A 72,089-nucleotide genomic window follows, 5' to 3' on the forward strand; every position below is an offset into this window, starting at 1 on the left:
TCCGTGTAACATTTTAGTCATTTAGCAGACGCTCTTATCCAGAGCAATTTACAATAATGAGTGATATACAGATTAATCTCTTGAGCGGTATGATTGGGAAAGTTACGTCGGTCTATTAAATAAGTACATTATATTGACACACTAGTTTGAAAAACATTTGGCTTGTTTTGCCAACAATGGAAACCCACGAGTATTCTCCTGTGCAATTCCATTCAACCCACATAGGATTGCTGAGAGCTGTTATTAGGCTACGTGAGTCAGGGTAGCTAGCCTACTTTATTACACATCCAAAACAGAGATAACGTAACTAACTATCAGCCACTGTGGAGGTGGCGTCACGCAGACATCTTCACTTTGAAGTATGCCATCGATGCACAGTCATCTACTCTGCCCTTAGGTTTTTAATAACATCAACAACGTACAGGTAAGAAGAGAACGATTATAGGCTGACATTACCTACGTTTACAAGCGTTTTTATAAACGGTGATGGGTTCGCGGGTTATTTTACATAATTATTTGTTTATTTATTGGCGGTGGATGTCCGTGTAGAGGCAGTGTGGAGGGATTATTTCAACAGCGCATTCCATTGAAGAAATTAGATCAAATCTTGCCTAATTTTGTCATAAAATGTTTTTATACCTAGGTTACAGAAACTACGGTCTGGTGGAAGCTTAGGGCGGAGCTTAGCTCCTACTTTTTTGTTTTGATGCGTTTTTGTCTTGAAGCCTATTGCTTGTAACTGTTAAGTCTGTCGAGTACTAAGCCGATTCTATTTCATGGGTAGCGAGTCGAAACGGGACATGGAGACCATGATTAAACGACCCGACTAAAATTTTGCACTTCGGGCATACTGAGCGCAGTAAGAAATCACGCCAGGAATTCATCTGGGAGCAGGAGGCTATAAACATATAATTGGAGGATTATCCCCGCTAAAATAATTGGACAACTTTTTAACGGATGTAGGCTACTGTCATCGCGTTTTTTTTTTTTTATTCTAGTGTGTTAGGCTACTGGAGGACAGAACAAATTCGTTTAGCCATTGATTATAGTCAGGTAAGGGACTTTTTTTAACTTTAAAGATGGAAACAGACTCAAGTGATATTAGGTTATGCAACGAAAGTCCATATGCAAATATTTGCCATTGTTTTAATTATTGTTTTTCATGGTGTCCCCAAAAAGGTTGAGCACAAGTGCATTGTTCTGAAGAGGAGGGGATAAACCTTCGATGGTTAATTAATTCACAGTGCGAACTTTATGTTCAACAGGCAGCTCGGAAGGTTCTATAATATCTAGATCTATAATGTCTATTGAAGACAACTTGACTTGATTAGAGACAGCGTGTCATGTTTGACTTGACTCCACAGATAACGAAAACAGGCTAGGCCTACTCTGCTGTCACACAATTGCTTATCCTTTTCACCATATATTTCTGCCTCTTTACATTCGTAAGGCAGACTATTGGTGCTATCATTGTCAGTGCACATACACAAACTTGTGTTTGAGGGGCCCTAACAAGAAACAAGGCGCCTATTGTACAAGATCAGCAACAGATTACTAGAATTCCTTTTCTCTCCACTCGCTCAATGGCTTCTCAGTCTCCTCCATCTGGACTGCCTAAAAACCCACACAGGCAACTTTAATATTTGAACGTCTTTGTCCTTCTTCAACTGTTGCTGCTGTTTAACCTTCTCACCACAGTACATTGGAGACCTATAACGAAAATATGGACAGTTTGTCTAAAGACAGTTAGACCGTCGCCATGTTGAGTTGTATTTCTGTATTGCAGGTAGGTATCCACACAGCATGCTGTAGAATGGTCAGCCATGTCCAGAGACACTAACACAACACTTTCAATTCTAAGTCTTGTGACTAGGGAGAATTTACAAAAAACCTTTGGTCACCCAAGTAACAATGGCTTGGGTGACTTGCCTCCTGGATAGTCCTGCACTTTGAAAGAAAGCATAACAAGTGTAGGCCTGACGCAGTGGACATAAAGCTTGGAGAAATAGGATGTGACATATAGTACTCTTTAGTGATTAGAGGCCTGTAAAAGTAATGATGTGTGTGTATATAGATGGAGAAAGATGCCTATAGATGGATCTGGATGGTTGAAAGACTGTCTGTTTTGTCTATCTCCAGGCCATCAGACTGTTAAACAGTCACCACAAGCCGGCCTCCGCCCAGTACCCTGCCCTGAACATAGTCACTGTTACTAGCTGACTACCACCTTGTACTCTACCCTGAACCTTAGAGACTCCTGCACTATGTACATAGTCATTGAACACTGGCCACTTTAGTAATGTTTACATACTGTTTTACCCCCTTCATCTGTATATCCTGTATTCTAGTCAAAGCTAATCCTATATAACTACTGCTGTACACACCTTTTCTATTCATATATTGTCCATAATGTCTATATACACCATCATGTATGTATGTTTGTGTGTATTTACATTTTTGGGATTTCTGTGAATTGTTAGGTATTGCTGCACCGTTGGAGCTAGAAACAAGTATTTCGCTGCACCTGCAATATCGGCAAAATATGTGTACGCGACCAATAACATTTAATTTGATTTGACAGACAGATATTGTTTTTGTACAGACAGATGCAGACAGACAGATATTGTAGGTAGACAGGCAGACGGATATATAGGAGCTAGAGATAGATGGATGGGTAGATAATTATTTAAATAACCCCCCCCATACACACACACCATCCCCCGCGTGTGGCCAACATGTGGGGAGGTAATCCGGTGCTATTAGGGTAATCTTCTCAGCATGGCGATCAATCGGGAGTATGCTCAGCAACTATCAGGCAGGCAGAGTATTGCCGTCCCCCAAAAAATTAGGGGCAAGGAAAAATGATTTAATCATGCAGATTAAGTGGGAGAGATGTGGCGGCTGGGGTGGGGTGGTGGGGGTTGGGGTTGGGGGAGACATGGCGGAGGGAGGTTGAGATTGTTCAGCGATAGGGTTTATCTCGAAAGAGTTGTTTTGAAATCATGTGGATAGGTAGGATCTTGAAATCATTGCAGTCGTGTATTATTACCATGATGGGGGTATTCATGCCGCTTAGTGCTGCGGGTCAATTTATGGTACAGGACAACCTGCTTAAAAAAAGATGACCTCATATAATCAATAGCCTAATAGTAATGGTTAAGCCCCATCAAAGTCATTGTTATTATGCTGAATAGAAGTAGGATCCAATCTACAGCATTGTAGAAATTTACTGCACTTTGGACCACAAACTGAAAAACACCATTCATAGTCAAGAATGACAGTTTAGCATAACATCGTTGACATGTTTCAAACACAAACCGTGAGTGTGCTTTTGCTTTTTCTTTGTGCAATAATGTGTGTATAGTGTGTGTAAAGGCTGTAGAGAAAATAAGAGGGGTTTTGGTGTGTGTAAGAAGAAGTGTGTTATTTTTACATGCTAAGGACAGTGGGCAGTCAACATGTACTGTAGGTAAGAGAGAGAGAGAGAGAGAGAGAGAGAGAGAGAGAGCCGTGCGTGTGTGTGTGTGGAGAGAGCTCACTTGCGGCAGCTGTGTTTAGAACACACATGCTGGTGTCTGGTGAAGACCTTGGCTCTGGTCAGTTGGCAATGCCACAACTGAGAGCAATGTGGGCAGGGGACTTTGTTCTGGCATGGTGTGTGTTTTTTGTTTGTTTGTGTGTGCTTGTGCATCCGTTAGTGTGTATGTGCATCAGAGAGATTATGCTGAAGGTGCATCTTCTCTTTGGATGTTGGTACTAAATAGAGTGACACAGGAGGATCGACTATCTAACCATAGAGGCTGTTCATGTGACTGTCTTGGCAGCATTCAGGATGCTTACTGTTCCTGTTTTTGGCTTTCTAATTTTGCGATAAATTGAGCATTACCATGCTTCAAATGAAGTCCTGGTACAGTGCTTTCAATCAGGGTAAACAAATACCCATATGGGTTTGAACAAAATGTATATACAGTACACAGTGGCACTTAAGGGCCAATATTAGGCATTTTAATTTTAAAAATCACTAAGGTCTCCCACTCTATACAGATGGGGGACATGTTGCCTGATAGGTGCCAACATTTGTTCTTCTAGTTGCTATTCTGCAAATTAGGCCTAGTCAGTTAAGATAACTATATTGGGAGGTGTCATGTAGTTTTAAGCAACTTATTATTCATATGGTTTCATGCAAGTGGTTGCATTGTTACTTTTTAAATCTGCAAATTGCCTTGTGCTACTGCTAATACCAGGGGTGGGAAAACTACAGCCTGTGTTTTTTTTTTTTTTTTGTGGTAGATTATTATTTTGGGTTAAAAAAAATCACTCCAGGCCACACTCAAATGTCTACAACTAGATAGAAAGCATGTAGAAATTATAATGGAACAATATAGTTCCAAAATAACTGCCCCTTTTCTGACCCTCATTGATTTTGACAAAAAAATCAGTCCCCCAAAAAATCTGTGCAGCCCTCTGTTGAATTTCACAATCCCAATGTGCCCCTCGAGCCAAAAGTTTGCCCACCCCTGACCTCTACGGTACATTGGATAGTGCCCCAAACGTCTCTACAATATGTATCGTTGTAGCGTTACAGGTTGCGCTATCGAAATGAATAGTCATTTCTGATTGATCCTCCACTAACGCTGGAACATTGCCTTTAAATTTCAAACACACTGTATTCCTGCGCTTCCGCAATACAGATTGAAAGAAGCCCGTTGTCACGAAGGCCGTTATTGTAGCTACACTTCTTCATACGATGAAGTTAATATTCATATCTCTGACTTAATATATATAGCATTTCATGTATTATTGGTCCATTTCAAATGTGATTACAAACCATTCAGTTGAGTTGGTTATGTTGTTTGGGTTGAAAACTGACATTGCGTTTACACAGACAAACTCCATCACCCCATTGATTCACGGTCTGCTATAACACTAGACTTGAATAAAAACCAATGTCCTCTGGAGTTGCTGAGCAACCTTTCTTTTTTTTTTTGTCCCATTTGAAATCAAGCTTATGTCACCTTTTCATATCTGAGTTCATGCCTATTCTGTGTCAGAGCTTCATTCTTTTCTGTGTCTGATCATGCTTCCTTATGGTTGACGTTCAAATAGATGCATTGCAGACTTTCCAGCCATTCAATCATGACATTAATTGATCGATAAAATACCAAGGGAAGTCGATAAAGCAGTAAGACCGTGAGTTTACTCATTAAGGCAGCTCCGATCTATAGTGTTTCCCGTTTGAGTGGTAATGTTCTCTTGTTCTGTCTGATTGTGGGTAGATACAAACTAACCAAGATTGATCAGCTGGGAAAACTCATACTCCCATGGTTCTCCTTTCTCCTCCCACTATGGCTGTAGTATTGACCCCTTGGATTAATTGTCTTACGACAGGTGGCGTTACTTCTACGCGACGCTCGTCCCTCAACCGACCTGTCTTGTAGGACATGGAACTCATACTAACATTTGTGTATTCCCGAGCATCTGCCATTCAAAAATGATTTTTTTTTCCTAATTTGAGATATCTCAAATATCACTGCACTCTCGCATGACTCTCCATGAAATAACCAGAATAACTAGCTATATAATTGCAAACGTTGTGACAGTGATTTAATAGTTTGCAATTAAATAAAAACAAAGCAGAGCTATCTCCTGCAAGGTTATGTACAAGGACGTCATTCGCCAGTGCAGTGACTTGATCAGCGGGGTAGCTAACTATTGTAGCTAGCTTACAGACATATTTAGCTAGCTAGCTAGCTCTACATAAAAACCTTGCTTAAACCTTTTTAAATTACCATGAAGTTGTAGACAAGCAGGCCCAAAATGAAGAGGGACAGTTATCAGAAATCAGTCCGTTTCTCAGCAATCGCTAACGTTACGTTGTATCGTTGAGTCAGCTGAGCACAGCAGCTTCATGAAAACTCAGTGTAAGCATTTTAGTACCACTACAGTATATTGCTAGCTAGCTTTTTTTTTAAAGATTCAATATTGTGTATGGAGCACTAAATTGGTAGCTATTTGGTTAGCAACATTGTTTCAGTGACTTGCTCAGCTAGCAAGCTAATGTTGGACACATTTATGATGGCTTTCATGCCCATAGTCAGAATTTTGAAATACTTCCCATTGAAGTATAATAATCCTTAGCTACATGTAAAACTGGGTGACTTTCTCCCCAAAAAAACATCAACATTATTTACATATTCATTGTTTTAGCTTAGATCAACTGTTTTGAGGGAGAAATGGGGATCAGCAGACAATGTTACCTACTGTAGGTAACATTTTCAGATCTTATATAGCACATTGTAGCCAAACTACTTTTGATCTATCCCATTACTCTTTGTGAGATACGAGACATATCGCTGCAGGCGGAGTCGTTGAGTTATCTGATGTAAGACAATGCCCTTAGATTCTTATTTTCAGAATCACCATCCATTACAGCCAAAATTAAACATTTCAATGAGAAGACTTGAAGCCAAATTCTCTGAAGTAGGGGAGGGAAACATATTGATTATGGGGCTGCCTTGTCTGTATTTCAATATACAGATGTAAAATCGTAATTTGATAATCCTGTTGCAGGAAAACTTTCCTGCATGTCAGGACATGTAAAACTTGTAGTGTATTTGAGGTTTGCAAAGGATTTTGAAGTTTGTAACTTCCACTTTGAAATTTCAGACTTGATTTTCAACCCTTAGAAAAATGTCCATGAATTCTAATCCACATAATTCAAATGTTTTATTGCTGCAGGATTATTTTCCTGCTGTAGCAAACTGGCTCAAATTAAGATCTCACATCTGTAGGGAAAACACTGGTAATTTGTCCAGATGGGAGATGAGGAGGCGAGGCAGTCCCAGATCCCTTCTGTTCAGCCCTCTGAGACAGGGAGAAGAAGACAAGATTGGATGGGTGTCCAGTTACCTATACTATAGTCTTCCAATGAGGCGGTGTTGGAAAGGATGCTGCACCACCTCAGGGAACCTGATCCCGATGCAGCCAGCTGTAATTAAATGCACACATGAAATGAGGACCGATTTGGATACCACTTCATTAGAATGGTCCCCCACAAATGATGTGTAAATGTTCAAACTGTACATTTTAAGCTCCAATATGAAACGTTTTTTGGAGACCCAACCAAATTCACAGACATATCTGTAACGCACATTTCTTTCTCTTTGAAAGCAAGTCTAAGAAGATGTAGATCTATTCTATGTGCGCTATTTTTAGGTTTCCTGGTCTTAAGTTTTGCATCTTTTACTTTCGGTTTTATACACTAGCTGAAAATACAATGTTTTTGGTTATTGAACATGTATTTCACAGCGGTTTTGATGGTACAATGATTCTTGACATTGCTTGTTTTGTCACATTAACTATTATAATTTTGGCAACCAGGAAATGGTGGAGGGTGTTCTGCATATTGCACCTTTAAAAATGCAAGGAGGATCAAGGCACTCTCTAATTAAATTGAGTTTATTTGTATGGCATGTTGAAGGGAACAAGGATTAGACTGACACGTTTCGGCAGCATGGCCTTCATCAGGGAGTACACAGATGTACTTTGCACTCAATGGCCAAAGAGCACCTTCTATTTACAAAAATACCTACTATTGTGTACCCTAGCAGTGATCCCATTCCTTCTTTTTTCTACAAACTATTGGTTTTATTCAGTGACTGCAAATGATTTAATAATACTGTTTTTAACAAGTAATTCAGCCTAACTATTGACCAACTAATATATATATATATATATTATTATTTTTAATGGGGATTTTGTCTGTAAAAATGTTTCAGATATGGCATTTTATCATATTTGAAAAACTCCTGTCCTACATATCGACAATAGGATTGAATGATTTGGTTTATTTAAAGTAGAATTCACATTTGTTGACAACTCAATCCAATGCTAAACTAAATGGGTTGTTAATCTGTTGTCTTTGTGGGTAGTTACTTCCTGCTACATAAGAGTGATAGCTTAGATGTAGCCTACACAGCCTTAGGCTATATGTTTTACCAGCTTTAGACTGCAGTGCCTTTCATTTCATAATTATGTAAGCTTTCCTTACTCTTTACTCTTACCATGACAGAGATGCATCTGAAAATGTTGTGCTTATTGCCAGGCTATACGATACTAGGATTATCACTATGTTTAGCACCATTTCAGCGTCAATTTCCACCAATTTCACCTACAATTTGATCAATCAGGAAATTGGCACTTATACTCTTATAAGTATACATTTAGCAATTTTACGCTCATTGTAATCTCTGTATAGTATTCTACAAAACATTAACCTGCCAGGCTGCCAGTAATTAAATGTAAAAGATGTGCTGTCTGCGAAATCTGATGAATTGGATGAGATGGATCATATGTGTTGGGCCATATTACTTTAGATATTCTCATTTCGGTATTCGACCCTTGTAGCATTTCAAATGATTATATTCACTATGTTTGACAGAGAAACAGACAGAGGGTTGGATGGAGAGAGAGGGAGTCTGAGCTGACCTTACCATGATAATCTAATCCCTGTCGAGAGTGCTTTTTTTAGAGAGCAAGTTAATGCCACCAGATTATACTCCAGTGTCTCCCACACCGACCAATCGAGGCTGTAGAGATGGAGAGGGAGAGGTCTGTGCTGCACTGTCAGGCCCACCAGGAAAATACAGGAAACACCGCCTCCTATACACAACCTTCTGGAATTACTCAAAATCAGGCTTTAAACTCACCTAGGGGAGCTATATAATAATATAATAATATTATATATGCCATTTAGCAGACGCTTTTATCCAAAGCGACTTACAGTCATGTGTGCATACATTCTATGTATGGGTGGTCCCGGGGATCGAACCCACTACCCTGGCGTTACAAGCGCCATGCTCTACCAACTGAGCTACAGAAGGATATATATATGTGTGTGTGTCTGTGTGCATTTGCGTGCATTTTCTTCATTCCCTCAATCTCCATGCTCAAGATCCCTCCCTGGTTTACCTCCAGCACATTTCAGTGGTGTAGCAGGCCTGGAATGTTAAAAGGCAGCTCATTGAGCAGCTCATCACATGCTATCAAGAGTAATCCCTGTGTATTTGTTGTGTAACCGGGTGGAGAGTTGCACACACACACACACACACACACACACACACACACACACACACACACACACACACACACACACACACACACACACACACACACACACACACACACACACACACACACACACACACACACACACACACACACACACACACACACACACACACACACACACACACACACACAGCAGCAGCAGCATAACCACACCAGCTGCTGGTTGCTTTAAGGGCCAGACATGCTGTGTGTTTGTACTAATGCACATTTTGCACCTCTTATGCCATAATGTTAAATCAAAGAAGGAACATGAGACTTCATATCTTACTCTTATTTTAAACAATTACTTGAACCTTTTTGCTTTTCTGAGGGATATAGACTAGATCTTTTTGTTGATTTGGGAAAGCGGTGTTTCACTGTAGAATTAGGTTATAGTCGCAATGGCGACAAGACATACTTCCTAATTTCTGTTTAGCTTATAGAGATACTGTTTATAGATGTCAATCACACACATTGTGTGGACCACATCTATAAACGGTGTTTCTTACCCAGACATGCAGTTTCTTGTTTCCACACAATATTTGACACATCTACTCAGTGGGCTGTGTTTCTGACACGTCTATAACACAGTGTTTCTGACACGTCTATAACACAGTGTTTCTGACACGTCTATAACACAGTGTTTCTGACACGTCTATAGCACAGTGGTTCTCACACGTCTATAACACAGTGCTACTGACACGTCTATAACACAGTGCTACTGACACGTCTATAACACAGTGCTACTGACACGTCTATAACACAGTGCTACTGACACGTCTATAACACAGTGCTACTGACACGTCTATAACACAGTGTTTCTGACACGTCTATAACACAGTGTTTCTGACACGTCTATAGCACAGTGTTTCTGACACGTCTATAGCACAGTGTTTCTGACACGTCTATAACACAGTGCTACTGACACGTCTATAACACAGTGCTTCTCACACGTCTATAACACAATGCTACTGACACGTCTATAACACAGTGGGCCTCCAGGACGTGGATTAGGCAGACAGTGTAGAGGGTGTTAGTCAGTGTGGAGGACGCTGGAGCTGCCGCGCGGCCTGGTAAACAATGCCTCGTTTAAAGGGCCTCTACACTGACCACACCACGACAGACGGCTGTCATCACCGTCGCCTCTCACACCTCAGTCTGTCTCTTGTTAGCTGGATATTGGAGCGGACCCTCTGTGGCCAAAATAGGGACACTTTGGGACCAAAGAGCATCCCTTTGTGATCAAAGTGGAGGCGTCTCCCTGCCTATCTCAATAGCTCAATTTACTATGGTTCTCGTTGTGTTTTATGTTGTCTTGGTCTCTTGTTTTGTATGCTGTCTTATGTATAAAAAAAAAAATCTTCCACCTACAAATAATCAAGGTGAATCACTGGGATAATTTCACCCAATCCCTAATTGACCCATAGTCTTTATGCATCTGAATTAATTGGATAGTTGTAAGCAATATCATAATAGCTGCACCTTGCCCTTTGATAAACTCACAGGAATTGTGTACTCCAATCCTTACAGATCTAGGAGGGAGTAGGGTCTAGAGGTTAATTTGGGATTGGGCAAGACACAAATTTGGATCGCTGACAGAAGCACACTGTATAGCATAACATTAGCATAAGGACTGTCACATGCTAGCACTAGTGGTTATGTTGGCACAGCTTGCAGTTGGTTGAGAGAGCATATGTGGGTGACTTAATCATCACACACAGACAACACACTCACATACTCAGACACAGGTTCACTGGTGCGTGCACGCATAGCCACACACATGCATGTATTCACATACTGTCTCTCACGCACCACACACTCTCTCTCACACACACACACACACACACACACACACACACACACACACACACACACACACACACACACAGGCTCTTAGCTCAGCACCAGAGCCCTGGCCATGGGGGAGTTTATGCTGAGCTGGTTTGGACGTCAGGCTGAATAAATGTGAGGACAGCTGACTGGACATGGCTATTCATCTGCCAAAGAAAAGAGAGCGGGAGAGTGGGACTGTACAGAAAAAGTCAGCTCATAGCAATATGTTTGGCTATCTGCGCCTGTGTGTATCATTCATCGACGTGTCCTGTTTTTTGTTTGTATCTCGAAGTCAATGTCACATCTCTGTTTTCATTGAATGTGTTATCTAGCTTGGACTAAAAGCCTATATCAGGGCTCTCCAACCCTGTTCCTGGAGAGCTACCCTCTTGTAGGCTTTCGCTACAACCCCAGTTGTAACTAACCTGATTCAGTTGATCAATCAGTTAATTATTACAAATCAGGTGCGCTAGATTAGGGTTGGAGTGAAAACCGACAGGTAGAGCTACCGATGGTAGCTCTCCGGGAACAGGGATGGAAACCCCTGGCCTATATTATGTATTGTCTTCCTTTATGTAGATCATCTGAGAGAACACTGCCCCTCTCATCTTCAATAGAGCTTACCCTCTTTGTAAAGTTCAACGTAGAGCTATTACATCTTTAAAAGCACACTCGTACATTTGTTTTGAATTGTAAATATTGCAGACTAAAAAAAAATGTATCTCCTCTTTTTGCTCTTTGTTTCTATTGCTATGTTGTCTATTGCACAAATCGATGATCATTCAAGATCATGGTCTTCTCTATTAGGCCCATTTCTGTTTAGTTTGGACTTCCGAAGATCACAGAGATTTATACAAACAGAGACATAATAAAGGAACGGCCAGAGGTTAGAGAGAGCGGAACACACAGCACACTGTCAGACGTCTTCTCACTCCACTAAATGACACAGAATGTGTTTTAAACCCTCTCATAAAAATACTCTTTTTGGCTTGTTTTTGTGTGTGTTTTCAATTCAGGAAAGTGTGTTGTCCACGGACAACAGAATTATGTTGAGACGCAGATTTTTTACTTTAAAATCTATGTCAAACAAAAACCAATGATTGCAAAGTTCAACAAACTGTACAACTCTATGCACAAGGGCAACTTGGAAGAATTTCCAGAAAATTTGACAAAAACACACTTACTTGAACAGTATAGATGCAAAAGTTTGGTAACAGAATGCCGGCACAAACAGTCATTCTGTTACCAAACTTTGCATCTGCATTGTTCTTCAAGTAAATGTGTTTTTTCAAAATGTTCCTTTGAAATGGTTAAGTCTGACCATGGAATTGTTCATGTCTGTCAAACATTTTGTGAGCGTTTTTATAAAAGATGGTGTTGCTGCCTATTAGGATAGGTTGCTGTATGGCATTTTAAGACCCCAAACCTAACAATGACCTAGTTGGTACCTAGTTGAAAACACTTCATACCCTCCAAAAAACTTTACCGGGGATGACTCATTTAGTCTGCTTGTAAGACACACACACACACAGGCCTGATGGCCCTCCACTACCATCTGTTGCCTCCTTTCGCTCTGACATCATCCCACCATCCCCCATTGTGTTAACCCATCATCACCCGGCCCGGCCGTCAACTTAACCCCTTAATTTCCACTAACCACCCCCTTCCCTGTCCCCCCCCCCACCCACCCACCATACAGAGCCACTGTGCCACTCGGTCTGTACGCTAATCCCTCAGCGTCTGCCCTCTTAACACCTGCCACCACACTCGTCTAACTCAACTCCCATTTTGGAGCCCATGCCAGTGTCTTGGCTGTTTCGCTGGAAGAGCACACACAGTGAAAAGCCCATAGCAGAACACACACACACACACACACACACACACACACACACACACACACACACACACACACACACACACACACACACACACACACACACACACACACACACACACACACACACACAGACATGCTGGGACGCGCGCGCACACACGCACGGCTCAGAGTGGCCTGAAACGGGACAGATAGGTCTCTTTTGTCACCCCCCCGCCACTGCTCTCTCACCCCTAGACATCTTTTGCAGGCCACATTGCCCAACAATGGCCACTGTAGGACCCCCTGGTAATGGTTGGAGGGCGAGACGTGACGAAATGTGACAGTTCTGGTGCAGCTGACACAATGGTGTTCCTTTCCCGCGGCTGCCTGTACTGCGTTGGCTCTAAGAGAGCCTGGGCACTCTGCGCACCGTTATAGCTTTTGAGAAGGAAGGCACCATCTTCTGCTGTGGTCTGGGAAACCATCCCCCTGCCGCCAATTACTTGGCCCGTGAAGGGTGTGTGTGTCTCATCCACAAAAATCTAATAAAAAACACAACTTGGAACAGATGCCCCTTCACAAAGATACATCTTTGTCTTAGACGTAGATAATAAACACATTGTTTCTTTGATATAGGAACAGCTCACATTCTCTTTTACTTTAGGGTATCTATAGTGCAGGAGGAGTTGACTCCTCTTAACGATGCTGATGCCACCTGCCCCATTGTTTATAATTATTTTCTCTGTGCTTTTCTCAGTGTCTCTTGTATGAGTGAGGTTAACTACTGTTCGTTTATGACATTACATTTCCCTTCATATTAATAACCACTCAATGTGACCTGGACGTTCGCTGTTAGTATTGCGAGTGTGTGTGTGTGTGTCTGTCTGCGCGTGTGTGACTGTCTCAGCCTGTTTGTTTGTCTGCGAGATAAAGAAATGTAGTTTGTTGATAATGGCGTATTGATGCGGTTTGGAGTGGACTGGCCCTGAGGCCTCATCCTGACTGGTCAGGACTGAATGCACCTCTTCATGCTTCAGTACACACATGCAATTAAGGCATGGGGAACAGAGGACACTCACACGCACACACGTACACACTTTCAGTGTACGCTTCCTTTAAGGACAACCATCAATCATCCTGTTGTTGTGGACAATAGCCATTCAAAAGTGAGTGTAATGCAAATTCTCTCCCTCTCCTCTCTAACACACGCCGTTACATTTATAAAACTTAAATACGCACAGACGAAACACTCTTACGTGGTGACAGTGAAACATACACATTCAAAAAACCGAACGTATGTGGACATGATGATTTGTTAGTAATAGTAGTAGTCCAATGTAAACTCTTTACACTTGGGCCAATTGCGAGAAGCTCTTTTCAAAATGTATGCAAACTTAAGCTGTGGATGAAATCATTTTAAATGTACCAGGGAATGGGATGTGTATTTTAGACTTATTTGCAACCGTCATTGTATAGAGGCTAGTCCTCTAGACAAAGTTGTTGGTGCTCTTTGTATGGTCATAGCGTTGTTTTGTTTTTGATGACTGCAGCACGATAGCATTTCCCCTCTGTTTGACCTCCTGGTGACTGTCAAATCAAATCAAATCAAATTCAATTGTATTTGTCACATGCGCAGAATACGACAGGTACAACCTTACAGCGAAATGCATACTTACAAGCCCTTAACCAGCAATGCGATTTTTAAGAAGAATATGTGTTAAGTAAATAATCGATATGTAAAAGAAAATGAGAAATTAAAGTAACGAATAATTAAAGAGCAGTAGTAAGATAACAGTCGCAAGGCTATATACAGGGGGTACAGAGTCAATGTGCGGGGGAACCGGTTAGTAATTGAGGTAATATGTACAAGTAGGTAGAGTTAAAGTGACAATGCATAGATAATAAACAGAGAGTAGCATCAGCGTAAAAGGGGGGGCAATGCAAATAGTCTGGGTAGCCATTTGATTAGCTGTTCAGAAGTCTTATGGCTTGGGGGAAGAAGCTGTTAAGATGCCTTTTGGACTTAGATGCTCTGGTACCATTTGCCGTGCGGCAGCAGAGAGCACAGTCCATGACTGACAATTTTTAGGGCCTTCCTTTGACACCGCCTGGTATAGAGGTCCTGGATGGCAGGAAGCTTGGCCCAAGTGATGTACTGGGCCATATGCACTACCCTCTGTCGTGCCTTACAGTTGGAGGACGAGCAGTTGCCATACCAGACAGTGATGCAACCAGTCAGGATGTTCTCGATGGTGCAGCTGTAGAAGCTCCATCCGAGAACTGTGTTCGCTCTGTCCCTGTCTGCCTCCGTCTGTTTCTAGGTTGTAAATATAGCCTAACAGATGTCAGTTATTGTATTGGTTGCGTGGTTATAATAAAACCTATTATTAGATTTATAATATGGCCTAATTGTTTTTTCTTGTTTTTTAGGTGTTTTTAATGATAATCTCTCCAGTCTTAATGATTGCTAAAGAAAATCCAACATCTACAGACCGATCCCTCATCACTATGAGAACCTTATGACTTTGGAACGCACAAGTCAGTTTTCTTCATTGGGGATCAACAGACACTTGAGCTGCCACAGCCCATGGAGGTGGTGTCGAAGCAGGAGCGGGCGGACCAAAGCAAGGCCGACGCTGTCAAGAGTGACCAGGAGGGGGACAATGCGATGGCCTCTGGCCACACCTGTGGTCTCTGCGGACGGAGCTTCCCTCTCCTTAGCTCGCTGTCCCAGCACATGCGCAGGCACACTGGAGAGAAGCCGTACAAGTGTCCTTACTGCGAACACCGGGCGGCCCAGAAGGGCAGCCTGAAAGTCCACATCCGCAGCCACAAGCTGGGCCTGTTCAGCCGAAGCCTGGGCAAGAAAGAAGAGGAAGGCAAGAAAAGGGAGGGGGAAGTGGAGGAGGATGGGGAGCAAGGACAAACACAGAGAGACCCCCAGCAACTGCTTAGTCCCGACAACAACCTTTCCAAAGGCACCTCGGCCAAGAAGCACAAAGTCAATGGTAAGACAAAAAAGAAAAGCACCAAGAAGAAGGACGACAACGCAGTGATCCAGAATGACGGCAAGGAGGACAAATCACAAACCACGGCTGAGGGCAACTCATTTCCGGGAGGGACCAACTGGATGGACGAAAGGGTCGAGGAGGCCAGTGCTGGCTCCTTCCCCTGCGGGTCTTGCAGCCAAGTCTTTTCCCAGGCCCTGCTCCTCAAGGCCCACATGAAGAAGCACCGCGGCTCCCTAGACCATGGCTGCCGCATCTGCGGCCGGCGCTTCCGCCAGGCCTGGTTCCTCCAGAGCCACATGCGGATTCATCGGGCCAAAATCCAGCTGCGGGCTGGGGGTGGTGACAGCGGCGAGTCCCCGACAACCCTCAACGGGGTCCTCCGGGAGCCGGCGTCCCTGGTGAACGATGACTGTCTCTACGAGCTGTGTGCCGGCTGCGGCAACTTCTTTTACGACCGCAAGACCCTCCGGCTGCACGAGAGGGTCCACAAGCAGAGCCATACCCCCAACAGGCCACTGCAGCAAGACCCCGAAAATGGCTCGTCATCACCCGCCGCCAAGAGTCGCTTCCTGGAATGCCTTAACCTCAGGGCAGCCGGGGCTGGAGAGGCAGATATAGAGGGGAATCTTGGAAGACGGATCCCCGAGCTGGACCCGGTATGCAGTTACCAGGCCTGGCAGTTGGTCACCAGAGGGCATGTGGTTGAGGTGACAGATAAAAGTCTAGGCTGGGAGGAGAGGCTGGCGGATGCCGACGTGGTGTTTGACCAGGAGAAAGGCGAGTATGTGCCGCTGAAACAGGAGAAGCGGAAGAGGCAGCTGGACTCCTCCCAAAGCAGGAAGAAGAAAGGTTCCCAGGATGTTGTCGTTAATGGTGGCTGCGGTGGGATCTCCCACCAGCATGGTGACAGTAGAAATAGCCGCACCTTGTTGAATGGGCTCAGCCCAGAGACGTTTGGAATATTGCAGAAAAAGGTGAAAGATGGTCATCAAGCCAGCAAGCAAGCCACCAAATCAAACTCTTCCAGTCAGCCCAGCACACCAAGACAAGAACATTCTCTGTCTGCCTCTTCCATAAAGAGGAATAATATCAGGGACCCAACCTATGAAGGTAAGACAAAACCACACTATCACCTAGATTAGCAACAAGAATTCGATTTTTGTTAAATTACATGACAAAAGGCATCTTAGTTGTATTCACACTTCAAATCCTGATTGAAAAGGGAACATTTCTGAAAAAAGTAATCCTCAAAAGGACCATTTTTCTTGGCGCAGCAGTCGAAGGCACTGCATCTCAGTGCTACAGGCATCACTACAGACAAGGGGTTCGATCACAGCTTGTGTCGCAGCCAGCCGTGATCGGGAGACCCATGAGGTGGCGCACAATTGGCCCAGCGTTGTCTGGATTAGGGGAGGGTTTGGCTGGCCGGGATTTCCTTGTCCCATCGCGCTTTAGCGACTCCTTGTGGCGGGCTGGGCACAAGCACGCTAACTTCAGTCCCCAGCTGAAAGGTGTTTCCTCCGACACATTGGTGCATCTGGCTTCCGGGTCAAGAATCAGTGCGGCTTGGCAGTGTCATGTTTCAGAGGACTCACGACTCTCGACCTTCGCCTCTCCCGAGTCTGTAAGGGAGTTGCGGCGATGGAACAGTACTGTAACTACCACTTGGATATCACAAAAAGGGTTTTAAAAAAAATGAAAAAACAGAACAATTTTCCTTACTCTCACAGCAATAATAATTAAATAATCCCCCCAAAAATTCAGACATTACCATATTTCGCTGGTCATCCCCAAAGCCAACACCTACTTTGGCCGCCTTCCAGTTCTCTGCTGCCGATGGCTGGAACGAATTGCAAAAATCACTGAAGCTGGAGACTTATTTCTCCTTCTCCAACTTTAAGCATCAGGGCAGTTTACCGATCACTGTACCTGTGCACAGCCCATCTGTAAATAGCACACCCAACTACCTCATGCCCATATTGTTATTTTGTTTTTGCTCTTTTGCACCCCAGTATCTCTACTTGCACATCATCATCTGCTCATCTATCACTCCAGTGTTAATGTTAAATTATAATTATTTAGCCTCTATGGCCTATTTATTGCCTTACCTCCCTAATCTTACTACATTTGCACACACTGTACATAGACCTTTTCTATTGTGTTATTGACTGTACGTTTATTGTTATCCCATGTGTAACTCTGTTTTGTTTTTGTCGCACTGCTATGCTTTATCTTGGCCCTGTTCGCAGTTGAGAACTTGTTCTAGCTGGTTAGATAAAGGTGAAATAAAACAAATAAAACATGGTTACATGGTAAATATGCCCATAAATAGGAACTCACAAGTTTGTAATAGTCTTGTAATGTTTGAAATTACACTCATGACATTGACAAGCAAAAGGTGATGGATATATGTATTATTCTGTAGCACTTTTCTCACATTTTGAAGTAGTATGGAAGTGGATGTCTTAGTTCAGTGTTCAAGTTAGAAGCAGTTGTCATGGAGCAGTACTCATACAGGTCAAATGGGTGTTCAACAGTTGCCTTTAGGGTGCCACTGCAAATTATATGGCTTTATGGCGCCATCGTGTGGCATGGATTGCCCATTCCACCCCTCATCCTACATAAAGGAATATGAAAGGCCCTTATACATCTGGTACTGTGAGGCATAAACCTTTCTGTACCATTCATATAGCTTGACATTTGTTTTAATGTTTTCTGGAATATACTTAAGGGTTCTTGAAGGCTTCATTCAACAGTAAAAGTTAAGTTGGACATGAACACGGTTGAATTTAGCATGTATTGAAAATAGTTGAGTTGTTAGGCTAAATGACTAAAAAGGACTGATGAAAAGTAGCATTACAATGTCCTTCTCTCTCATCCACATATTTGTGAAAGCTTATTAAATCTTCACACCTTGCTGAAGCTCATTTTCTTAAAATGTCTGTTTTTCAATGTGAGCTTAGTCTACCTGTACTCTGCTATCCACAGATACCAAGCCATACTTCTGCGAGCACTGTGACTTCCACACCAGCGACCCTTCTTGCCTCACGTTCCACATGCACAAGCTGCACAAGCACATCAGGGATGCACGTCATCACATACTGGAAGCAGTTATAGAAGACCCGAGCCTCGGCACTCCCAAAGTCTCAGGTTACATGGAATATCTCCGGCTGAAGAGCACACTGCTCAGCCAGCCCTACTGGAATCCTCCTGGCCAGGAGAGGACGGCATCGAGCGGACAGTCTGAAAATTTGAGGAGCCTAAAGGTCAAAGGGCAATCCTCTCAGAAATCTATCATCAACGCCAGCCTCCTCAACCTGTCTGCCCCGCCCGAGGGCCAGCAGGAGGATAGTGATGCGAACCCTGTGGCAGCGCTGTCCGAGGGTAAGTTAGTCAGACACCAGTGTCCGTTCTGCATCCACACCACCCATTACCTGGAGGTGCTGTGGATCCACCAGCGTGTGGCCCACAGGGTGGATAGTGGCAGCTCCCTGGCCCCCAAGTGGGCCCCCTACGTCACCTGTTTCAAGGGCTCCAAGGCTGCTGGACGACGCACGGGGCCCCCGCCTTTCCTGGAAGGAAAAGACTGCCCAGCGCTCCCAGTGCCCCGGTCCCAGCGCACCAAAGCCCCAGGTTCCACTGCCACGCAACCTTCAGGTGGAGACACCAAGAGGGCAAAGACCCACACAAGCACCACAACTACTACTGTCCAGTCCAACACCAGCCAGGCCATGGTGTCAGGGTCACGTACCTCCACAAAGTCACCCACTGGTGGTGGGAAGTTGCTCCTACCTCAAAAGAAGAGGTTGTCAAGCCTCCCAAACCATACGGGGGAGGTGGCAAATAAGAGCGCCCGATCTAAAACAGAAGCCCACCCTAAAGTTCCTGCCGCCACCACCACCGCCGCCTCAACCAGCATCCGAGGATTCTCCCAGCAGTCGACAAGCAGACCCAAATCTGGAAGCCATCATCGGGCTGCTGCCGGGGGAAGCCTGCTTCCGCAAGAGGGCCTCGGCTTTATTCTCGCCAGGAACCATGGCAGGGCCGACCACACATCCCATCTTACCCCAGACAGAACTCACTTACACCCCCAGCCCCGTCCACACCCACACAGCCATCCACAGGATCCCCCTGCAGCCCTGAAAGGTCAAGACCTTTGGTCAGTCACAAACATGTTTGGGGCGCAGGGCAGCAGTGGGTACCTGGCACCCACCACCGTCTTCGGCCATGGGAAGAGGGAGTTGACTGCTGAGGACAGCAGAGACACCCCGGTGGACATGGACATCCTGGGTCTGTTGAAGAACTACAAACCCCACGACCTGGCAGCTCTCTACCAGCACTGGGGCTTTGTAGATCCCAGGCTTGACCAACAAGGTAAGGGGGGGATTGAGTGTTGGGTAATGTAGTCCTTTTGTTCTACCTTTTATTTAACTAGGCAAGTCAGTTAAGAACAAACTTATTTACAATGACAGCACAGTGGGTTAACTGCCTTGTTCAGGGGCAGAATGACAGATGTTTTACCTTGTCAGCTTAGGGATTTGATCTAGCAACCTTTCTGTTACTGGCCATACGCTCTAACCACTAGGCTACCTGCGGCCCCAATGCCATTAATGACAATGGCATTGATTTTGTATTTTTAATATAGTTCACCACAGCCCTACATAATTCAGCATGTAGAGGAAGAGAAATATGCATTCACCAAACTGACCATGTACTGCACACTCGGGTCACTTTGAGAGTAGCAGCTCTAACCTGCGGCCTGTCGTCGTAGATCCCATCATCATCCTCTTTAGCCCTTTGAGTCACATGTAATAACGTGACCTTTTGTAGTATGAGTTTTTCATTTCATTTGTCCGCCGCCTTTTCTGTTTTTCTACGAGTGTTTTGGCATGAATGCTAATAGCTTGGGGGAAACATGTTTACCAAGGCCGACAGAAGGACATTGCATGTTTCTGCCGGTGATAGTACCAGTCAAGGAATAGGTCTCTCTTTCTGCTGTCGACCTGTGTGTGTGTGTGTGGGTGTGTGTGTCACAGTGGACAGGGAGGACGGCTCATAATAATGGCTGGAACAGAGTATTTTGGCTGGAATGGAGTGATTGGAATGGTATCAAACACACGAATGTGTTTAATAGCATTACATTCACTCCATTCCAGCCATTATTATGAGCCGTCTTCCTCTCAGTAACCACATACTGTACCAGTATGTGCGTGCATGGATCACAGTGACACATATGGGCAGTGGGCACCCAGTACTGTGTGACAAGGATAAGGGTGTGTGTGTCTGAGCGAGAGAAAGGGAGAATGAAAGAGGTGGCATCGAGGCTACACACACACACACAGTAAATTCCACTCCCAGAACATCAGAGACCTGACACAATTGGGGTGACAGCAGGAGAAAGAGCAGTGAGCAAGTACAGGGAAAGAGAGGGAGAAACAACAAGGAGCGAAAGAGTGACCTAGTGAGAGGGATATGCAGACATAGAGAGAGAAAAAGAGCAAGAGGAGGACATCTGACATGTGACACGGGAGCGCTGGCCAAAGGCACATCAGAGGCCAGGCAGTTTAATTTGCGGTAATATATGCGTTACTTACCAGGCAGCCAGAGGCCGTGTCAGGGCTGTCAGATTTGGTACGAAAGTTGTCATCCACTGCTCTGAATGAAGCCCACCCCTCACCCATCTTAATGGCACATCGGAAGTACTAATGAGCCCAATACTCAAATGTGGCATAGGTGTTCTAGCGGTTAGCGTCACTGCCTCCAGCACACATGTATACCTGTGTCTGCATGAGTTCAAATCTAACCCACAGCCCTTTGTCACTCTCCTATTCTTTACACGCTGTCACTCTGACTTTATTCTGTTCAATAAAACATCTGAAAGTAAAACCAATGGGCTATCTAGCTAGCTACTGTTTCTGCATAATACGTGCCTGCTGCACAGCGCCAGTAAAAAGATTGGATAAGTTAACATTGCGTGAGATAAACAATTTATCAATGGAACAGGTTCCAACACTGCAATTAGAGCTAACGCTAGCATACTTTAGCAGGTCAGCTGCAATGGTAGATAGCTAGCTAGCAAATACTCCATGAACAAAGCAAACTATCTAGCCCGAACAATAGAGGAAAGAGTGTGGTGTTAATGATTTAAAAAAAACTGGTACCAAACGGAGTATGTTCGTTAGATAATCCATCTGGTCCGACGGTGTTCGGCATTCGGCGTTCCTATGCATTCCTGTGTTCAGACTTTTGATGGTAACAACCCAGAATTGGATTGCTGCAAGCAGAGGATGAATGGATTGGTGCAAGAGCAGATTTGCACGCACAAAAACACATACCCCCACACACACAAAGTGTGTTGTGCCTGTGAATGCCAGTCTGCCTGTGTGTGTGCTTTTGTCCTTGGATGGCAGTCCCTCAACTTTGAACAAACACATTTGCTTGTGACACTGACCTGTGAAAATGTTAATACATGATTAATCAGATGTCAGTTATGGGGGATGTACAGTAATTGGTGTGTGTGCATGCTAATGAGATGCCTGACCACCAGCACAGTGACCATTGGTCCTCTGTAGCTCAGTTGGTAGAGCATGGGGCTTGCAAACCAGGATAGTGGTTTTGATTCCCTGGACCACACATATGTAAAATGTATGCACTTATAACTGACTAAGTTGCTTTTGATAAAATTGTCAGCTAAATGGCATATATATATCACACACACACACACACACACACACACACACACACACACACACACACACACACACACACACACACACACACACACACACACACACACACACACACACACACACACACACACACACACACACACACACACACACACACACAGTACCAGTCAAAAGTTTGGACACACCTACTCATTCAAGGGTTTTATTTTTTTAATTAGAAAAAAAAAATATTTTCTACATTGTAGAGTAATAGGGTAGACATCAAAACTATGAAATAACACATATGGAATCATATAGTAACAAAGTGTTTAGCACCACCCTTTGCCTTTTATGACAGCTTTGCACACTCTTGGCATTCTCTCACCCGACCTAGAATTATCTTCCAACAGTCTTGAATGAGTTCCCACATATGCTGAGCACTTGTTGGCTGCTTTTCCTTCACTCTGAGGTCCAACTCATCCCAAACCGTCTCAATTGGTTTGAGGTGCAAGTTCTCCCACTTAAAAAGATGAGAGGGCTGTAATTTTCATCATACGTACACTTCAACTATGACAGACAAAATGAGAAACAAATCCAGAAAATCACATTGTAGGATTTTTAATGAATTTATTTGGAAATTATGGTGGAAAATAAGTAAGACACATGCACATTTGTGGCCTGCTGGAGGTCATTTTGCAGGGCTCTGGCAGTGCTCCTCCTGCTCCTCCTTGCACAAAGGCGGAGGTAGCGGTCCTGCTGCTGGGTTGTTGCCCTCCTACGGCCTCCTCCAAGTCTCCTGATGTACTGGCCTGTCTCCTGGTAGCGCCTCCATGCTCTGGACACTACGCTGACAGAGACAGCAAACCTTCTTGCCACTGCTCGCATTGATGTGCCATCCTGGATGAGCTGCACTACCTGAGCCACTTGTGTGGGTTGTAGACTCCGTCTCATGCTACCACTAGAGTGAAAGCACCGCCAGCATTCAAAAGTGACCACAACCTCAGCCAGGAATCATAGGAACTGAGAAGTGGTCTGTGGTCCCCACCTGCAGAACCACTCCTTTATTGGGGGTGTCTTGCTAATTGCCTATAATTTCCACCTGTTGTCTATTCCATTTGCTTCCTAAGTGGACAGTTTGATTTAGTGTATATATATGTGTGTGTATGTATATATATATATATATATTAGCCCACAAATCAATTGAAAACCACAAACAAGCCATCGCTTTTTCCCGCTTGTCACTCCAAGGCAATATTACCCTGGAATCTAAATGGAATATTTCCCTAAAAATACAACAGATACCTTAACTTACTGTGATATTATTAGGTTCAGTTTTTTTCTTCTAACTTTTCATTGTGAAGGTCTTGGGATTCTGAAGTGTTGCTCTGTCTCTCTTGTTTCTACAGCGATACTGCAGTACAATGGACATTTTGGAAATGAAGTCCATTCCTCCACGGAGGCCTCCAAACAAGTATGCTACTTTCCATGTTTGGGTTTTGTTTAGCTAGAAATAGAATCCGTCTCCTTACTGTGTGCCCTTCGATGTATATCTCCCTCTGCATTCCCCCTATCCCGTCAATAACAAAATACTAATGGTATTTAGACCTTTAAAAAATCCCTCACCACTCTTTTCTGCTCCCAGCTCTGAGAATCCAAAAGAGAAATCAGTGTTTGAAACACTAAAGGCGAGGCAGTGATACTTGAGCGTCTGTGTCAGACTGCTGTCTCCCTCTTTCTCTGTTTGGTACGAGGAGCTGACAGGAACACAAAAAAATAAAAAAGCCTTGACATCCCCCCTTGGGGTAAACAATCGTGCGTCTCCATATGGCATGTCAACATCCTGCCAATCATGACCACACGCAGGCCCTCCTGGACTCTCTCTACCTACCTGTCTGTTGTTCTCTTCTTATTTTCTTCCTCTTCTGTTGCCTTTGTAATGCATGAGACGTGAGGACACACTGACACACACTGAAAGATTAACTCACACACACTCACACAAACTGACATCTTTGCATAATCCGAAACACACATTCAGACACAGAAGTATGCTTGCACACACACAAATGCACTCATAGAAAGACAACTGACACTCAGCAACACAAACATGTCTTGGTATGATCTGTGATCTGACTCCGCTTTGCCCCTTGTCTCTGTCCTCTACAGGTGAACGGCCGTTCCTCTACTTCCACAACCTCTCTTAGGAAGGGGACATGAAAACTCTGCATGCCACATGCCCTGAAAACTCGACTTCCCAAAATGCACTGCTGCGAGATGAGAAGCCTGCAGTCCCTCACAGGAACCAAGCCATGACTACAGTGACTCTTCACTTGAGGGGCCCAATTGTCTCAAGGGACACTCTTTGTCTACAACTAACTAACCCTCCCGGACTGATAAAGCTACCATTACATGTGGACGTGACAGAGTGGAAATTCTTCCCCAACTGGGGTGTGAATTCACAACCCTCTACACTGTAACTCAACATAATCAAGAAGCACCGTCAATACCTCGGACACAGAAAGGACAAGGCGTTTCTGCATCCAGAGTGGCAGAACTTCTCAGGAATGCAGTAGCGATGCACTTAACCATCTGCTACATCACACACAGGGCTTAGATGTTTATGTGGTGACAGTATACTGACCTAAAGATGGTGTAGTTGTTTAGCTCATGGTGATTGAGTTCAGGCTGGGTTAGTGATAACTGATTCTAAATCAGTTGTTAAAGGGCAGAAAACCAGGATCCCCCAGGGTGTTTTATGTAACCTTCAATGCAAACCCGTTTAATTCATGTCAGAGCAAAAAGACAAGCAAAGACTGAAACTTTCATATTATATCCCTCCAGAGAATTGATAGAACATTTTGAAGTAATCAGATTGGTATGTGTGTTTACTGTGAATGTGTGTGTTAGTGTTTTAGTCATCTGTTTATTTGAGCTTTTGACACTTTTTTTTGTGTGTTATTTGGAAACTGTTTGGATTGGTCAGCCAGCTCACACAAGCAACGTTACCATCCACCTGGAAAGCTGGAATCTTTAATAGTAAAACTGCCATGTCCATTTGTGATATTACAACAAGAAACAAATTACTGCAAACAACAAACACATTTATTTCTCTCGGACATCATAGAACAGCAGCATATATTCATTATTCTTAAAACAAACAAAAAAGTATACCTTGATGCACAACGCTCCCAAGCTCTGCTTCGTCCAACAAACAAAATCAATAACAATGGCCATGGGGTTGACATGGGTTCCCTCACTGAGGAGTTTCTCCCATCTTTAAGCAACAATAATGAGGCGGCTGTTTGTGGCTTACCGTCCATCTCCAGCCATGTTTACATGAACAACAACGATGCTAGACTCTGCTGACCAGGGATGTAGTGGAGAGTACACACACAAAATGGCAAGTAGCCTCGAGGTTGGAGCGTTGGGCCAGTAACCGAAAGGAATACGAATACTGGAGCCAACCATGTGTCGGGTGTGCCCTTGAGCAAGGCACTTAACCCTAATTGCTCCAGGGGTGCTGTACAACGGCAACCCTGATCGTGACCCAACTCCCTGCGAGTGACTTGAGGAGTTGGGATATGCAAAGAAATATATATATATATAATCCATTATAAACATATTATTTACTCACCTTTTTAATTTGTGAAATGACGTTTACCCACTTATTATTGCGTTCCCAAGCGTAGATCAAAGCTCAGAACGCAAATTCTCTTGATGAGTTCTACTCGCGCCTTCCTTCTTTTAGCGAACAGCTAAACGCTGCCCTCTCGCGAATCGCAGCACAGACCGAGGGCCAGTGAATCAAACTACCCCAGCAGACCAACGGCAAGTGGCTATAAAAGTAGGCAACTGGAGACGCCGCTGACAGACTTGTGGGTTTGCGAGATGCCGTACATCATTGTATTATTTTTTTCCTAAACGTACGCGACTCCAGCCGTGTCTACAGACCTCCCTCAAACAAACAAAAAACCTGACTCTTGGAGAATGAGTGTACAACTGGCAAATAGTTGCGTATAGATATGTCAGTCAGGTGGCAGAGACTTCTAGTATTGCTATAACATTTTAAATGATTGAAGGGCTCTGGCTAGTGTTAGCCAGCTAGCTAGCTGGGTGAAGAAAGAAGCTATAACATTTTAAATGATTGAAGGGCTCTGGCTAGTGTTAGCCAGCTAGCTAGCTGGGTGAAGAAAGAAGCTAATGTTAAATGGCGCTTGACCAGAGCAGGGGCAAAATATAGGCTACTATGTTCTCATTATAAATTTGCTTTACAGAGAGTACTGAAATGTTTATAACTAACCCAAGATAGACCAGAGCCTGTCGTTTCCAATGGGAGCAAATTAATCATAGTGGGCAGAATAAGTAAGGAGGTGGGCAGAGCCAAGCACAAGTTAGTTTGATCCTACTGGGGCGTTCTAGCATTTATTTAGGGAACGCCTACTCTGTGTGCAATAACTACATTTACCCTTACCCTCCTACTAAATAACACAACTTTGGGAAAGGGTAAAGTCTACAAAACACAGTCCACTGTTACAGATTCTAGTTTTGGAAACATAAAACTGTATGGAGATCAAATGTTTAATCAATTATTTATTTTTTGCCGAATGTCGGCCAAAATCCATCTCGCTCTATCTTCTTCCACTGCCAGCAACTATGCTTCCTTTCATCACCATATTTGGTAGTGGGTGGAAATGCCAACCGGATGCTTCACATTTATACATCAGGTGAAATATCTGGCTCATTGTTCTATCTGTGGGACTAGTCAGACAGACGGTGGCGAGGCTGCCTGCCGGAGGCGGCAGAGGAGACACAGAGAGAGGGGAAGCAAGCAGAGAGCGAGAGGTTAGTACAGTGGTTCCCAAACTTGGGGTCGGGGCACCCTGTGGGGTCCCCTGAGAAAATCTGTACTAATCTTATTAGACAAATTAAGAACGTACAAAAATAAGACATTTCAATATCTCCCCATATCCTACCTTCCCTATAGGCCTACAGTAAAATGCAAATAATACAGATATAACAATGTAACACGTCTTCCTGTATTTCGTTAGTCTTCTCTTGATCGCCCACTGGACTTTATAGTTTACCCACCCATTGTTTTACCACTATGTCAATGCTGCTGACTATGTATGTTCTGTCGCGTTAAGCCTGTATATCCACTCAAGTGGATATCCCAACATTGGAAGACTGGCTTCCGTTGCTAGGGAGCACTGACCATGTGGAACATTTCAAACATGGTGTTTCTCAGACCTCAGAAAGTTGTCTTCTGTTGAGGTAAGTCCACGTCCCGGGCTATGTGATCCAGACGGAATGGAAAATGAATCCAAAACGAATGCATGGAAAAGGAAAGCACTATGTAACTTACAGATTTGCAGTGCTTCGTGCATATAGCTGGATCTACACAACCAATGGTGTTGTGGACTTGGAACAGAAGGCCACTTTTGAGGTCTGAGAACAGAAAATGTCCCTTTAGATGGTAATGTGCAGTTTGACTCCATGAAAATGACTACTCTTCGATGAGGAGGATTGTGGGTCAGTCTTGGATTGTCTGTTTCGAAAAACACTGTTCTTTAGTTCCTTTTTGCTGTGTTTTACTTTTTGTGTTTTGCTGGATCACTGGATATCTGTCTTAGAAATGGCTTCTGCAGTTTTTTTCCAAGTTATTTTAGCTGTGCACAAGGAAAGAAAGCCATCCATGTTAAAGAAGTACCAATCTTATGTTATTACTACGTTATTTATTGAATATTATATGATAGTTATCCACCTTGATTGATTGTCGTATGTTTAAAAAAAAAAAAGTTTAAAAAAGGTCTAATGAATTGAAGTCAGAATTATATAGATGGTAAAACGATAGACGTTCGTAATAAGAAAAGGTTGGGGCTTAGTGTGGACATGTGTTAATCAGAACGCTTCATGATGATTTGCAATGTTCACTCAGTGCTGAGATATTCTGTGACTTTTAGGACTTTAGATGATGAGGCTGTATTTTCAAAGTATTTATATTGCATAATACCTGTTAGTACAAATAAAACTTGATATATTTACATGGGCTTGATATTGGTCATTTACTTATCCAAGAGGCTCTTTCATCAGCCTTTGAGGTGGTATGTTAATGACAATCGCACACATGAACATATACATGGTTGTGATTATGTAACGCGAAAAGTTCATACAATCACAGGTATTTGGAATCGGCTTAATTTATCTCTCATAATTGTTTAAAAGTGCTTGGTAAAGCTCTTACACCAATTATTCTAGCTCATATAGTTATATTAGAAGGTTAAAAAGTGTTAAAAAGCAATATGGAAGGAATTTGACATTCATTTTCTGAGAGGATGGATATACAACGAGTGTAGAAAACATAAGGAACAACTTCCTATTATTGAGTTTCACCCTCTTTTGCCCTCAGAACAGCCTCAATTTGTCAGGCATGGACTTTACAAGGTGTCAAGTGTTCCACGGGGATGCTGGCTGGCCCATGTTAAATATCCTTCTTTAACATGTCTCCTAGCCTTCATCTACACAAACTTCAGTGTATAGTTGGCCTTGCGTTTCAGGTATTACCCTGCTGAAAAGTGGATTTGTCTCCCAGTGTCTGTTGGAAAGCAGAATGAACCAGGTTTTCCACTAAGACTTTGCCTGTGCTTCGCTCTAATCGTTTTATTTGTATTCTTAAAAAAACTCCCTGGTCCTTGCCGATTACAAGAATACTGATAACATGATTCAGCCACCATCGTGCTTGAAAATATGTGGTAGTCAGTGATGTTTCGTGTTGGATTCGCTCCGAACGTATTGTTTTGGATGCATGTTTTGGAATATTTGTATTCTGTACAGGCTTCCTTTTTCCCCCCACTGTGCTGTTGATCCATCCTTTAGTTTTCTCCTATCCCAGCCATGTAACATTGTTAATTGGTTTAAAATCACCTTTGGTGAAATCCCTGAGTGGTTTCCTTCATGTCCTGCAACTGAGTTAGGAAGGTCGCCTGTAACTTTGTAGTGACTGGGTGTGTTGATACACCATCCTGTAACGGTTCTCTTGTGGTGAAGGAGAGTCGGACCAAAATGCAGCGTGTAGATTGCGATCCATGTTTAATAAACAAACGTAAACACGAATCAATACAAACACTACAAAACAATAAACGTAACGAAAACCGAAACAGCCTAATATTGGTGCACATACACACAGAACAAGGAACAAAGACACTAAGGACAATCACCCACGAAACACTCAAAGAATATGGCTGCCTAAATATGGTTCCCAATCAGAAACAACGATAAGCACCTGCCTCTGAGAACCACTTCAGACAGCCATAGACCTAACTAGAACACCCCACTAAGCTACAATCCCAATAAATACACACCACATACAAAATCCCATGCCACACCCTGGCCTGACCAAATAAATGAAGATAAACACAAAATACTTTGACCAGGGCGTGACAACCCCCCCCTAAGGTGCGGTCTCCCGAACGCACCTCAAAACACTAGGGAGGGTCCAGGTGGGCGTCTGTACATGGTGGCGGCTCCGGCGCGGGACGTGGACCCCACTCACTCAATGTCTTAGTCCCCTCTCCTCGCGTCCTTGGATAGTCCACCCTTGCCGCCAACCATGGCCTAGTAGTCCTCACCCAGAACCCCACTGGACTGAGGAGCAGATCGGGACTGATGGGCAGCTCGGGACTGAGGCAGCTCGGGACTGCTTCATGCAGACTGACAGCTCTGGCTGCTCCATGCAGACTGACAGCTCTGGCTGCTTCATGCAGACTGACAGCTCTGGCTGTTTCATGCAGACTGACAGCTCTGGCTGCTCCATGCAGACTGACAGCTCTGGCTGCTTCATGCAGACTGACAGCTCTGGCTGTTTCATGCAGACTGACAGCTCTGGCTGCTTCATGCAGACTGCCAGCTCTGGCTGCTCCATGCAGGCTGGCAGCTCTGGCTGCGCTGAACAGGCAGGAGACTCCAGCAGCGCAGTAGAGGAGGAAGTCTCTGGCTGCGCTGAACAGGCAGGAGACTCCAGCAGCGCAGGAGCAGAGAAAGGCTCCGATAGCGCTGGAGAGGCGAGGCGCACTGTAGGCCTGATGCGTGGTGCTGGTACTGGTGGTACTAGACCGAGGACACGCACAGGAAGCCTGGTGCGGGGAGCTGCTACCGGAGGGCTGGGGTGTGGAGGTGGTACTGGATAGACCGGACCGTGCAGGCGCACTGGAGCTCTTCAGCACCGAGCCTGCCCAACCTTACCTGCCTCGATGCCCACTCTAGCCTGACCGATACGAGGAGCTGGAATATATCGCACAGGGCTATGCACCCACACTAGGGACACCGTGCACACCACTGCATAACACGGTGCCTGCCCGGTCTCTCTAGCCCCCCGGTAAGCACAGGGAGTTTGCACAGGTCTCCTACCTGGCGTAGCCCTACTCCCTGAGACCTCCCCCCAATACATTTTTGGGGCTGACTCTCGGGCTTCCTTGCCAACCGTGTTCCCTCATATCGCCGGCTCCTCTCTCCGGCTGCCTCTGCTCTCCTCGCTGCCTCCACCTGTTCCCATGGAAGGCGATCCCTTCCCGCCAGGATCTCCTCCCATGTGTAGCAACCCTTGTCATCCAATACATCGTCCCATGTCCAATCCTCATTGCGACGCTGTTGCTGCCTTTGTTGCTTCTCCTGTGGCTCCTGCCTGTTGACACGCTGCTTGGTCCGTTTGTGGTGGGTGATTCTGTAACGGTTCTCTTGTGGTGAAGGAGAGTCGGACCAAAATGCAGCATGTAGATTGCGATCCATGTTTAATAAACAAACGTAAACATGAATCAATACAAACACTACAAAACAATAAACGTAACGAAAACCGAAACAGCCTAATACTGGTGCACATACACACAGAACAAGGAACAAAGACACTAAGGACAAACACCCACGAAACACTCAAAGAATATGGCTGCCTAAATATGGTTCCCAATCAGAGACAACGATAAACACCTGCCTCTGATTGAGAACCACTTCAGACAGCCATAGACCTAACTAGAACACCCCATTAAGCTACAATCCCAATACATACACACCACATACAAAAACCCATGCCACACCCTGGCCTGACCAAATAAATGAAGATAAACACAAAATACTTTGACCAGGGTGTGACACATCCAAAGCGTAATTAATAACTTTGCCATGCTCAAAGGGATATTCCATGTCTGCTTTTTTTCTCTCTCTCTTTTTGACATATCTACCAATAGATGCCCTTCTTTGCGAAGCATTGGAAAACCTCTGGTGTTTGTCCTTGAATCTGTGCTTGAAATTCACTGCTCGACTAAGGGACATAACCAGTAATTTTATGTGTGGGGCACAGCGATGGGATAGTAATTTTAAAAATAAAGTTAAAAACCATTATTTCACACGTAGTCCGTGCAATTTATTATCTGACTTGTTAAGCACATTTTTACTCTGGAACTTATTCAGGCTTGACATAACAAATACTTATTGAATCAAGACGTTTTAGCTTTTATTCATTTGTAAACATTTCTAAAACCATAATTCCACTTTGATATTATGGAGTATTGTGTGTAGATCAGTGACACAAATCTTAAATGTAATCCATTTCATATTCAGGCTGTAACACAGCAAAATGTGGGAAAAGTCCAGGGGTGTGAATACTTTCTGAAGGCTCTGTATGTTGTTCCAAGATAAACCATGTTCAAATGAAAATGTTAAGTTAGAATCATAAACATGAACATAATTCAAATAATTTGCTCAAAGAATAGAAAAGCATAGGCAATAAAATCTCAATGTGTGTAACGATCTTCGTCTTCATCGGTTGAGGAGTAGGAAGGATCGAACCAAAACGCAGCGTGGTAAGTGTCCATGATTATTTATTATACCAGAACACGAAAAATACAAAATAAAGTGAATGTAAGAAATGAAAATCGGAACAGTCCTGAAAGGTGAAAACACAAAACAGGAAACAACTACCCACAAACACCAGGTGGGAAAAGGCTACCTAAGAATGGTTCTCAAGCAGAGACGATGATAGATAGCTGCCTCTGATTGGGAACCATACCAGGCCAAACACATAGAAAAGAAAACATAGAACAACAACATAGAATGCCCACCCACATCACACCCTGACCAAACAAAAAATAGAAACATACAAAGCAATCTACGGTCAGGGCGTGACAATGTGGTGTTCAGTAAGGATCTAACCTTTTCCACAGGTCACACCACATTCACTGCCATTGTGCCCTGGAGGTTGTGCCAACTGACAAGGTCCCTGGCTTAAAGCTGGAGCAAAACATTGATTTATTTTACCTTTATTTAACTAGGCAAGTCAGTTAAAGAATAAATTCTTATTTACAATGACTGCCTACCCCTGCTAAACCCTAACGACGCTGGGCCAATTGTGCACTGCCCTATGGGACTCCCAATCATGGCCAGCTGTGATACAACCTGGAATCTAACCATGGTCCGTAGTGATGCCTCTAGCACTGAGATGCAGTGCCTTAGACCGCTGCGCCACTCAGGATGTATAAGAAAAAAAAGTATTCTTGGGATAACGTTACAAGCTTGGCACACATGTATTTGGGGAGTTTCTCCCATTCTTCTCTGCAGATCATCTCAAGCTCTGTCAGGTTAGATGGGGAGCGTCGCTCTACAGCTATTTTCAGATCTCTCCAGAGATGTTCAATCGGGTTCAAGTCTGGGCTCTGGCTGGGCCACTCAAGGACATTAAGAAACTTGTCCCAAAGCCACTCCTGCATTGTCTTGGCTGTGTGCTTAGGGTCGTTGTCCTGTTGGAATGTGAACCTTCGCCCCCAGTCTGAGGTACATGATCTCTCTGTACTTTGCTCTGTTCATCTTTCCCTTGATTCTAGTCTCCCAGTCCCTGCTGCTGAAAAACATCCCCAGAGCATGTTGCTGCCACCACCATGCTTCACTGGCTTCTGTCTAGCCACTCTACCATAAAGGTCTGATTGGTGGAGTGCTGACGAGGTTGTCCTTCTGGTTGTCCTTCTGGAAATTTCTCCCATCTCCACAGAGGAACTCTGGAACTTTATCAGAGTGACCATTGGGTTCTTGGTCACCTCCCTGACCAAGGCCCGTCTCCCCTGATTGCCCAGTTTGGCCTAGGAAGAGTCTCTGTGGTACCAAACTCCTCCATTTAAGAATGATGGAGACCACTGTGCTCTTTGGGATGTTTTGGTACCCTTCGGGCAGATCTGTGCCTTGACACAATCCTGTCTCGGAGCGCTATGGACAACTCCTTCAACCTCATGGCTTGGTTTCTTCTCTTACATGCACTGTCAACTGTGGGACCTTACATAGACAGGTGTGTGCCTTTCCAAATCATGTCCAATAAATTGAATTTACCACAGGTGGACTCCAATCAAATTGTAGAAATATCTCAAGAATGATAAATGGCAACATTCAAGGATTTTTCTTTATTTTTTGCTATTTTCTACCTTGTAGAATAATAGTGAAGACGTAAAAACTATGTAATAACACACATGGAATCATGTAGTTATCAAAATAATAATATAAAAATATATTTTAGATTTTTCAAAGCTGTTATCAAGGCAAATGGTGGCTACTTTGATGAATTTCAAATATAAGTATTTTGATTTGTTTAACAGTTTTTGGTAACGACATGATTCCATGTGTGTTATTTCATAGTTTTTATGTCTTCACTATTGAAACACACATTGGTCTGAATGGAAGAGGGCAGTCCATAAATACAGACGGAGGATCTGGAAGGATTATGTATGGAATAACTTTCTAAGATCCCTCACAATGTGTTTTCCAACTCCTCTTAGAACATTTGTGAAAAAGGCTCAGTGCTGTTATCCTCGCAAGGTGTGGAATTGAAAGGTATTGACAACTTGTTTTTTTTGTATACATACATTTTTGCTCATCTTTATCAAGGGTGTCAATAATTTCAGACCACCCTTTTCTCATTGATTCTTGGAGAACTTAACTTATAAATGCCTCATGAGCTTAATTAATTAACCCAACTTTCGTGCCACAGCAGAACCCAAAATATAAACTTGTTTTACTCAAATGAATGTAAATAAACACCTTAGAGCCTCAAAACATGGTTAAAACTATAATGTTGATATCATGGATGTTCAGTCTTTGCATCCATTGCTTTGTCTATGAATTTGAGATTTCTTACAATTCTCCAGGCCCATCCTTCAGCTTTCACTGAAACAGAGGGTGGTTGGACCCTACCCTAACCTTAACGTTATGTCCACATCTCAACTCAACCCTAAGCCTAACCCTAGCCTCAATCCTAACTTCATATCCATATTCACATCCCAGTTCAACCCTAACCCTAGCCTCCACCCTAACTTCACATCCCAGTTCAACTCTAACCCTAGCCTCAACCCTAATTTCACATCCCAGTTCAACTCTAATCCTAGCCTCAACCCTAACTTCACATCTACATCCCAGTTAAACTCTAACCCTAGCCTCAACCCTAACTTCATATCCACATCCCAGTTCAACTCTAACCCTAGCCTCAACTTTAACTTCATCTCCACATCCCAGTTCAACCCTAACCCGAGCCTCAACCCTAACTTCATATCCACATCTACATCCCAGTTCAACCCTAAGCCTAGCCTCAATCTAACTTCATATCCACATCTCAGTTCAACTCTAACCCTAGCTTCAACCCTAACTTCATATCCATTTTCACATCCCAGTTCAACTCTAACCCGAGCCTCAACCCTAACTTCACATCCACATCCCAGTTCAACTCTAATCCTAGCCTCAACCCTAACTTCACATCCCAGTTCAACTCTAACCCTAGCCTCAACCCTAACTTCACATCCCAGTTCAACTCTAACCCTAGCCTCAACCTTAACTTCATATCCACATCCCAGTTCAACTCTAACCCTAGCTTCAACCCTAACTTCATATCCATTTTCACATCCCAGTTCAACTCTAACCCGAGCCTCAACCCTAACTTCACATCCCAGTTCAACTCTAACCCTAGCCTCAACCTTAACTTCATATCCACATCCCAGTTCAACTCTAACCCTAGCCTCAACCCTAACTTCACATCCACATCCCAGTTCAACTCTAATCCTAGCCTCAACCCTAACTTCACATCCCAGTTCAACTCTAACCCTAGCCTCAACCCTAACTTCACATCCCAGTTCAACTCTAACCCTAGCTTCAACCCTAACTTCATATCCATTTTCACATCCCAGTTCAACTCTAACCCGAGCCTCAACCCTAACTTCACATCCCAGTTCAACTCTAACCCTAGCCTCAACCCTAACTCACATCAGTTCATCCCAGTTCAACTCTAAGTTCCCTAGCCTCAACCTTAACTTCATATCCACATCCCAGTTCAACTCTAACCCTAGCCTCAACCCTAACTTCACATCCCAGTTCAACCCTAAGCCTAGCCTCAATCTAACTTCATATCCACATCTCAGTTCAACTCTAACCCTAGCTTCAACCCTAACTTCATATCCATTTTCACATCCCAGTTCAACTCTAACCCTAGCCTCAACCCTAACTTCACATCCCAGTTCAACTCTAACCCTAGCTTCAACCCTAACTTCATATCCATTTTCACATCCCAGTTCAACTCTAACCCGAGCCTCAACCCTAACTTCACATCCACATCCCACATCCCAGTTCAACTCTAATCCTAGCCTCAACCCTAACTTCACATCCCAGTTCAACTCTAACCCTAGCCTCAACCCTAACTTCACATCCCAGTTCAACTCTAACCCTAGCCTCAACCTTAACTTCATATCCACATCCCAGTTCAACTCTAACCCTAGCTTCAACCCTAACTTCATATCCATTTTCACATCCCAGTTCAACTCTAACCCGAGCCTCAACCCTAACTTCACATCCCAGTTCAACTCTAACCCTAGCCTCAACCCTAACTTCACATCCCAGTTCAACTCTAACCCTAGCCTCAACCTTAACTTCATATCCACATCCCAGTTCAACTCTAATCCTAGCCTCAACCCTAACTTCACATCCCAGTTCAACTCTAACCCTAGCCTCAACCCTAACTTCACATCCCAGTTCAACTCTAACCCTAGCCTCAACCTTAACTTCATATCCACATCCCAGTTCAGCCCTAACCCTAGCCTCAACCCTAACTTCATATCCAGCCTCAACCCTAACTTCATATCCACATCTACATCCCAGTTCAACAGTTCCTAAGCCTAGCCTCAATCTAACTTCATATCCACATCTCAGTTCAACTCTAACCCTAGCCTCAACCCTAACTTCATATCCATTTTCACATCCCAGTTCAACTCTAACCCGAGCCTCAACCCTAACTTCACATCCACATCCCAGTTCAACTCTAATCCTAGCCTCAACCCTAACTTCACATCCCAGTTCAACTCTAACCCTAGCCTCAACCCTAACTTCACATCCCAGTTCAACTCTAATCCTAGCCTCAACCTTAACTTCATATCCACATCCCAGTTCAACTCTAACCCTAGCTTCAACCCTAACTTCATATCCATTTTCACATCCCAGTTCAACTCTAACCCGAGCCTCAACCCTAACTTCACATCCCAGTTCAACTCTAACCCTAGCCTCAACCTTAACTTCATATCCACATCCCAGTTCAACTCTAACCCTAGCCTCAACCCTAACTTCACATCCACATCCCAGTTCAACTCTAATCATATCCTAGCCTACTTCACATCCCAGTTCAACTCTAACCCTAGCCTCAACCCTAACTTCACATCCCAGTTCAACTCTAACCCTAGCCTCAACCCTAACTTCACATCCCAGTTCAACTCTAACCCTAGCTTCAACCCTAACTTCATATCCATTTTCACATCCCAGTTCAACTCTAACCCGAGCCTCAACCCTAACTTCACATCCCAGTTCAACTCTAACCCTAGCCTCAACCCTAACTTCACATCCCAGTTCAACTCTAACCCTAGCCTCAACCTTAACTTCATATCCACATCCCAGTTCAACTCTAACCCTAGCCTCAACCCTAACTTCACATCCCAGTTCAACCCTAAGCCTAGCCTCAATCTAACTTCATATCCACATCTCAGTTCAACTCTAACCCTAGCTTCAACCCTAACTTCATATCCATTTTCACATCCCAGTTCAACTCTAACCCTAGCCTCAACCCTAACTTCACATCCCAGTTCAACTCTAACCCTAGCTTCAACCCTAACTTCATATCCATTTTCACATCCCAGTTCAACTCTAACCCGAGCCTCAACCCTAACTTCACATCCACATCCCAGTTCAACTCTAATCCTAGCCTCAACCCTAACTTCACATCCCAGTTCAACTCTAACCCTAGCCTCAACCCTAACTTCACATCCCAGTTCAACTCTAACCCTAGCCTCAACCTTAACTTCATATCCACATCCCAGTTCAACTCTAACCCTAGCCTCAACCCTAACTTCACATCCCAGTTCAACCCTAAGCCTAGCCTCAATCTAACTTCATATCCACATCTCAGTTCAACTCTAACCCTAGCTTCAACCCTAACTTCATATCCATTTTCACATCCCAGTTCAACTCTAACCCTAGCCTCAACCCTAACTTCACATCCCAGTTCAACTCTAACCCTAGCTTCAACCCTAACTTCATATCCATTTTCACATCCCAGTTCAACTCTAACCCGAGCCTCAACCCTAACTTCACATCCACATCCCAGTTCAACTCTAATCCTAGCCTCAACCCTAACTTCACATCAGTTCTAACTAGCCTCAACCCTAACTTCACATCTCCCAGTTCAACTCTAACCCTAGCCTCAACCCTAACTTCACATCCCAGTTCAACTCTAACCCTAGCCTCAACCTTAACTTCATATCCACATCCCAGTTCAACTCTAACCCTAGCTTCAACCCTAACTTCATATCCATTTTCACATCCCAGTTCCAGTCTAACCCGAGCCTCAACCCTAACTTCACATCCCAGTTCAACTCTAACCCTAGCCTCAACCCTAACTTCACATCCCAGTTCAACTCTAACCCTAGCCTCAACCTTAACTTCATATCCACATCCCAGTTCAACTCTAATCCTAGCCTCAACCCTAACTTCACATCCCAGTTCAACTCTAACCCTAGCCTCAACCCTAACTTCACATCCCAGTTCAACTCTAACCCTAGCCTCAACCTTAACTTCATATCCACATCCCAGTTCAACCCCAACCCTAGCCTCAACCCTAACTTCATATCCACATCCCAGTTCAGCCCTAACCCTAGCCTCAACCCTAACTTCATATCCACATCTACATACCAGTTCAACCCTAAGCCTAGCCTCAATCTAACTTCATATCCACATCTCAGTTCAACTCTAACCCTAGCTTCAACCCTAACTTCATATCCATTTTCACATCCCAGTTCAGCCCTAACCCTAGCCTCAACCCTAACTTCATATCCACATCCCAGTTCAGCCCTAACCCTAGCCTCAACCCTAACTTCATATCCACATCTACATACCAGTTCAACCCTAAGCCTAGCCTCAATCTAACTTCATATCCACATCTCAGTTCAACTCTAACCCTAGCTTCAACCCTAACTTCATATCCATTTTCACATCCCAGTTCAGCCCTAACCCTAGCCTCAACCCTAACTTCATATCCACATCTACATCCCAGTTCAACCCTAAGCCTAGCCTCAATCTAACTTCATATCCACATCTCAGTTCAACTCTAACCCTAGCTTCAACCCTAACTTCATATCCATTTTCACGTCCCAGTTCAACTCTAACCCTAGCCTCAACCCTAACTTCACATCCCAGTTCATTCTTAACCCGAGCCTCAACCCTAACTTCACATCCACATCCCAGTTCAACACTAACCCTAGCCTCAACCCTAACTTCACATCCCAGTTCAACCCTAACCCTAGCCTCAACCCTAACTTCACATCTACATCCCAGTTCATCTCTAACTCTAGCCTCAACCCTAACTTCACATCTACACCCCAGTTCAACTCTAACTCTAGCCTCAACCCTAACTTCATATCCATTTTCACATCCCAGTTCAACCCTAACCCTAGGCTCAACCCTAATTTCACATCCACATCCCAATTCATTCTTAACCCTAGCCTCAACCCTAACTTCACATCCCAGTTCATTCTTAACCCTAGCCTCAACCCTAACTTCACATCCACATCCCAGTTCATTCTTAACTCTAGCCTCAACCCTAACTTCATATCCATAATCACATCCCAGTTCAATCCTAACCCTAGCCTCAACCCTAACTTCACATCTACATCCCAGTTCAACTCTAACCCTAGCCTCAACCCTAACTTCATATCCATTTTCACATCCCAGTTCAACCCTAACCCTAGGCTCAACCCTAACTTCACATCCACATCCCAGTTCAACTCTAACCCTAGCCTCAATCTAACTTCACATCCCAGTTCAACCCTAACCCCAGCCTCAACCCTAACTTCACATCCCAGTTCAACCCTAACCCTAGCCTCAACCCTAACTTCACATCCCAGTTCAACCCTAACCCTAGCCTCAACCCTAACTTCACATCCACATCCCAGTTCAACCCTAACCCTAGCCTCAACCCTAACTTCACATCCCAGTTCAACCCTAACCCTAGCCTCAACCCTAACTTCATATATACATCCACTTCCCAGATCAACCCTAAACCCCTAAATGTAGGCATGGTGTAAGTACAATTTCTATCAGGAGATGGCGCACAATCCCAAGGATTGGGTGGAGAAGAGTTCAGCTGCAAAGGATGAAAGGCATAAAATAATATTACTGTCCATTCGGGATAAACTATGGCTCATTTATAGACAAAAGTTAGAAAACGTCACCCACATCACATAATACAAGGAATAAAAATGCCATAGCAACATGATTAAATATATAGTTACGTGTGGATTGTCAAAAGACATCAGTAACAACCCTCGGTATAGCCATCCGCTTGAACAATGGGCATACATTTGGCAGCTAAGCACAGATCCATTATCAGTTTTGCTCTTTCAATCAAAACGATTGGGATTGGATTGAAGCTGAGGTAAACTGGCCCCACTCAGGTTTGAAAATTCAGGTGAAAAATGTTTGTTTACCAAGCACAAAACATTTTAAATCTAAATCAACAGTTTCCGTCCCTGCCTCATATCCTTACATCCTTTCTGTTCCGTCGCATTCGCTGGCAACACCTCGGTTAACTCCTTCCGATGCTTTTTGAATACAAACACACACACACACACACACACACACACACACACACACACACACACACACACACACACACACACACACACACACACACACACACACACACACACACACACACACACACACACACACACACACACACACACACACACACACACACACACACACACACACACACACACACACACACAGCAGCATGCACCTATCACATCCTGTTTGTCAATGGGACCACATCATCTCTAGGCGTAGTGACAGTGTCAGTCGTCCGCCTAAAATACACATATCATGGCTAGAGCCACGAGCAGAGGACCAGTGTGTTTTGTGTTGGCCATAGGGCCCAGAGAGTAGATCATGTCACCAGTCAGTCTGGGAGAGGGAGAAGGAGATGTGTTGGCATATGTTCTTTGATGGGAAACTGCCTCGCTTTAGTTCAGCCCTCTTACAGGCAAGAGGGGAGACGGACTGGTGGCTGATTGGAGTGACAGGTGTCTCCTGTCCTTTCGGTCCTTGTGAGGAGGATCTCTCTCTGTCTCTCTCTCTCCTCTCTCCTCTCTCTCTCTCTATCTGTGTGTGTTGGGGTCATATGCACACAGCTCGATTACTGCAGAGAGAAGCGGTCTATTGTGGGAGGTAATATCACATGTGCGCGCACACACACACCCTTAAGGTAGTCCATGGTGTGTATATAGACATTATGGACAGTATATGAATAGAAAAGGTGTGTACTGCAGTAGAATACAGTATATACATATAAAACTCTCTTCAATAGCCATCCAAAGGAGGATGGGCCTGGATATCTGGATATCCTGGTCAATGATGCAGTATCCCAAGAGGATATTTCCAATATATTTAAAGTGTGGCAAGTGAGGAGAGATGGAGAGTGCAGGTCTTTCAAGTGGAGGATCAGATGACCACCTATATAGGACCTCTGTTTTTGGGATGTTAACAGACAGTCCCATTCTGCTCTGTGCCCTCACAGCTGCTGTGAAGTTGGCTTGCAGAGCTTCTGGGGTATGGGCCACAAGAGTACAATCATCTGCGTACTGGTGCGCGTTCAGATTTGAGCTTTGCGGCAGCTTGGAGCCTCCTAATGTTGAAGTGGTTGCCGGTCAATCTGAAGTCCAGTGTCACCCCACTCTCTGTTTTCATGTCCTTGTGCAGGAATGTTGTGACACTCAGGAGGAAAAAATTGAATTGGACCAGCGCTAGCACACACCCTTGCCTCACACCAGTGCCAACTCCAAATGGTTCAGACTGCTGACTGCCAACTGTAACTCAGGCCACCATCCCCTCATGGAACTGATGCAGGATGTTCACACATTTCCCAGGGCAGCCATGCTGCAGGAGGACCTTCCAAAGGAGTTCACGGTGTACTGTGTTGAAGGCTTTGGAGAGGTCCACAAAGGCCATGAATAGGTCTTGTTTCTGTTCAAGGCACTGTTTCTGCAGTTCGTGTGCATATGGTGACAATGTTTGCGTCCCTCCATTGATGGGGGATGCTCTCTTGTCTCCAAATCTCAGAGATGAACAGGTGAACTCCTCTGGTACAGAGATATACCCTCTGTTTTAGGATCTCAGCAGGGATGGGGTCAGGTCCAGACGTTTTGTTGTTCTTCAGTGACCTGATGGTGGCGCAGACCTCAGAAAAGGTTGGTGGGAGGTCAAGACTGGTGGTCAGGGTTGGGAGCTCATCCAGGACTGAGTCGTCAACTGGGTTTGTCTGGTTAAGGGTGCTTCAAAGTGTTCACACCACCTCTGACCTACCTTAGTTTGGTCTTTTATGAGAGTGGACCCATCGGTATTTCTGAGACAGCAACTTCTTTGGCCGTGGCGTGGTCTTCAGTAGATCATAAAAGTTGTGCATGTCATATCTGTCCGCACAAGATTGGATTTCTTATGCTTTGGAGATCCACCACTCATTTTGTAGTTGTCGTAGACTACTCTGTGCCTCCTTCCGCTGCTCTTGCCATTGCATTTTTAAGGGCCTCAGAAAGATTGTTGATTTTTCGTCTAACATGCCTGATGTTTCTTGCTGCTGTAGCTGATGGAGTGGGCTGCTGACTCAGTGATGTGCTTAGGGAGGCCCACTTGCCTTCAATCGCAGCCTCCGCATTCAGGAGAGTCCTTCTTGTTCTTTCGTTTTTCTGCTAGAGAGTGACGTAGGTTGTTACATGCCTCCGTTTCCTGAAGTCGAGCAGAGTGCAGCCTTTTTTGGTTGACGTCTCGAGGCGGATGTCTGGGCGAACATTCATTCTGACCTTGGTTAAGCTCATTCAACGATCTGTCCAGCATTCCGCTCCTCTCAATGCTCGCGTAATGAGGACACCCCTGATATCAAGAGCCCCTGACAATCATGTAGTCTATAATGTGCCAGTGCTTTGATCGTGGGTGCATCCAGGTTTTGTATTTGTTTTTCATTTGGAACATGGTGCTGTTAATGGTGAGTTCATGTTCAGCACAACGGCTTAGCAATCTCAGTACATTTGCATTGGCATGACAGCCAATGCTGTCTTGCGTTAAAGTCACCCAATAACTCTCTGTGGAGGGCCTCATCCAGCATCTCTTAAAAAAGCGGTCTTTTGCATCATCTTCTGATGGTAGAGTTGGTGCATATGCACGCTGGTTTTCAATAAGGAGCATGCGGATGCCAGTTGGTGTTTCTGTGAGATTTGGGAGGAGGCAGTTCATCACGACAATGCCCATACCATGCAGATGCTGCTTTTCTGAGAGGTATCCCTTCCAGAAGAATGTGTAGCCCTCTCCAGCCTCCCTGAGCGACCCTTCACCCAGGAGTCTGGGCTCACTGAGAGCAGCGATGTCAATGTTATATCGCTTTAGCTGCTGCTATGAGTGCAGTCCTTTGTTCGGGCCTGTTGGTGAGACTCCTTATGTTCCATGTTGCAAGTCAAAAGAGGACATATTTCTTATTATTTTGTTTTTCTATCGCTGAAACGTAAAGCCCTGGTAGGTGCAGTAGCCTATCCAGGAGAGTTAGAGTGAGTAATGTTTAGGTCACCTTTTCTAGGCCTTTCCCCAGCCGGGGTGAACAGTGGGGTTCCTAAATAGGGCTGCTCAGATGTATAGGGTTCTGCCGGGAGCAGCTCCCACTCAAATTCCAGCTGCTGACGACCAATAGCCCTGTACTTCTACCGTGCAGGGACCTGGCTAGGAGCTTTCAGCCCTGCCCCCGTTACCAAGCACCTCGTCGCCAGTAGACTTTAATGGTGCAGCTGGGACTTGCTGAACACACACACACACACACACACACACACACACACACACACACACACACACACACACACACACACCTGATAAATGCACAACTTCTTCAATACAACGGCATAATCATCTCCCATGCGATTGACACGGCATGGTGACTGGTAGACACAGTCATTAACGGGAGCTGTATTCATTTCAGGAAACAACGTTTCTCTCAGACCCTGTTTATGAATCATTAGTTAAAACCACTTAACACACAAGGTTAATGATGCTCGTACTGCTACATTACCTGCAGAGCTAGAGCACCGTTGTGTGTGTCATTAACAGCCCATAGTCTATTCTACTATGGATTTGAAGGGTCTGACTGGGGAAACACCAAATACGATCTGCCCACACACAGTTGGGGAATTTTCTATATATTTTTTAATTCAAGTGCCATTTTATTTTCAACCGGGGCCTTTGAATTTAAGGATATCATGTTTTGTGATGAGCAACAGGATCAGTTACAGAGTCTGTATTGGGACAGACTCAGAGAAAGTGTCAGGCTGCCTCACAGTCTGAGGCTGTCCCAATATGGACATAGAAGTTGTATAGCTTTACTGTACATTATGTGCTTGTTATGCTCTGGCACGTGCAGCATGTGTAAATTGTCTGTCCTTTGTCTCATCTCAGGAGAGCAATGGGGACAGGTGGCCATCTTGACAATAACAGATGCTGAACCAACAACACGTTGATGAAATTGTGTGGAAAGTAAGACAAGGGGTGTGAAAATCAAGTCAGCACTTTTTTTTTCTTTCGGCGTGGGTGGGGGGTGGGGGGGGGGTGCTCCTCCTCAAGACAGGGTCCTCCATTTTATTAAGCGTGTAAGCAGTTTATTCCCCCGTGACAAAGAACCAAACAACAGCATCCGTGTCGTCTTATGAATCGGTCGCCTTTTGAAATAGAAACAGGTGACGATGGGTTATAAATCCAGCCTAAAGTCCACAGATAATTTACAGAATAATGTGGCTTCTTCGTGTGAACAGTACTGCGTACTCATTGTTCAACAAACAACTATGGAAGTCGAGGAACAATATGCGGAGAACAATGGAACAAAGTGGGCCTTTGTTTGTTTTTGCTGAGGGGTAGAATTGTGTTCTGGCATTATGGCTGTGTACAGTTAGTGTAGCATCCAATTTAGGGTGTAAAAGTCTCCTCGTTCTGGAAAGCTTAGCTTCATTGTGTGTGTTTGTGTGTGTGCGTGCATGTGCGCACAACAAATTCTTTCCTATTCCACCCACAATGTGCAGACACACTATAAGAACCCCCAGTTACCTCAACGGACGTAGCATACCTCTATCCAGAAGAGAACCAGTCAGTCCATTCATGCTTTAGAGAAAGTTTAGATACACCCTGAACTTGAACGTGAGGTCAGTCAAGGATCAGTTCGACCTCAACTCAAGACATTTCAGTGGATTGACCAAACATTTAAGAATGATCCACTGGTTTCCATCAGGGCTGTTAATTAATGGAACAAATCAAATGTGTTGAATTAACAAAGTGAATTCCGGAATGGATCCATTTTAGCTTCACCTTCCAGCCATTTAATTGAGCTGTAAAACTTGTTATAATACCTTTTTTGCTACTGTGTGCTCTACTGAACATGACCCAGGTCTTGGTCTTGAGGACCAGGATTGAAGAGCACTGCACTGTTTCTTTATATATTTGTTGCTCCCTTTAAGGGTCCCATCATTATGCTGTGTGGTTCGTTGTAGAAACTTAGTAAGTGTAGCTAACTCAATTGAGATTCCAAAGCTGCATCATACAAAGAGTATGAATCCTTCTGGCAAATGTCATAAATGTAAAATAGATTTTGCTATCTAACCACTGCAATTTAGTTAGACAGTGTAAAGGAGTACTTTGTATCTTGGCTTGTTTTACATTCATGGAGAAGACCAGTCATGAATGGTTCATGTTACAGTTGTGAAGGCCTTATGACTTACCATTTAACTGAAGTGTAATGTCTCATTTGAAACCCCTTTCAAAATATGGATCACATTAGTTTTCTCTATTTGTGGCCGTTCCTGGACCATTTCAGTACCTAGACACTCTCTCTCGCTTTCTCATTATTTTTCTCCCTCCCTCCCTCCCCCTCTCTCTCACACACACACACACACACACACACACACACACACACACACACACACACACACACACACACACACACACACACACACACACACACACACACACACACACACACACACACACACACACACACACACACACACACACACACACACACACACACACACACACACACACACACACACCTCTCCCCCTCAGGAGTGCAGAGAAGTGATGGATGGACATGTGTCTGCATCACAAAAGCACCTATCCACGCTCCGGTGTCAGCTCGCCTTTATCAAACAGCGGCCTGGGTATATTCTGCTGTGATGCCTCATTACCCAGTGCCACTGGGGCGTCGTGCCTGAAATGTTTGAGCTGCTCCCGTCGCTTCCTCAACACCTTCACCCCTCCTCCCTCCCTCATCCTCCCTCTATCATCACCACTCCTTATTGTCCTCTCTTTCTCATAGAGATCTCTCCTATTCTCCTCTCCTCTCTTCTTTTCTCCATCTGTGTTCAGTATTTTCTCTTACACAGACCTCACCCTTCCCTCCATTCTCTCCCTTCCTCCCTTTCTTCCTCCCTTTCCATCCCCTCTACTCCCGCTATTCTCTGTCAGGGGACTTTGTCACACCTCTTGAGGTATGGACGACAATCAGTGGCAGCCATTACGGGGCACAGCAGCGGCAGTTGCAGCGTTCTCGCTGGGCCGAGTGATGGATCTCACAGCGACTGACGCCGTCTCTCCGGCTCAAGCACTCAGTGATCGCCTTGCTAATGAGGGCGCCATCACTTTAGCCCCAACCGGGGTGAAGGATGGCCATCGGCGGCCGTTGGTATTGGAAAACGATTGACGGGGACAGGGTGATTAGAGGACCCCTGAAAGCCCCCTTACCCCATGACCCCTCTTTAGAGCACTCTCCCGCCCCTTCACTCACTGTCACTGACCGCTGTTTGACATCCCACGATAGGAAATTGAAGTGGGTTTGGGGACGAGACAGAGAACGATGATTCTAGGTAGAATCACCTGTACACCTAGGCCATGTTCCTTAGTGCATGGATTGTTTGGCAGCATTGTGATCTAATATTTTTATGGCAAAACATTTCAGTTACTACAACTTGTGTGATGTCGAACCATCAATCCCATCGAAATAGTTGCCATTTCCAGAGAAATGGGCTGTGTTCATTAGGCTCAAAACGGGTGACAAAAAAACCCAGAAACACACATTTTTCTTTGTGTGCCCGACCCTGTTCTACGCTGTGGTGCGTCACCCCAGAACAAAGTGGCATCCATTTTGAGCCACTGTAATTGGTCCGCTTTGCCAACGTTTCCAGGGGAAGGAAATAAAGAGAGCGAAGGAGAGAGAAGGGAAAGGAAATGTAAAAACTCATCTTGTTAGAGAAAAACAAACAGCCTTGGGTCTCCTGGTTAGCAGTGCAGCACTATTACTCTCCTGATAAAGAGCCATCACCACACCAGGCGGGGAGAACACTCCATCTTTATAGAGGGGAAAAGGCTGCTTTTTCAGCCTGCTTACTGTTTCTGTTATTCTACTGAAGTCCAGGGACCGCAAGAAGCCCAAACGGACATAATGTTTGACTAAAACATAATAATTTCAAACCTTGCGTACATTTGTATATGGTCTCTCTATTGTGCGTGGGAATACTTGGGAACAGATTTCTTAAATTAAAATCATTGGGGCTGATTTCCTAGTGTTTTTACATTATTTTATGTTCAACAATAAAAAAGCGTGTTTTTAAAATGATTATTTATTTATTATAATTTGGGGGGTGGCCACCCAAAATCCCCCGCGGGCCGCCAGTTTAGGAACCCTGCCATGTACTATGACACAGACTGGTCAGCTGACAACGTCGGAAAAAAAATGCACGCACGTTAAAGGGGGTGAAGGATGTATGTCGTTACGGTTCTGGATGGCCAGATAGCTAGCAGCATTGACAAGAAGCTGCCATGTGGTGAATCGTAAGTGGCTAATTTCAGCTCATTTGATCTTGTTCTCGATACCATGTCTTTTTTTGAGGTGTTTTGACTGATGTCACATCTATGCTAATATGGCAAACAATTTGCTGAAACAACTGTAACAATGTATTTGAGAGACAAATGCATGTGTAACTTTATTTATGTTTTCAATAATCTTTGGAGACAAATGTAGTTTACATTTTATCCATAATCTAAGCCAACCCTGTCTGTTTTGCCCCATAGTTGCGCACACTTCGGTTTTGTTGCTAAACATCCAACCTATATTACATTCTTAAACATATGACTGAAGCCATACTCATATCAGTGCTGCCGCTACAGGATCGGTGTCCCCCCCGACCTCCGCGGGACAGTTGAGCTAACGCAGGCTAATGTGATTAGCATGAGGTTGTAAGTAACAAGAACATTTCCCAGGACATAGACATATCTGATATAGGCAGCAAGCTTAATTTGTTGTAATTCTAACTTCACTGTTCAATCAACAGTAGCTATTACAGTGAAATAATCTAGTGGCCAAAATCGAAATTGTGCACAAACGGGAATAATACATTGTGACCTTTCTCTTGCACGTCATCATCTGCACATCCATCACTCCAGTGTGAATTTGCTAAATTGCAATTACTTTGCTACTGTGGCCTATTTATTGCCTTACCTCCTTATGCCATTGTATATAGACTTTTTCTATTGTGTTATTGACTGTACGTTAGTTTATTCCATGTGTAACTCTGTGTTGTTGCTTGTGTCGCACTGCTTTGCTTTATCTTGGCCAGGTCGCAGTTGTAAATGAGAACTTGTTCTCAACTGACCTACCTGGTTAAATAAAAGGTGAAATATAAAAAAATATAAAAAACATGAATTTCACATTTCCACAAACTTCAATGTTTCCTTTCAAATAGTATCAATGTCCTTTTTAAAAATGTATTTGTTTACCTTTATTTTACTAGGCAAGCCAGTTAAGAACAAAATCTTATTTTCAATGACGGCCTTGGAACAGTGGGTTAACTGCCTGTTCAGGGGCAGAATGACAGATTTGTACCTTGTCAGCTCGGGGATTCAAACTTGCAACCTTTCGGTTACTAGTCCAACGCTCTAACCACTAGGCTACCCTGCCGCTCCATATCAATGTCCTTGCTTCATGTCCTGAGCTACAGGTAGTTAGACTTGGGTATGTCATTTTAGGTGAAAATGGGAAAAAAAAGGTTCCAATCCTTATTGAACCATTAACGTTTGCATTTACAACAGCAGCCCACTTAACTCTTTGAAAGTACTCGCTTCAAACCCAAGAGGTGTGGTTTGGTTTGTGTGTTTAAATGTACCGTACATTTTTGTTCCATGTATTGTACGATTATGGGTTTGTAACATATAAAAAAAGCAGGAAGAAGTATCCCACTTGGCAAAAACTGCTTGAATCAATGTTGTTCCCATGTCATTTCAACACACAAATTCAATGTGATGCCGTTTAATCAACGTGGAAAACTGATGGGATTTGAAAAATGTAATGAACATAAAGGGAATTTCACGTTAGTTGACAACTCAACCAAACTAGACGTTGAACTGAAGTCTGCCCAGTGGCATGAAATATGTATGAAGAATTCTGCTAAAGTCACAGAATTGTGATTATATGACAGGTGGCATGTTGTCAGCTGGTTCAACCACGTGGCTATTGTTGGCCAAACGAGGGGACCCATATGCAAATATACAGTGCCTTGCGAAAGTATTCGGCCCCCTTGACCTTTCCGACCTTTTGCCACATTTCAGGCTTCAAACATAAAGATATAAAACTGTATTTTTTTGTGAAGAATCAACAACAAGTGGGACACAATCATGATGAAGTGGAACGACATTTATTGGATATTTCAAACTGTTTTAACAAATCAAAAACTGAAAAATTGGGCGTGCAAAATTATTCAGCCCCCTTAAGTTAATACTTTGTAGCGCCACCTTTTGCTGCGATTACAGCTGTAAGTCGCTTGGGGTATGTCTCTATCAGTTTTGCACATCGAGAGACTGACATTTTTTCCCATTCCATTCCCATTTCTCATGCAAAACAGCTCGAGCTCAGTGAGGTTGGATGCAGAGCATTTGTGAACAGCAGTTTTCAGTTCTTTCCACAGATTCGATTGGATTCAGGTCTGGACTTTGACTTGGCCATTCTAACACCTGGATATGTTTATTTTTGAACCATTCCATTGTAGATTTTGCTTTGTTTTGGATCATTGTCTTGTTGGAAGACAAATCTCCATCCCAGTCTCAGGTCTTTTGCAGACTCCATCAGGTTGTCTTCCAGAAAGGTCCTGTATTTGGCTCCATCCATCTTCCCATCAATTTTAACCATCTTCCCTGTCCCTGCTGAAGAAAAGCAGGCCCAAACCATGATGCTGCCACCACCATGTTTGACAGTGGGGATGGTGTGTTCAGGGTGTTACTTTTACGCCAAACATAACGTTTTGCATTGTTGCCAAAAAGTTACATTTTGGTTTCATCTGACCAGAGCACCTTCTTCCACATGTTTGGTGTGTCTCCCAGGTGGCTTGTGGCAAACTTTAAATTACACCTTTTATGGATATCTTTAAGAAATGGCTTTCTTCTTGCCACTCTTCCATAAAGGCCAGATTTGTGCAATATACGACTGGTTGTTGTCCTATGGACAGAGTCTCCCACCTCAGCTGTAGATCTCTGCAGTTCATCCAGAGTGATCATGGGCCTCTTGGCTGCATCTCTGATCAGTCTTCTCCTTGTTTGAGCTGAAAGTTTAGAAGGACGGCCAGTTCTTGGTAGATTTGCAGTGGTCTGATACTTCTTCCATTTCAATATTATCGCTTGCACAGTGCTCCTTGGGATGTTTAAAGCTTCGGAAATCTTTTTGTATCCAAATCCGGCTTTAAACTTCTTCACAACAGTATCTCGGGACCTGCCTGGTGTGTTCCTTGTTCTTCATGATGCTCTCTGCGCTTTTAACGGACCTCTGAGACTATCACAGTGCAGGTGCATTTATACGGAGAATTGATTACACACAGGTGGATTATATTTATCATCATTAGTCATTTAGGTCAACATTGGATCATTCAGAGATCCTCACTGAACTTCTGGAGAGAGTTTGCTGCACTGAAAGTAAAGGGGCTGAATAATTTTGCTCGCCCAATTTTTCAGTTTTTGATTTGTTAAAAAAGTTTGAAATATCCAATAAATGTTGTTCCACTTCATGATTGTGTCCCACTTGTTGTTGATTCTTCACAAAAATATACAATTTTATATCTTTATGTTTGAATCCTGAAATGTGGCAAAAGGTCGCAAAGTTCAAGGGGGCCGAATACTTTCGCAAGGCACTGTAGTATATTCAATGTTAGTGTTTCATCTCATCAGACTCCTATCAAATCAAATGTAGCCACTGACTACAATCCAAACTCCCTCTCTCTCAACATTTGAGTGCCTATCGTCAACCTCTGGGCCGTGTTTATTTAGGCACCAAACAGAAGCAAACTGGGTCAAACAGATTTACTACTTGTACTTGTTTCAATTAGAAACATGTTCCATTGCAGAAAGCTGTAAAATGTTTTCCCTTGTGTGCCATAATGAACACAACCTGGATACATGCAATGGCTTGGGACTGACTAAATCATGCAGATATGGAGCAGGGAAGAAATAATGGATTTGGGACTGCGGCACTGCTGAAATTCTTAACTTGAGATTATAAACAACAGCACGGTAGGGCACTGTGAAAAGCATATCCATTATTGGTTATTGATCATGGTAATTGGACTTTGAAAAGGCTAATTACATTTGAGCAAAAACGTTTGTACCAGTAACCAATTGTGTTGAATTTGTTGGAGGTATTAGAGTACCAATATTGGCGTGTGTGTTTTTGTGTGTGTGTGTGTGTGTGTGTGTGTGCGTGTATGTGTGTGTGTTAGAGAGAGAAAGAGACTGAGGGCTGAGTTAGGTAATGGACAGCCATAAATACTGCACAAATGCGATTTGTACTGAGCCATTGTTATGAAACTGTGTTCCTGAGACTAAGAGAGATGGAGAGAGAGACGGAGCGAGCCAGCTAAGAGACACAGAAGAGAAATAAGACATATCAATCAAATTAACACATGGGCGACTTGATTGTTATCTCCCCCCAACTCTATTGTAGCCAGCCGCGGTCATTGCCGAGCCCCAGGTCAGGGTGATTTATCAATGCAAAGCTAATAGCATCAATATGAATCTAACTAAAAATCTATATTTCATTACCAAATTGTTAGCGGGAATGAAGAGGGATGAGCGGGAGCCGACTCCGTTCTCCCGGGTGGGAGCATCTGGAGTTCACGGAGAAAGCATGAGTGATGGGCGACTTCAGGGTCGTGGGGAAGGACACTGTGAGGATATGAAGCTCGGCCTACAGTGGCCTGAACCAAAACACTTCCTTTCTGGTACAACTAAACGCAACACACAGACCATTTTCGTCTGATGTAGCCTAGCTTGTAGTATTGTGTCAGATGTCTGACAGCTTGTACTGTATGTCCTAACGTAGGTTTGTGGTGACTGAACCGATAACAGCACACAGGCAGGTCCTGAAGTACACTGAATATTCCCCCATGTGCTCTATTTCAGTTGAACTGTAAGGTACAGGCCTGTAAGGTACCTTCCATACCACAGTGGCCTGAACATTCTGTTGTCTCCCACTCTATTTCAGTTGAACTGTAAGGTACAGGCTGAGTACCTTCCATACCACAGTGGCCTGAACATTCTGTTGTCTCCAACTCTATTTAAGCATTCACTCTTTTGGTTTCTCTTAGACAGAACACACATACTGCATTCTCATCTCCATAATACATTCTGTCTTTCTTTGCATTGCTCTGATCCCCATCTGCTCTTTGCTCCTCTCCTTTCACCATAGACCCCCTCCAGTTCCGAATGGCTCAAACACCTTCCACCTTTTTTTGGACTCCATCCCAACCAGAAGTTGATGGCACCTAAATTGGGGAAGACTGCCTTGTGGTAATGGCTGGAGTGGAATTAGTGGAATGGTATCAGATACATCATGCACATGGTTTCCATGTGTTTGATGACATTCCATTCCATTTGCTCCGTTCCAGCCATTATTACGAGCCATCCTCCCCTCAGCAGCCTCCACTGATTCCCACCTGTTCCTAGCTTTCGCTCTCTCCGTCACCCTCTCATCTTCCTCTTTCCAGGCTTTTCTCTTTTTACTCCCTGTGTCGATTTTGAGTGCAATTTAAACAAACAACTACATCTGAATCACCTTCATCCAGTATGCATGACTGCACGTCTTTGGTCTTCAAACCAAAGGCAAAACATTTAGATTACTCACAATTGAAACAGCGTTTTATTTTACTTCCCTTGTAAGTGAGCTTTTGATGAGCACAGATCGAAGTCCCCCCTTTGTTTATAAAGCCCCGGGCAAAAGCTCCGGAGTTAACGTAAAACTAACAGACTTTTCTCCGGATGTCGGGAAACATCATTTGATCTAAGAGAAGCAACTCCAGTGGTATATGATGATATGATTGCGCTGACTGACTTCAGGAAGAAAGCAATAGATTATGAGTCCCTTAGGTGGTCTCTGGGAGTGGCTTGCCAGTGTGCATCCTTCAGAGTCTGAGATAATTTCTTCCTTTGGTTGGACGGTAATTGGGTGCACATAAGGCCGTCAAGATATCTGACATGAACATTGCATGGCACACATGTTCACTACGGTTTCCACAGGAAAATAGATGCACTTCAACTTCCATTACAAAATACTTTCAGGTTTGTGTTCAGTGGAAATTACCAGGTGTATTAGAATCACATTCCCTAAAAACAAGGCATTTTAAGGTTAGGATTGAGGTCAGGGCTTTGTGATGGTCACTCCAAGACCTTGACTATTTTTGTCCTTAAGCCATTTTGCCACGACTTTGGAAGTATGCTTGGAGTCATTGTCCACTTGGAAGACCCATTTGTGACCAAGCTTTAACTTTCTAACGTATGTCTTGAGATGTTGCTTCAATATATCCACATAATGTTCCTGCCTCATGATGCCATCTATTTTGTGAACTGCACCAGTCCCTCCTGCAGCAAAACACCCCCACAACATGATAATGCCACGCCCATGCTTCACGGTATGGTTGGTGTTCTTCGGCTTGCAAGCCTCCCACTTTTCCCCCAAACATAACGATGGTCATTATGACCAAACAGTTCTATTTTTGTTTCATCAGACCAAAGGGCATTTCTCCAAAAAGTACGATCTTTGTCCCCATGTGCAGTTGCAAACCATAGTCTGGCTTTTTTATGGTGGTTTTGGAGCAGTGGCTTCATTTTGTCTCTATGGCATTTCAGGTTAGGTCGAAATAGGACTCGTTTTACTGTAGATATAGATATTTTTGAACCTGTTTCCTCCAGCATCTTCACAAGGTCCTTTGCTGTTGTTCTGGGATTGATTTGCACTTTTCGCACCAAAGTATGTTGATCTCTAGGCGACAGAACTCGTCTCCTGAGCGGTATGACGGCTGCGTGGTCCCTTGGTGTTTATACTTGCATACTATATTTTTGTACAGATGACCGTGGTACTTTCAGGCGTTTAGAAATTGCTCCCAAGGATGAACCAGACAGAGGTCTACAATTTTTCTGAGGTTTTGGCTGATTTCTTTTGATTTCCCCATGATGTCATGCAAAGTGGCACTAAGTTTGAAGGTAGGCCTTGAAATACATCCACAGGTACACCTCCAATTGACTCAAATTATGTCAATTTGCCTATCAGAATCTTCAAAAGCCATGACATAATTTTGTGGAATATTCCAAGCTGTTTAAAGGCACAGTCAACTTAGTGTATGTAAACTTCTGACCCACTGGAATTGTGATACAATGGATTATAAGCGAAATAATCTGTAAACAATTGTTGGAAGAATTACTTGTGTCATGCACAAAGTAGATGTCCTAACCGACTTGCCAAAACTATAGTTTGTTAACAAGAAATTTGTGGAGTGGTTGAAAAACGAGTTTTAATGACTCCAACCTAAGTGTATGTTAACCTTCGACTTCTGTATGTTCTGTATGTCATATTTGACAACATAGCTGATTCTGGAATGGAATCTGGACCCTAAACCATCTACAGAAATGGGCTTTTTCTCAAGTTGTCTTTCTTCAATTCCCTCGGTTTTCCTCTCCTTCCCGCTTTCTCAAACTGCATTGGAGGAGAACACCTAAGGTCCGTCCCCTTGCACCTTCTCCTCCGATGTGTTTGAAGAAGGAGGTGAAGAGAGAGGACTTGAGGAAACATGAAAGAAAGAGCCCAACTCTTCTACCGCATCTCAGGGATTGTGGTTATTCCAGAAGGTATCGTATCGAACTCGTTCTACCCAGAGACGACCAAAACCACCTATGCTGGTGAGTATAATTTAGTAGCTCCGATCCAACTCAGCTTGAACACTATTAGAGCGGGAATAAGAAATGCTCCATTTGTAATTGTCAAAGGAGAGGAGACACAGGTGTTTAAGCTCTCTGAGACTGAAGGAACAGTGGATTTGTGGGGAACAGCTCTGTGAACAAAGCCAAGAGAGAGAACCAAGAGAGAACAGCAGTGTTCCAATGTTTTTCAGCAATCGTGTACCATCCCTCGTTTAACTTTCATTCGTGACCAATGATATAAAAAACAATCATGAGGTAATGCAATAGTTTCCTTGGCCATCATCCATTTTGTTTTCACCTGCATGTAGTCCCTTAATATCATTGTTCATAATGACAAGAAGATTAGTTTAAGGAATAGCCAAAATGGAGATTGAGACACACATGCAAAACAAAGATAAATTTAACAATGGCGTGCTTCAGAAAACTACATTGACGCTATTTCGATCCAATTTGCAGCTTTTTTTCCCTCAACGTCCCTTGACTGTCACGCTTGCTGTGCATGTGATTATAGTGGTGAGGATCTGTTAAGAAGGAACAGTGTGGAGGGAGGTCCCTTGAGTATCCTGGCAGATGTTTGCATTCAGGAGGACGGTATGTGAGGCTTGGGCATTTTACCCCCTGGAGGAAAAGCCTGTTCTGACTACTCAGGTGTTGGAAAAGCTGGAACTGAGGCTGTTTTAGTACAATACAAGACACTTTTGTTACCAGCCCCGTAGAGAGTAAAATAAGTCACTATGGGAGACAGGGCAGATTGCTGGGTATGTGGCTGTTGATCTGTCTTTCACTTTACACACATTTGGTGTCTCCAAAAAGATGGCCAGATTAAATTGACATATCGTTGCCAAGAAAACAAACGATTGGGTTTGTTCCACAAAAAGGTTGTTTGGTTTACTATGCCTATTCAGTTCCTTCTATGACCATCACTTTCCATATTTAAGCGTCTGTTCTAGTTGCCAATACCCAGGTAACATCCATGGTGCATTCATTCCCCTGATTCTGTTGAAAAAAACATTTCTTAAGCAAACGGAGCAAACGGATCAAAAACGGGGATAAACATAGCTGAATTTGTCGAAAAGAAACCCTTGTTTGCAACTGTTGGACTAATGATTACACCCTATATCAGCTAGATGTAGGCAAGAGTGTGCAAGGCAGAATTTAATGTCACTACTGTCTGTCACCTCAAATCTGTCTCTCGACCTGTGTGCACCTACGTTGCAGACGTTCACTCATAGGCTAGGTTGTAGCAACCTCATGATGGGTATAGGCAAAATGTTTGTATCATATAGTAGCTTAAACCTATCGACATTACATTGAACTGGGTGAATGGAATATGAATGAGAGTCATCCAATATGCTGTAATAGTAATAAGGACATGGTCAGGAAAAATAATCGTCCTCCCTCATCTTAAACGGCACTGACCGCCACTGCACTATGCTGCGTAAATGATCATGAATTGAAATGTTTTCATAGCGATTTCTTTATTCGCCGAGCATCATCCTATCAAGCCAAACTTATCATTTGGGTCAGGGCAAGGAGTTTGAGTAGAATCTTTGACTGACTCTGTGTCACCACCCCTGTCGTTAGTTACCCTTCCCGGGCATCCCAAGAGAACAAGTCCTCACCCTATAGTGTTACATTCACTTGGTAAATCGTGCACACTCCTGTGCCCACATTCACAATCTCTAACCTTGGCCCACCAGCTTGTGTGTCACTTGCTGTCAAGAGGGGCTGTGAACCTGGCCTAGTGGGGGCGGGGCCTTTACCAAGGGGTGACCGTTTCAATGGCGATACACACACTATCCCCTCGGGGTTACCCCTTCATCCCTGTAGCGAAAGGATATGCACTCTCTCACCTCACCACCTATGTTTTATCATTTTCTGATTTTGATGTGTGGAACAGAGGTTAGGAGCAAATGAACAGCAGGATAAGCACACTGGCTGACCAGGGGCCTGCTATATGGAAACGTGCTACGTCTACATCTAACTGTTGAACTCTTAAACCCGTATGACCCAACACACACAAACAGACACCCCGAGAGATGACTTGTATCGATGTCGATGTCCTCTTGCGAAACCTATTTGAAACGGTTGACATTTGTTATTCCATTTCAGCGTTGTTGTAACAGTAGAGAGTCTGCTCGACATTCAGTGGATGGTTCTACATGTGCACATGTCGTCCCGCTCAATTATTATTTGGTTCCATGCATTAATACACTCTTAGACAAAAGGGTTCTTTGAGGACAGGTAGGGGTTTGGGGTCGGGTTCTATGTAGAACCTTTGTAGAATAAAAAAAGTGTTTTCCAACAGGGACAAGCCTAAGAGCCCTTCCAGGTTATGGCACCAAGAGTGTAGGAGGTAACCACATAGATGACACACAATAGCGTTCAACAAAAATGACTTCTCAGAAAAGCGTACAAGTAAGAGGACATAATGCGTGTTTTTCACCTCCGCTGCCAACTCTCACATCACTCCTCTCACGAGGATGGAGAGATGGATGGCACGTCCTCCACTCTTCTGTGGTGAGAGGAGAGGAGAGGAGGTGAGAGCTACATATTGGATCAGTGTTTCCAAACACAATCAATCTTTGTTTGAACAAACGTTTAGCAGATGGCTCTGAGTTTTTGACAAGGGGCCACCCACGTAGCTCATTGACTCTCTGTCATATCTCTACAATGGATTGTTATGAGTAGAGATCTATTGAGAGAAGACAAAGCTGTGTGCAGTTAAAAAAGGAATGGTTACTGTGTTATGGGCATCATTATTATCTAGAACCTGAGATACTTGCAGTTTAACAACAGCTAGTTATTCACCTGTCAGTCATAGAAATACAATGAATTTAGTGTAAAAACAGTACAAGCGTAAAATTGGCATGCTCTATATGACCAGCGTATAAAGCTCATGAGCCACAAAACATTTTGTAATTCACATAGATTTGAGAAGAAATTCAGGATGGGAGGGACCGAAGGTAAGTCCAGAGGAGAGATAGAAGATGACAATCTCTATCAATTCTCTCCATCAGTTATTAACTGTCCTCAGCTGGATATCCTCCAAACTGCTTTGCCACTCAGTCATATGTGGCTCTGAAATCTCCTTATCGCCAGTGTCCACCTGTCTGGCTCAGCAGTCTGTCTTTGGCCCGCTGTCCAACCATTACTGGCACAGTAGGGTCTGTTAAGCAGGTATGAGCGACAGCCGCCTCTACTGCTCTGGCAAAACTTTGAAAAAGGCAACAATGGTAGCAACTGCCACATACGGTAACTGGCATTTTGTTTCGAGGTAGACTTGGCTCGAGTTGAAAAGGTGGGAAAGCAAACAGTTAAAGACACAGTACAGATATAGCTGAGGCAAACAACACATCAGTATAATGGAGGAATGTCTTGCCTCTTTTGGTCTGGCTTTGATGATATTCAGTACCATCACAGGCATGAATACCTGAAAAAAAATTACACTTACAAAATCATCCTACCTAGGTCATTTTTTGTTTAAATAGTCTTACTATAACCCTGCTTTAGTGGTTCCAGATTTAATAGAACTTTGTAAGGAAATATCACCCAAAATGTGATTTACTTAACCCCCACATTCAATGTTGAGGCCAATATTTACTTGCCCTCTCTGTAAGTGTAACAGCTACTGTTCCCCCCTCAGGACAAGGCTGGCATGCAAGTGGCAAACACTGCCACCACGTCGCCACCCGTTAAGGCAGCTTCTCACACATCTTCTCGGATTGACTCGGCGAATTAAACTTGTTTACCCGGATTCCTCCTGTCCTCCCTCCGATGTATCCCTCCGAACAGAATGAGGTCAGACGTGCATTAGGAGACATACAGGGGGAGATCAGCAAGATTAGATTAGTTGAAGCGCTTCGCAAGGCCACCGTTTTGACAATGCATATCCCCGAGCCACCCAGTGATGGCTACTCGGTTAGCTGCTCCCGACGTTGCCGAAACAATGTGTTGATTTGAATTTCCTGTTGCTGGATGCTCTGTGTCCATACAGTTTATGGAAATAAACGTGTCATTGCGTTGGGGTTAAATTCATTCCGGCCCCCACTATTTTAGATTAAGTCAAAAGAGGGAAAGGCAGAAAAACATGGCAATGACCTCTAAGCTTAGGCCTCTGCGGTTCATGTACGTAGCACCAAGTTCAAGTCACTAATGCGTGTCACTAATGTGGACGTGGCGGCGTTCAATTCTATTGTCGGTTTCACTCTGGAACATTCTGCGTTTGGAAAAGGAACACAACGATAGTTTGACCTTGGAGGTGTCTGAAAAAAACAAGTGCTCTCTTATGTTACCATGAAACACAGCCAAAAGGAATGAACTGTATTGCACTCTATCACTATGCTTGTGTAACCTCTGAACCCTTTAACATGTGTGATTACAGCAAAGTGATGTGGGGTGTGGCTGTGTGTAGCTATGGGAATGCGTAGCCAGATCTCATGTCCTTTGCACAACCAACTTGGCTTTCCTACCCAGGAAGAACTTGCTTTGCATCCGTTGCATCCTTCCCATCGTTTGTTGTTTTCCTCTAAAGAGAGATTTGTCAGGGCCTTTTGTCTTCCTATCCCATCTCTTTTGTTCTCTACCCCCCTTTTGATTCCTCGGGATCGAGGAGGAAAACCATGATTGTATAGCCTCAGGTAAAGATTTGGTAGGTTTACATATCAAAGCTGCTCATTTTTTTTTCTCTCTCTCCCTGTCTTTCGGTTTCACAGAAGATTGTTTTGCCTCACCGCACGAGAAGAGCAAATCCGCCGAAACAAAAGGGATTATCCGCGCTCTGACGGCGTTGTCTTATTTATCTGTTTTAACTCCTTGCCAGGGTGACATGTCAGTGTCATGACAACCCTACACGATGCACACAAGGTAAACATGTGAACAAAACAGGGTATTTGCAAGTGGCAAAGCAAGTGAATGCTCTCCCAACTGATTGTCTTGTGGGTTCCGTTTGGAGTTCTCTCGGTTTCCTAATATTTCTATTGTGTTGAGTAAGAAGTTTGCCTTCAATAAAATATATCTCATATCGGAGAAAGGATTTGTATCTTTAGGCTGCAAACTACTGACATATCCTTAACTTCTGTTATGTGTGGCAATTGACAAACAACATTTTGTTTTTTGGGACAAATTAACTTGATATTCTCACAGAAATGATTGATTTTTAAATGTTTTCCATTGAGTGCTGTGATGAACATGACCCTGGAGGTTGAATTTGCTCTGTTAGGAGAGGGGAGCTTAAGGCAGAGACAATGCTACTGATGGGGGCCATCCGCGAGCACATGTTGCAATCTGGAGCAGCATCACTGAGGGGACTAAATGGACATGACAGTTCTTGAATAGAGTCATCATGCGCTTCTACCCTGATGCTCTGTAATGCACAGCATCTTTTAGTATTGTTGCCCGTAACTCGGGGAGAGCAGAAGGCGATAGAAAAAGAGACATGAAAAGGAGGAGTCCGACTGTAAGAATGGGGGAGAGAGATAGAGAGTAAGCAAATGTGGGGACAGACGAAAGGGGACAGATGGGGACAGACGAAAGGAGGATAACCGTTGAATCGGAACTGTATATCTACTGTCCGATGTCTTAAAAATACGATACTGTTATAAATATACATGCTGAACACATACTGTATGTTTCTAGATATATGTATGTATACATCAAATACTGTATATTGAAAAGGCATGAAACAATGTTCCTCACCCTTGTGCCATCCTCTTGATCATCAACCTCAACTTATATATGGACTTTTTCTTGAAATGATCCTCCTCAGAAGTTGAAACCCACGCCTACTCTGTCGACACTTGACACTTACATGCGACTTCTGCTATCCGAATATGAAGATCACATTGAAAAGACAGGTCGGATTGTGTTCAGATCTGACTGACCACTTCAGGAGGTGGTCAGGGACGTATTGTGTTTGGATTTCTCCTCGATCTGGATGCAATCAGGCTACTGAAAGCGCATACAGTGGGCGACGTTATTAGCACTCTGACCACAAGTCTCCATAAAACTTGTGTCTTGGGAGCGAGGGGCACCTTTTTTTAAACTAAACATTGGGGGAAATATGTTCCTTGCCTGTGAGTATCATTTTTTTCTGTCTTCATAAATGGTTTTGAGCTTATTTAGAAAGAAAGAGTTAGGCAAACCCCTTAGTTTTGCTAGCTAGCTTGCTAGTTTTCTCTAGTAGTTAGCTACTGCCCTCAATAGTTCTTTTGTTATTTTTTTTACCTTTATTTAACTAGGCAAGTCTGTTAAGAACAAATTCTTATTTTCAATGACAGCCTAGGAACAGTGAGTTAACTGCCTGTTTAGGGGCAGAAGGACCGATTTGTACTTTGTCAGCTCTGGGATTTGAACTTGCAACCTTTCGGTTACTAGTCCAACTCTCTAACCACTAGGCTAGTTGTTGGCTACTGCCATGTTGTTCTGTTATTATCAGATTTAGCCTCTTTCACCGTTTGCAGAATGAATACTGGCATTTGAATATAGTGCTGGAAAAGGGAATCCGGACACAATGTGGACACAGTATATATTTAAATGTAGGTGTAGACACATGATGTGTCCGGAATTCCATCATCAGAACTTCACGTTCAGAATACAAAAGCTGCATTAACTGTCAAGTCTAGACATAGCCATTGAGTATTCCATGGGACCTGTCACCTCTCTTTCCATCAAAACACAGCGACTAGAGAGAGAGAGAGAGAGAGAGAGAGAGAGAGAGAGCGCACGAGCGACGTGGGAGAATTAGAGGGAGCATACTTAAGCTCACACAGGACACAAGATAAGACAGGATAATTACACCAGATAGGACAGCTTGACCCTAGAACCCCTACACACAGACTATTGTAGCATAGATACTGGAGAATAAGATGGGGGGGGGGTTCAGCCCCCATACCACTAGAGGGATATCAAGAGACCACCAACTTACTACCCTGAGACAAGGCTGAGAATAGCCCACAAAGATCTCCCCTATCGCACAAGCCAGAGGGAGCGCAAAACCGGAAAGTAAGATCACCTTAGTGCCTCAACCCACTCATTATAGCACAAAAAGCCTGGCATGACCTGACACACCCCTGCTAGGGACGGCATGGGAGAGCACTAATAAACCAGTAACTCAACCACTGTAATAGGGACAGAGGCAGAGAATCCCAGTGGAGAGAGGGGAGCTGGCCAAGCAGAGACAGCGAGGGTGGTTCGTCCCTCCAGTGCCTTGCCGTTCACCTTCGCACCCCTGGTCCAGACTACACGCTATCATAGGACCTACTGAAGAGATGAGTCTTCAGTGAAGCCTTAAAGGTTGAGACTGAGTCTGTGTCTTTCCCATGGATAGGCAGACCATTCCATAAAAATGGAGCTCTCTAGGAGAAAGCCATATCCCCAGCTGTTTGCTTAGAAATTCTAGGGAAACAAAGGAGGCCTGAAGAGTTTTGTATACATTATTTGTCCTTAGGAAGGCCGTCCTTTTTATAAATGTTGAGAGGAATGAGAGATTCGATATAGGTCAATAGTTTTTTTATTTTTAAGGTTTGGCTTTTATTTACTTTTGTACACATCTGGAGGATAGTTAGCTGTTATGTTCATAGGAAGGTCAAGCACAGGAAGTATCTCTTTCAAGGCGAGACCCAAATGCAGACACAGGAGGCGGATGTTTGAGCTCCGATATTTATTATACCATAAGGGGTGGGCAAAAGGCAGGTCGGGGACAGGCGACAGTTCGTAAACCAAGTCCAAGTCCAACCAGTACCAGACGATAGGCAGGCTCGAGGTCAGAACAGGTAAGGGTTCAGTGATCAGGTCCGAGTCCAAACAGTACAGGGGGAAAGGCAGGCTCGAGGTCAGAACAGGCAGAGTGGTCAGGCAGGCAGATACGGCGTCAGGACAGGCAAGGGTCAAAACCAGGAGGGCCTGGAAAAAACAGAGACTGGGAAAAATAGAACCACTTCAATTTGCATACCTCCCCAATAGATCCACAGACGATGCAATCGCCATCACACTGCACACTGCCCTATCCCATCTGGACAAGAGGAATACCTATGTAAGAATGCTGTCCATTGACAATAGCCCAGCCTTCAACACCATAGTACCCTCCAAGCTCATCATCAAGCTTGTGGTCCTGGGTCTGATCTTCGCCCTGTATAACTGGGTCCTGGACTTGCTGACGGGCCGCCCCCAGGTGGGAAGGTAGGAAACATCACCTCCACAGCGCTGATCCTCAACACTCCCTGTTCACCCATGACTGCCAACAAGTTTGCAGATTACACAACAGTAGTAGGCCTGATTACCAAAAATGACGAGACAGCCTCCAGAGAGGTGGTGAAGGCCCTGGTGGAGTGGTGCCAGGAAAATAACCAGTACCTCAACGTCAACAAAACGAAGGACCTGATAGTGAACTTCAGGAAACAGCAGAGGGAGCACGCCACCATCCACATCGACGGGACCGCAGTGGACAATGCGAAAGCTTCAAGTTCCCCGGCGTACACAACACTGAAAATCTGAAATGGTCCACCTCAGGAGGCTGAAGAAATTAGGCTTGGCCCCTTAGACCCTCACAAACTTTTACAGATGCACAATTGACAGAGTCCTGTTGGGCTGTATCACTGCCTGTTACGGCAACTGTACCGCCCGCAACCATAGGGCTCTCCAGGGGGTGGTGCGGTCTGCCCAACGCACCACCGGGGGCACACTGCCTGCCCTCCAAGACACCTACAGCACCCGATGTCACAGAAAGGCCAAAAAGATCATCAAGGACATCAAACACCCGAGCCATGCCCTGTTCACCCCGCTACCATCCGGAAGGCGAGGTCAGTACAGGTGAATCAAAGCTGGGACCGAGGGACTGAAAAACAGCTTCTTTCTCAAGCGATTAGGGTTACTTAACCCTCCACCTTAGACATGAAATCACTGGTAATTTTAATAATGGAACACTAGTCACTTTAATAATGTTAACACAATGCTTTACTCATTTCATATGTATATATTGTTTTATATTCTACTGTATTTTAGTCAATGCCACTCTGAAATTGTTGGTACTAACATTTCTAAATTTCACAATTTCATTCTTTTACTTTTGGATCTGTGTGTATTATTGTGAATTGTTAGATACTACTATACTGTTGGAGCTAGGAACACAAGCTTTTTTCGCTACACCCGCAATAACATCTGCTAAATACAGTATGTGTATTTGAGTCACATACATCATGTGACCAATACATTTTGATTTGGATAGGGTCACTAGTGTAACCAGGAGGAGAGGCCTCTAAACACAGTAAATGTATTTTGCTTGTGCCATGTTTCAGTCAGGCCAATCACATCAAGTTTATGATCAGTGACTAGCTCATTGACTATGACTGCCTTGGAAGTGATGGATCTAATATGAAATAGTATTTTTTTGAGATGTGAGGTATTATCACAATCCCTTTGAATAGGAAAGGAGCTCTTATTCCAGTGGGATTGCAAAAGCGAACACAGCCATGTTTAGTTTCCCCCTACCTATATTGAGGCACAGACACGTCTCAATGGCGTAAACTGAGCTGAGTACACTGACTGTGCTAGGAGCAGACTCCACTAAGCTGGCTACCTAGCCTGCACCGTACTGCCTGGCCTGTTCCCTATCTCATTGTAAAGCTAGAAGAGTTAGAGCCCTGTCTATGTGTCACGCCCTGACCTTAGAGATCCTTTATTTTCTCTATTTGGTAGGTCAGGGTGTGACTAGGGTGGGAAATCTATGTTTATATTTATTTGTTGGCTGAGTATGGTTCCCAATCAGAGGCAGCTGTCTATCGTTTTCTCTGATTGGGGATCATACTTAGGCAGCCCTTTTTCCCACCTTCAGTTGTGGGATCTTGTCTTTGTGTGTTGCATGTGTTGCACTCCTAGCTTTACGTTCGTTGAGTTGGTTATTGTTTTTTTGGTGGAACATTTCAAATGAAAGAAAATGCCTATCACGCTGCACCTTGGTCTTCATTTAACGACGGACGTTACACTATGTTGATAGATGCGATGAGAGCATCCCTCCAGCTAGGATGGAGTCTGTCACTCCTCAGCAGACCAGGCTTGGTCCGGTTTGTGGAGGATTCCCGGAAAAAGGGCCAGTTATCTACAAATTCTACCTTTTGGGAGTGGCAGAAAACAGTTTTCAACCAGTAATTCAGCTGTACGAGTCTGCTGTAGAGCTCACCACTCCCACTCAATGGGAGAGGGCCATAGACAATTATCTTTCTAGCTAAGTTACATGCTGAAGTTATATTTCACTTGGTGACCTCTGACTGTTTCATCATAACATTGTTGGTGCCAATGTGGATAACAATATTCCTATACAGTGCATTCGGAAAGTATTCAGACCCCTAGACTTTTTCCACATTTTGTTACGTTACAGCCTTATTCTAAAGTTGATTAAATAATGATGAAGTGAAAACAGGTTTTTGGGCATTTTTGTAAATGTATAAAAAAAAAAAAAAACTTATTTACATACAGTTGAAGTCTGAAGTTTACATACACTTAGGTTGGAGTTTTGGCAAGTCGGTTAGGACATCTACTTCGTGCATGACACAAGTAATTTTTCCAACAATTGTTTACAGACAGATTGTTTCAAAATAATTCACTGTATCACAATTCCAGTGGGTCAGAAGTTTACATACACTAAATTTACTGTGCCTTTAAACAGCTTGGAAAATTCCACAAAATTATGTCATGGCTTTAGAAGCTTCTGACATCATTTGAGTCAATTGGAGCTGTACCTGTGGATGTATTTCAATGCCTACCTTCCAACTCAGTGCATCTTTGCTTGACATCATGGGAAAATCAGCCAAGACCTCAGAAAAATAAATCAGCCAAGACCTCAGAAAAAAAATTGTAGACCTCCACAAGTCTGGTTCATCCTTGGGAGCAATTTCCAAATGTCTGAAAGTACCAAGTTCATCCTACAAACAATAGTATGCAAGTTTAAAGCAGTAGCCGTCATACCGCTCAGGAAGGAGACACATTCAGTCTCCTAGAGATGAACGTACTTTGGTGTGAAAAGTGCAAATCAATGCCAGAACAACAGCAAAGAACCCTGTGAAGATGCTGGCGGAAACAGGTACAAAAGTATCAATATCCACAGTAAAGTGGATACTGAGTCCTATGTCGACATAACCTAAAAGGCCGTTCAGCAAGGAAGAAGCCACTGCTCCAAAACCGCCATAAAAAAGACAGATACGGTTTGCATCTGCACATGGGGACAAAGTTCGTACTTTTTGGAGAAATGTCCTCTGGTCTGATGAAACAAAAATATAACTGTTTGGCCATAATGACCATCGTTATGTTTGGAGGAAAAAGGGGGATGCTTGCAAGCCGAAGAACACCATCCCAACCGTTAAGCACGGGGGTGGCATTATCATGTTGTGGCAGTGTTCTGCTGCAGGAGGGACTGGTGCAGTTCACAAAACAGATGGCATCATGAGGCAGGAACATTATGTGGATATATTGAAGCAACATCACAAGACATCAGTCAAGTTAAAGCTTGGTCTCAAATGGGTCTTCCAAACGGACAATGACCTCAAGCATACTTCCAAAGTCGTGGCAAAATGGCTTAAGGACAACAAAGTAAAGGTATTGGAGTGGCCATCACAAAGCCCTGACCTCAATCCTATAAAACATTTGTGGGCAGAACTGAAAAAGTGTGTGTGAGCAAGGAGGCCTACAAACCTGACTCAGTTACACCAGCTCTGTCAGGAGGAATGGGCCAAAATTCACCCAACTTATTGTGGGAAGCTTGTGGAAGGCTACCCAAAATGTTTGACCCAAGTTAAACAATGTAAAGGCAATGCTACCAAATACTAATTGAGTGTACATCAACTTCTGAACCATTGGGAATGTGATGAAAGAAATAAAAGCTGAAATAAATCATTCTCTATACTTAAAATAAAGTGGTGATCCTAACTGACCTAAGACAGTGAATTTTTACTAGGATTTGTGAAAAACTATTTGGCTAAGGTGTATGTAAACTTCCGACTTCAACTGTAAGTATTCAGATCCTTTGCCTTGAGACTCAAAATCGAGCTCAGGTGCATCCTGTATCCATTGATCATCCTTGAGATGTTTCTACAACTTGATTGGAGTCCACCTGTGGTAAATGCAATTTATTGGACATGATTTGGAAAGGCACACACCTGTCTATATAGGGTCCCACAGTTTACAGTCTATGTCAGGGCAAAACCAAGCCATGTGGTCAAAGTAATTGCTCGTAGAGCTCCGAGACAGGAATGTGTTGAGGCACAGACCTGGGGAAGTGTACGAAAACATTTAGACAGCATTGAAAGTCCCCAAGAACACAGTGGCCACCATTCTTAAATGGAAGAAGTTTGAAACCACCAAGACTCTTCCTAGAGCTGGCCGCCCGGCCAGACTGGGCAATCGGGGAGAAGGGCCTTGGTCAGAGAGGTGACCAAGAACCCAATGATAGAACCGTCTTGAAGGACAACCATCTCTGCAGCACTCCACCAATCACTTATTTTTGGTAGAGCGGACAGACAGAAGCCACTCCTCAGTAAAAAGGCACATGACAGATTGCTTGGAATTTGCAAAATTTCACCTAAAGTACTCTCAGACAATGAGAAACAAGATTTCTCTGGTCTGATGAAACCAGTTTGAACTCTTTGGCCTGAATGCCAAGCGTAACGTCTAGAGGAAACCTGGCACGTAAGGTGAAGCATTATGGTGGCAACATCATGCTGTGGATGTGTTTTTCAGTGACAGGAACTGGGAGACTAGTCAGGATCAAGGGGAAGATGAATGGAGCAATGTACAGAGAGATCCTTGACAAAAAACTGCTCTAGAGATCTCAGGATCTCCGACTGGGGCAAAGGTTCACCTTCCAACAGGACAACAATCTTAAGCATACAGCCAAGACAACGCAGGTGTGGGTTTCGGAACAAGTCTCTGAATGTCCTTGAGTGGCCCAACCAGATAAAACATCTCTGGAGAGACCTGAAAATAGCCTTGCAGGGACGCTCCCCATCCAACCTGACAGAACTTGAGAGGATCTGCAGAGAAGAATGGGAGAAACACCACAAATACAGGTGTGCCACCCTTCTAGCGTCATACTCAAGAGGACTCAAGGCTGTAATCGCTGCCAAAGGTGCTTCAACAAAGTACAGAGTAAAGGGTCTGAATACTTATGTAAATGTAATATTTAATTTTAAAAAAATGATATACACATTTGCAAACATTTCTAAAAACCTGCTTTTGCTTTGTTATTATGCTATTGTGTGTGGATTGATGAGGGAACTAATCAATTTAATCAATTTTCTAATAAGGCTGTAATGGAAGAAAATGTTGAAAAAGTCAAGGGGTCTGAATACATTCTGAATGCACTGTATCATTTACACTCGCCAGTTTTAGCCTCAGCCAGCATCCTCTTCAGATAAGCCTTTAGTTTGATGGCCCTGCCCCCGGTAAACAATATATGATCACCTGAATGATTATTTTTATGTCCAAAATTATACTCTCCCTAACGTTGACACAGTATGAAGGGACGGGTGGGGAGGAACGAGGAGCCTCCACCGTAGCCACACCCACTATAAGGACTTGGGCGATTTTGCAAATTTGCAGAATCCTTTCCAAAAATATCCAGGTTTTCATGGCGGAATAAGGTAGGGATTCAGGAAATATGCTTTAAAACAGCACATTTGTCTCTCAACCCCATGGTTTGATTGGAAGAATTGCATGAAATGAGAAATACAATTGCTAAATCTTTTCTCCCATGGAAAGAAGTCTAGATTTGCAGAGAACTCTCTTTAAAACTGCAACATTTTCTCTACACCGCATGGCAAAATGTGTAGAATTGCAGACAATTAACTCTAAAATTGTAGGGTGGCAGCTAAAATATTTTGCTCTTAAAACTTCTCTATGGTAGGGGGCACTATTTTCACCTCTGAATGAAAAGCGTGCCCAAAGTAAACTGCCTGCTACTCAGGCCCAGAAGCTAGGATATGCATATAATTGGTAGATTTGGATAGAAAACACTCTATAAAGTTTCCTAAACTTTCCAAAAACATAATGTCTGTGAGTATAACAGAATTGACTTGGCAAGTGAAAACCTTTATTTTGTAGTTTTCTATTCAATGCCATTACAGTATCCATTGACTTAGGACTCAAATTGCAGTTCCTATGCAGTTCCTATACTAGATGTCAACAGTCCTTAGAAATTGTTTCAGGCCTATATTCTGAAAAATGAGGGAGTAAGACCAATCTGAATGACTGGACCCTAAAGTGTCACAGAACTTTTTCATGCGCGATCCCAAGAGCACGCCTTCCTTGTTTACCTTTTATATTACGACATTATTGTCCGTTTGAAATGTTATCGATTATTTAGGCTAAAAACAACCTGGGGATTGATTATAAATGTTTTCCATGTTTCTATGAACTTTACGGATACAATTTGGATTTTTTGTCTGCATGTTGTGACTGTGTTTGAGCCTGTGGATTACTGAAGAAAACGCGCAAACAAAACTGAGGTTTTTGGATATAAATAGAGACTTTATCCAACCAAACAAACATTTATCGAGTAAATGAATGTCTTTTGTGTGCAACCATATGAAGATCAACAAAGGTAAGTGATTAATTGTATCTCTATTTCTGACTTGTGTAACTCTTCTACTTGGCTGGTTACTGTTTGTAATGATTTGTCTGCTGGGCGATGTTCTCAAATAATCGCATGGTATGCTTTCGCCGTAAAGCCTTTTTGAAATCTGATTCTGTGGTTGGATTCACAAGAAGTTAAGCTTTAAACCTATGTGTCACACTTGTATGTTTTCAGAATTTTTATAATAAGTATTTCTGTTTTTGAATTTGGCGCTCTGCAATTTCACTGGATGTTGGTCAGTTGGGACGCTACCGTCCCACGTACCGTAGAGAGGTTTTAAGGTGGGGGAAAATAAAATGTTGGTTAGGGCCACCAAAAGGCCAGGGCTAAATGTGTGAGTATGGATGTGGGTACGCACACCCGTGAGCCACTGCTGCCCCCAATGATGAGTTCAGATTGTTTTGTGCCCCAACTGCCATCAAAGGTGTCTATCCCTGCTCTAAGCAGTGTTTCTATTTTTGTTATTATGCTTGTGTTTATCTGTTGAGGCATTTGTGTATCTGTTGAGGCATGTGCGTGTGTGTGTGGGTTTGCGATATTTGGGCCAAGCCATCAGATGGCAATCGGGGGCAGCATGCTTGGATGGTTGGCCCGGTTACCACGACAATCAACTGGGTGCTGATGCTCCTATTATCATAGCCTGCGGGTCATTAGGAAATGGTTCTTCATACTCTCAATAACCAAATTAACCTCATATTATTATTGTTTGAAGGACATGACAGGTGCTGGGCTTTCTTAATGATGTAAGGCCAGCAGGGATCCACTATAGCACTAGAAAATGATGTGGTTCCTTATTTGACGAGACGCTATTGGATATAATCCAACAATGCTACATTGCGGGACCATTTCGTTGGGTAGAACATATATTGTATAAATATGTTGCGTGTAGAAGAAGCTAAAAGATAGAGAGAGAAAATGAGGAGTATAACAGGTGAGGGTGATGAGGAGAGATTGTGACAGGGAGGGAACAAACAAAGAATTAGAGGTAAAGCTAAGATGCGAGGAAATAAAAGTAAAACATGAAAAGATAGGAAAGAGAGAAAAGAGAAAAGGTTTGCAGATTACAAATGGTGTTTATTTGCAAAACCTAATCGAGTCATTTAAAAAAACGATGGATTCCTATTTTGTGTTTCATTATACTAGAAAACAGAATTTGTCAATACTGGACTCGGGACACAATTCAGTGAAGTTTCATATAATCCCCCCCCCCTTCAAAACACAAGAGGCCGACTCAAGAATTTGGCATCAGTTGGCAAGGCAATATCAAACTAAGACTTTTTCTCCCTCCAAATGTTCTGTCACATTTTTAGAATTTGCAGTTTTCAATGCAACAGACTCCGGGTGTTGTATTGGAGCGAGGCAGATGGAATTTGGTGAAATGATGAAAAGAGGGTTTGACAGATTAGCACATGGGAGAGCAGAGATTAGAACTAAATTTAAAACGACCTTTTCCCTGGAAATGTAGAGCCTGTGTCAATTGGGAATCACATTGATTGGATGCTGCATTGATTGGATGCTCGCGTAACGAATCGAGAATATCTCATTATTTGGATTGAATGCAGCGAAATGGACATTCTTTACAATAAAAGGTCTGTTGTTGGGATGCTTTTTTCTCCATGGACATGGGCAGTGTTGAGGAAGCTACTCTGAAAAGATAGTTTACCAAGCTACAAATGACTTCACACTGGAAGAAGTTATTCTACACTAAAGCTACCCTTAAGAGAAACATAGTATACTTCACTAACTTACTTTAAAAAAGTTGTTCACTACATCCAAACTACATGAAAATGTATCATATTTCAATCTAAAACATCATAGAATACAAATTGCAAGGTCAGATCACTCCTGTTAACAGAATGTGTCATTTATCCTATTAAACACAAAAACAATGTTTAAAGTGAGAATAAGGCAGGTCTGATGCCAAAAAAGAAAGGAAATGATTGCCTACTCCACACTAGTGGAGGCTCCTCAGAGGAGGACGGGGAGGACCATCATCAGTGAGTTTCAGAAAAATAAAAAGTGAAACATTAATAAAAGTCATCATTTTTAGATAGAAATGTACTAAATATATTCACACCACCAAGTAATTGATTTAAACATACTGTTTTGCAATGAAGGTCTACAGTAGCCTCAACAACACTCTATAGGGTAGCACCATGGTGCAGCTGAAAGACAGCAAGTTT

At 43.6% G+C, this 72,089-nt stretch overlaps 1 protein-coding gene across 2 annotated transcripts; it reads left to right on the forward strand.

Annotated features, from left to right (window-relative positions):
- The first annotated feature begins 272 nt into the window (after positions 1 to 272).
- LOC124013115 (zinc finger protein 516-like) lies at positions 273 to 28,470 on the forward strand. 2 transcript variants are annotated; one of them, XM_046327282.1, is made up of 5 exons: positions 273 to 424; positions 15,188 to 16,878; positions 18,757 to 20,142; positions 23,843 to 23,907; positions 24,600 to 28,470. In XM_046327282.1, exons 2-5 carry the CDS (start codon positions 15,345 to 15,347, stop codon positions 24,648 to 24,650), a joined length of 3,036 nt encoding a protein of 1,011 aa, XP_046183238.1. In that variant the 5' UTR covers positions 273 to 424; positions 15,188 to 15,344; the 3' UTR covers positions 24,651 to 28,470. The 2 variants fall into 2 exon arrangements, with proteins under 2 accessions (XP_046183238.1, XP_046183239.1); XM_046327283.1 differs by lacking the exon at positions 273 to 424 and adding an exon at positions 555 to 1,053.
- Positions 28,471 to 72,089: the final 43,619 nt, after the last annotated feature.

Source organism: Oncorhynchus gorbuscha, linkage group LG24, assembly GCF_021184085.1.
Source record: "Oncorhynchus gorbuscha isolate QuinsamMale2020 ecotype Even-year linkage group LG24, OgorEven_v1.0, whole genome shotgun sequence".
In the NCBI taxonomy this organism is placed as follows: domain Eukaryota; kingdom Metazoa; phylum Chordata; class Actinopteri; order Salmoniformes; family Salmonidae; genus Oncorhynchus; species Oncorhynchus gorbuscha.

What these genes read in the sequence shown, in the direction of transcription:
- LOC124013115 (XM_046327282.1), top strand. Translation starts at nt 15,345, where the DNA reads ATGGAGGTGGTGTCGAAGCAGGAGCGGGCGGACCAAAGCAAGGCCGAC. An exon ending in CAGGGACCCAACCTATGAAG is followed by an intron (nt 16,879 to 18,756) that starts GTAAGACAAAAC and finishes TGCTATCCACAG; the next exon opens with ATACCAAGCCATACTTCTGC. An exon ending in TCCCAGGCTTGACCAACAAG is followed by an intron (nt 20,143 to 23,842) that starts GTAAGGGGGGGA and finishes TTGTTTCTACAG; the next exon opens with CGATACTGCAGTACAATGGA.